The sequence below is a fragment of the Oncorhynchus masou genome, chromosome 19, assembly GCF_036934945.1.
Source record: "Oncorhynchus masou masou isolate Uvic2021 chromosome 19, UVic_Omas_1.1, whole genome shotgun sequence".
Lineage (NCBI taxonomy): Eukaryota > Metazoa > Chordata > Actinopteri > Salmoniformes > Salmonidae > Oncorhynchus > Oncorhynchus masou.
This window is the reverse complement of record NC_088230.1, coordinates 17,052,580-17,117,432: the sequence shown is the minus strand read 5'-3', so window position 1 is coordinate 17,117,432 and position 64,853 is coordinate 17,052,580. Positions and strand designations below refer to the sequence as shown.

The 64,853-nt window shown below is 43.6% G+C and overlaps 1 protein-coding gene and 1 pseudogene across 3 annotated transcripts; both read left to right on the top strand.

The window, feature by feature from the left end:
• The first annotated feature begins 5,720 nt into the window (after positions 1-5,720).
• LOC135505896 (adenylosuccinate synthetase isozyme 1 A-like) lies at positions 5,721-8,564 on the top strand (annotated as a pseudogene).
• Positions 8,565-15,521: 6,957 nt separating this feature from the next.
• LOC135505894 (RAC-alpha serine/threonine-protein kinase) lies at positions 15,522-64,107 on the top strand. 3 transcript variants are annotated; one of them, XM_064925106.1, is made up of 15 exons: positions 15,523-15,684; positions 32,762-32,947; positions 36,937-36,996; positions 52,343-52,471; positions 52,696-52,810; positions 56,063-56,189; positions 56,323-56,454; positions 56,557-56,622; positions 56,740-56,808; positions 57,417-57,542; positions 57,631-57,759; positions 57,924-58,138; positions 58,808-58,895; positions 59,167-59,269; positions 60,154-64,107. In XM_064925106.1, exons 5-15 carry the CDS (start codon positions 52,710-52,712, stop codon positions 60,231-60,233), a joined length of 1,236 nt encoding a protein of 411 aa, XP_064781178.1. In that variant the 5' UTR covers positions 15,523-15,684; positions 32,762-32,947; positions 36,937-36,996; positions 52,343-52,471; positions 52,696-52,709; the 3' UTR covers positions 60,234-64,107. The 3 variants fall into 3 exon arrangements, with proteins under 3 accessions (XP_064781177.1, XP_064781178.1, XP_064781176.1); XM_064925105.1 differs by lacking the exon at positions 36,937-36,996 and having other exon boundaries at positions 15,522-15,684; positions 52,699-52,810; XM_064925104.1 differs by lacking the exon at positions 36,937-36,996.
• Positions 64,108-64,853: the final 746 nt, after the last annotated feature.

Below are 64,853 nucleotides of genomic sequence, written 5' to 3'. Positions count from 1 at the left end.
TTTTATGTGCTTAAGGGCTCTTTATATTTGCTTAAGGGCTAGGGCCCTTTTTTCAGAATTTCTGCCTGACTGACGTGCCCAGGACCAGCCATGATATGCATATAATTGGTACCATTGGATAGAAAACACTTTGACGTTTGTAGAATGTTAAAATAATGTATGAGACTATAACATAATTGATATGGTAGCCGAAAATCCCATGCTCTTTCAATGGAAAGCTATGGGTCCGATGCAATTCCAGCTTCCAGAATGCAATTCCCAAGGCTTCCACTAGATGTCAACTCTTTGTTCAAGGTTTCGGGCTTGTTTCTTCCAAAACGAGGAAGAATTTTGAGTTTTGGTACAAGGAGTCACAGTTGGAAATGAGTCTGTGGGTGCACACTTGCCAATTTTACTTTTCTATTGAACATTCTTCTTTCCGTATGAAATATTATAGTTTAATTTGATTTTAGGGTACCTGAGGATTGATTAGAAACGTAGTTTGGCTTGCTTTCACAAAGCGCTTTAGCGGTAGCTTTTTGGACTCCTTTGTCTGCATGTTGAACGAGTGGATTACTGAAATCGATGGTGCCAACTAAACAAACTTTTTGGGATATAACAAAACGACCATTACTATTTCCTACATTGTAGAATAATAGTGAAGACATCAATAGTATGAAATAACACATATGGAATCACATAGTAACCAAAAAAGTGTTAAACAAATCAAAATATATTTTACTTTTAACATTCTTCAAAGTAGCCACCCTTTGTCTTGATGACAGCTTTGCACACTCTTGGCATTCTCTCAACCAGCTTCACCTGGAAAAATGCTTTTCCAACCGTCTTAATGGACTTCCCACATATGCTGAGCACTTGTTGGATGCTCTTCCTTCACTCTGCCGTCCAACTCATCCCAAACAATCTCATTTGGGTTGATTGTGAAGGCCAGGTCATCTGATGCAGCACTCCATCACTCTCCTTCTTGGTAAAATAGCCCTTACACAGCCTGGAGGTGTGATGGGTCATTGTCCTGTTGAAAAACAAGTGATAGTCCCATGAAGCGCAAACCAGATGTGATGGCGTATCACTGCAGAAGGCTGTGGTAGCCATGATGGTTAAGTATAGAGGTCGACCGATTATTATTTTCCAATACCGATTATTGGAGGACCAAAAAAAGCCGATACCGATTAATCGGACGATTTAAAAAAAATGTATTTGTAATAATGACAATTACAACAATACTGAATGAACACTTATTTTAACTTAATATAATACATCTATGAAAATCAATTTAGCCTCAAACAAATAATGAAACATGTTCAATTTGGTTTAGATAATGCAAAAACAAAGTGTTGGAGAAGTAAAAGTGCAATGTGTGCCCTGTAAGAAAGCTAACGTTTGAGTTCCTTGCTCAGAACATGAGAACATTTGAAAGTTGGTGGTTCCTTTTAACATGAGACTTCAATATTCCAAGGTAAGAGGTGTTAGGTTGTAGTTAATATAGTATTTATAGGACTATTTCTCTCTATACCAATTGTATTTCATATACCTTTGACTATTGGATGTCCTAATAGGCACTATAGTATTGCCAGTGTAACAGTGTAGCTTCCGTCCCTTTCCTCGGCCCTACCTGGGCTTGAACCAGGAACACATCGACAACAGCCACACTCGAAGCAGCGTTACCCATCGTTCCACAAAAGCCAAGGCCGTTGCAGAGCAAGGGGAATAACTACTTCAAGTCTCAGAGCGAGTGACGTTTGAAACTATTACGTTTGAAGCTATTAGCGCACACCCAGCTAACTAGCTAGACATGTCACATGGGTTACACCAGCCATTAGGCTGATAGGCTTGAAGTCATAAACAGCGCTGTGCTTGGGAAGAGCTGCTGGCAAAACACACAAAAGTGCTGTTTGAATGAATGCTTACCAGCCTGCTGCTGCCTACCATCACTCAGTCAGACTGCTCTATCAAGTCATAGACTTAATTATAACATACTAACACACAGATATACAAGCTTTTGTTCATTAATATGGTCGAATCCGGAAACTATCATTTCGAAAACAAAACGTTTATTATTTCAGTGAAATACGGAACCGTTCGGTATTTTATCTAACGGGTGGCATCCCTAAGTCTAAATATTCTTGTAACATTGCACAACCTTCAATGTTATGTCATAATTACGTAAAATTCTGTCAAATTAGTTCGCAATGAGCCAGGCGGCCCAAACTGTTGCATATACCCTGACTCTGCGTGCAATGAACGCAAGAGAAATGACACAATTTCACCCGGTTAATATTGCCTACTAACCTGGATTACTTTTAGCTAAATATGCAGGTTTAAAAATATATACTTCTGTGTATTGATTTTAAGAAAGGCATTGATGTTTATGGTTAGGTACAGTCGTCCAATGATTGTGCTTTTTTCGCAAATTCGCTGTTGTTAAATCACCCCCCAGCGTTGCATCGATTATATGCAACGCAGGACACGCTAGATAAACTAGTAATATCATCAACCATGTGTAGTTATAACTAGTGATTATGATTGATTGATTGTTTTTTATAAGATAAGTTTAATGCTAGCTAGCAACTTACCTTGGCTTCTACTGCATTCGTGTAACAGGCAGGCTCCTCGTGGAGTGCAATGAGAGGCAGGTGGTTAAAGCGTTGGACTAGTTAACTGTAAGTTTGCAAGATTGGTTCTCCGAACTGACAAGGTCGAAAATCTGTCATTCTGCCCCTGAACAAGGCAGTTAACCCACCGTTCCTAGGCTGTCATTGAAAATAAGAATGTGTTCTTAACTGACTTGCCTAGTTAAATAAAGGTATAACAAAATTAAATTAAAAAAATCGGTGCCCAAAAATACAGATTTCCGATTGTTATGAAAACTTGAAATCGGCCCTAATTAATTGGCCATTCCGATTAATCGGTCAACCTCTAGTTAAGTATGCCTTGAATTCTAAATAAATCACAAACCGTGTCACCAGCAAAACATCCACACACCATCACACCTCCTCCTCCATGCTTCACGTTGGGAACTATACATGCGGAGATCATCCTTTCACTTACTCTGTGTCTCACAAAAGCACGGCGGTTGAAACCAAAAATCTCAAATTTGGACTCATCAGACCAAAGGACAGATTTCCACTGGTCTAATGTCTATTGCTCGTGTTTCTTGGCCCAAGCAAGTCTCTTCTTATTATTGGTGTCCTTTGGTAGTGGTTTCTTTGCAACAATTCGACCATGAAGGCCTGATTAATGCAGATTCTCCTCTGAACAGTTGATGTTGAGATGTGTCTGTTACTTGAACTCTGTGAAGCATTTATTTGGTCTGCAATCTGAGGTGCAGTTAACTCTAATGAGCTTATCCTCTGCAGCAGAGGTAACTCTGGGTATTTCTTTTGTGTCATCATATCACTTGATGGTTTTTGCGACTGCACTTGAAGAAACGTTCAAAGTTCTTGAAATTTTCCTCATTGATTGACCTTCATGTCTTAAAGTAATGTTTCTCTTTGCTTATTTGAGCTGTTCTTTCCATAATATGGCCTTGGCCGTTTACCAAATAGGGCTATCTTCTGTATACCACCCTTACCTTGTCAACACAACTGATTGGCTCAAACGCATTAAGAAGGGAAAAAAATCCAATTAATTGAAATGCATTCCAGGTGACTACCTCATGCAGCTGGTTGAGAGAATGCCAAGAGTGTTCAAAGCTGTCATCAAGGCAAAGGGTGGCTACTTTGAAGAATCTCAAAAATAAAATACACTTTTTTGGTTACTACATGATTCCGTGTGTGTTATTTCATAGTTTTGATGTCTTCACTATTATTCTACAATGTAGAAAATAGTCCAAATAAAGATGAAACCCTGCAATGAGTAGGTGTGTCCAAACTTTTGACTGGTACTGTATGTAAAAATCATATCAAATCGCATCTATTTTTACACAAAACATCCCTTCTGTCTCTGCAGGCAATGGTGTGGTCATTCATCTGCCAGGCTTGTTAGAAGAAGCGGAAAAAAAATGAAAAGAAAGGTTGGAAGATTCAGATATCAGTGTTAAGTGGAGTAATTAGCCTATAGTTTGTCTTAGAATGTTCACATTGATAATCTATTTAGAAAGGAACAGCAGTCAGCACATGAGAGGACAGAGTGAGTTTGCCTCACTAATTTATGTTTCCTTCCCACAGGCCTTAAAGACTGGGAGAATAGACTGATCATCTCAGACAGGGCCCACATTGGTAACTAACTGTCTCATGGGAAAACAGCTGCATTTAAAAGAGAGGGCAAAGGACATGTAGTTCAGATAGCACTTAAAACAGACAAACAAGCACAGTAAAGGATGTGATTATTGCTGATTGTTCGCAAATCAATTGCTAATTGATGTATATGTTTGTACTTCATGTCGTTGGTGTTGTGACAACAGTTTGTCAACAGTTGTGGCAAATAATTATAGAACATGGAGATACATTTATCCCATAGACTCTCATGTTGCTCACATGTTCCAATGACACGTTATGCTGTTGTGTTTATGTGTCCATGGCGTGAAATAACCTGTTTACCCTTTGGACAGTGTTTGACTTCCACCAGGCAGTCGACGGGCTCCAGGAGGTACAGAGACAAGCACAGGACGGGATAAAGTAAGAACAGTAAATTACACCTTTTTCTGCAGGGCTCAAACAACACTACTAAAGCCTGCAGGTGTAATGCATTGAGATTCATTAGTTATGCCAGTGGTGGAAAAAGTACACAATTGCATTACTTGAGTAAAGTTAAGATACCTTAACAGAAAATGACTCAAGTAAAAGTGAAAGTCAGCCAATAAAATACTACTTGAGTAAAAGTCTAAAAGTATTTGGTTTTGAATTTACAGTACGTAAGTATGAAATGTAAATGTAATTGCTCAACTACACTTACTGTAGGTATCAAAAGTAAAAGTATACATCATTTCAAATTCCTTATATTAAGCAAACCAGATGGAACAAATTTCTTGTTTTTATAATTTACCTATATCCAGAGGAACACTCCAACACTCAGGCATAATTTACAAACTAAGCATTTGTGTTTAGTGAATCCGCCAGTTCAGAGACAGTAGGGATGAGCAGGGATGTTCTCTTGATAAGTGCCTGAATTGGACCATTTTTTCTGTACTGCTAAGCATGAATAATGTAACGAGTACTTCTGGGTGTCAGGGAAAATGTATGAAGTAAATAGTACATTATTTTCTTTAGGAATGTAGTGCAGTAAAAGTTGTCAAAAATATAAATAGTAAAGTTAAGTGCAGATACCCCAGAAGACAAACATAATTAGTACTTACATGACACCACTGAATAATGCATTGTAAGACTTGTCATGAATCATGATTCATTACAAAGGCACACAACGCTTGTAATGTCCTATTAAGCATTACCTGCAGGCTTTAAGCAAAGTGTTACCAGATTAAGTGTTTTATTAGCATTCCTGTAGTGTTGAAATAGTATTTTCCTCAATTCTAGTGTTATAATTCAACATTTACTTCATGCAGTATTGGAACCACAAAGAAAGGCATCGGACCGACCTACTCTAGCAAAGCGTCACGTACAGGGCTGCGTATCTGTGACCTTCTAGATGATTTCAAAGACTTTTCTACGAGGTAAGGTTATGGGGAGGACCTGTTGGCATTTGGCTATCTGGACAATAGCAACATTTATTATGAAAATAACAGTATATTCATGTTCTTCTGATGGTTACTTGGTTCTAGGTTCAAGAACCTTTCTCAGCAGTACCAGGCCATGTTCCCCACACTGGTGGTAGATGTTGACGGTCAGCTGAACAAATTAAAGGTGAGTTTCATGAAGTGCACTTTTTTACGTGTTTGTTTGTGTACACTATGTGTTGACATGGCGATGGGGTAAACAACCCCCCTCAGCTAGTAGAAAAAGTCTGTCTGAATTGGGCATACTCCTAACTCATCATAATCATCATCACCCCATAATGACCCTGAAATGCACCACATCATGGGGTGATGTCTAAATTTAGCATCGGAGAAGCAGATGACAATTACAGTAGCTCTGCTCTCATGATCCATCTATCCATACAGTATAAACAAATCTCACCTATGCACTCTGTCTAACCTTTTAGGAGTATGCTGAGCGGATAAGACCCATGGTGCGAGACGGTGTCTATTTCATGTACGACGCTATTAATGGACCCCCTAAGAAGATTCTGGTGGAGGGCGCGAACGCTGCCCTGCTTGACATTGACTTTGGTAAGGAAATACTATACTCCCCTATGGCTGACCTTACGAGGTGGGTATAGATGCATGAATATGAGTAAGCACTGTTGGCCCGAGAATCATGGTATGTTCATAGGCATGGTATGTATCCTTAGAGTAGGTTTGTGTTTGGGTCTACACAGTCCTTGTTTACACCTGTTGACACCACATATAGTCATTATAATGGAATAAGGACATTTCAAAAGTAGACATTGCCCGATAGCCTCCTGGATGTGCACCAGACCCAGAACTATCACAAATGCATTCCTTTAAAATGTTGCACTCGTCTCCCAGGTACATACCCATTTGTGACATCATCAAACTGCACCGTGGGTGGTGTGTGTACAGGACTGGGCATCCCCCCTCTGAACATTGGTGATGTGTACGGGGTTGTGAAGGCCTACAGCACTAGGGTGGGCATCGGGGCGTTCCCCACAGAACAACTCAATGTGAGTCGAACCCCAAACATGATACATTAAATACAAATTAGAGGAGATCTATATTGTAGAACATGATGTTAGAATTCAACTCGAAGTAGTCAAGTCTACACAGAATAGAGTAGTTGATTGCTCAGACCAGCTTCTCTGCAGTCATCCGTTCTTACAGGAGGTTGGGGAGCTGCTGCAGACGCGGGGCCATGAGGTGGGCGTGACCACAGGGAGGAAACGACGCTGTGGTTGGCTGGATCTGGTCATCCTGCGTTACGCCAATTTGATAAACGGATTCACGGCGTGAGTTTCACTGCAGGGTTTGCCCTGCCCTACGGTTGTGCAGTCCTGTATTTTTAATAGAAAAGTTGGGCTACTTTGCCACCTAGTGGATCTTATTGGGAACTTTAAGCTTAGATGCCATTTTTTAATTACATTTTCATTTTTTATTTAGAGATATATGTTAGGTTTTTATCCTGTTTTTTTTCAATAACAGGTTTGCATTAACCAAACTTGATATCCTTGATGTGATGGATGAAATCAAAGTGGGAGTGTCTTATAAACTTCCCAGGTAAGACTGACTGTCTACAAGTGTACATATTCACTTCATACATGTATACGTGGTGAATCAAACAAAGAAGATGATGTTGGCGTTATAAGATTCATTTGGAAATTGTTAACACGAAACCTTTCTCTATATCCTGTATGACCCATGTCCCCTCAGCTAACATGGACGTCCTGCAGAAAGTGGAGGTGGAGTACGAGAAACTGCCTGGCTGGAAGAGTGACACCTCAGCCTGTAGGAAGTGGGAAGATCTGCCAGGCAAAGCCCAGAACTACATTCGCTTTGTGGAGAACCACGTTGGTGTACCCAGTAAGTATTCTCTTCCAAATGCAGGACTTACATGTTATTTTAAAATTCAATAAATCAATACGGAATCAACTTTTTCTCTTTCCAGTCAAATGGGTTGGAGTGGGCAAGGCCATGGAGTCTATGATCCAGATGTTCTAGAACACAACAAGACCTTTGTCCTTCTTCTCTCCATGAAGGTGAATTGAGGTGGTATGGCTTTATCTTCTCTGGTCAGATTTCTTCTGTTCTTCTGTGCAGCAGCTGCACAGACCCCAACTCCTGGACTAACAAACAGGTTCAAATGAGAGTTTGTGCAACCACCATGCTCTACTATACATGCAACCACCATGCTCTACTATACATGCAACCACCATGCTCTACTATAAATGGTTCAAAAAAGCACAGCAACGTGAGCAAATAATAGTTATATTGATTGTGTCACAGTAGTTCTTCTCTGTTGAAATTTACAAACCATGAAATTGTCTTAGGTGAGTTCAAATAGACTTGTTTCTGTTCCAATTCCGTTCTTTGCACTGATCCAGCATGTTCGTCTTTTGTTGAATATTGTTTTGATTTGATATTGCCGTCATGTCAGCTAACCTACGTTGTTTAGACTTGAATTAACATTGGCCAATATCTGATGTCTAATATAGTACTTGCATGCTAGAACTACAGTTGATATGTCAAACTATTTTGAACAATGCAATGTGCAATGGCCAGAAGTAGGTAGTTGTATGACATGTTGTTGTCAAGGTGGAAGTCATGTGTCCAGATACAGTACTTGTCCATGAACTGAAGTGCAATACTGTGTTTTGCTGTCCACACTATGTTGAAAAATCACAGGGATCCTGTTCTTTGCTTCTGTGACACATTTGGTTATATAAAACAAATGTATTGTTGTAGCAATTAGAGCTCGGTTTCTATGGATCTTTCTGCCAGTCAAATTGATTTTTCCCCCAGTAATAGTATGTCCCCCATTGACACTGTACTGTAACAGCTAAGAAATGACACTGTGATACCCCAAAAGTTTTCTAGGGCAACACTTTTACAAGTGGAAATCTGATATGCAAATAAATCTGCTACATCACATACATTGATCTGTTGTGTATTATCTATGTTTTGCTTGTCTAGTTTGAGAAACAGATGCCTCACATGTCCTCAACTGGCAGCGTCATTAAATAGTACCCGCAAAACACCAGTCTCAACGTCAACAAGTGAAGAGGCGACTCTGGGACATCTGTTTCTCAAACTAGACACTCTAATGTACTTGTCCTCTTACTCAGTTGTGTACCGGGGCCTCCCATTTCTCTTCTATTCTGGGTAGATCCAGTTTGCGCTGTTCTGTAAGGGGAGTAGTACACAGCGTTGTACGAGATCTTCAGTTTCTTGGCAATTTCTCGCATGGAATAGCCATCATTTCTCAGAGCAAGAATAGACTGATGAGTTTCAGAAAAAAGGTCTTTGTTTCTGGCCATTTTCATCCTGTAATCGAACCCACAAATGCTGATGCTCCAGATACTCAACCAGTCTAAAGAAGGCCAGTTTTATTGCTTCTTTAATCAGAACAACAGTTTTCAGCTGTGCTAACATAATTGCAAAAGGGTTTTCTAATGATAAATTAGCCTTTAAAATTATAAACTTGGATTAGCTAACACAATGTGCTATTGGAACACAGGAGTGATGGTTGCTGATACTGTGCCTCTGTAAGCCTATGTAGATATTCCATTAAAAAATCTGCTGTTTCCAGCTACAATAGTCATTTACAACATTAACAATATCTACACTGTCCTTCTGATCAATTTGATGCTATTTTAATGGGAAAAAAATAAGCTTTTCTATCAAAAACAAGGACATTTCTAAGTGACCCCAAACTTTTGAACGGTAGTGTACATCTCTGGCTCACCCCTCTGTCAAGAAAAGATAACAGTAGGCACAACTCTGGCGAATACTGGGGAATTGACATCATGTACCGCACTGGATTATTTAAATTGGCTGCATATCTCTACAGTCTGAAGAGGTTTCCTCTTTCTATCTCCTTACCTTTATCTACACCATTCTGAGAACACAATAGGTGGACATAATACATAGGAAAATGTCATTCAAGGGACTTTCTTTCCACCTGTCAGAACCTGAAATCCCTCTATTTATTTGGCATCGATGTGGATAGTAACCTGCTGGTGAGTCAGTGGTGATGGGAACATTGTCTCTATTTAGTCTCATCAGACAGGCCGGTACAACTGCACCGCCATTCACTGCTGAAATAGTGGCAATGAGGCTCCTGTTTGGCCATTTCAGGTTATCAGATTAAGACCCTTTGAAATTAAATCACAGCCACTTGTCCCTTTTACCACACCTGGTCCCCATTACCCTCCCACCTGCTCTTGAGTGTCACCCCAGAAGGCCACCGCCACCCGCTGTCACTTCCCTGAAAATAGCCAGAGACCGTGACCCAGGGATGGGCTGTGTCATTCGAAGGTTAGAGCATATTAGATACAGGCCTGCTGGAGTTTCTCATCCGGTTAGCAGGGGGCCATCGTGTCTCTTTTACTGACATTAAATCCATAGTTGCTGTGAGAAAATGTTCCTGGAACTGTGTCCCTGTAGGGGGAACAGGAGGTATTTTCACCTGTTTCGCTACTTAACATCTCTTCCTCTACTTGTACATTTATATTGATGTGTTTGTGCCTTCTTTTCTGGAGGTTTGTTCTTATACCTGTTGTGTTCCTCTGGTCCAGCAGGAGCCAATACTAACGTAATGTTGAAGCGAGGTCATATCTTTGCTTCTGGCTTTATACTGGCTGTTGGATAACTTTTAATTACCGATATTGAGGAGGATGTCCACGTTCTTTATTTCTTGTAATGTAATTTACAACAGGCTAGAGTCTGGGTGGCAGACGCACCTCAGAGAGATATGTACGATCTAAAATGGCTCTGATTTCAAACAAAGTCATTAAATCCCACATAGAACTTGGACCAGTTGAAGCACAATACTTAAATTGAGGTGAATTACATTGCAATTACTTTAGATTGTAGGTGCATTACTATTACATTGTTGTTGTAGATTGATACTGTAGGTGTGGCTCAATTACAATAACCTTCCCAGTAGGACCCTCACTATAAGTGGGCAACACAGCAAAGACAGATTGGGCTTGAAGAGAAAAGGTGCTGTGTGTGGCTTTCTTTCACAGACTGGCACTCAGCATTTTGCACAGTAGGGGTGTCGCTGTCTTCTGTCACACCATCTGCCTCCAATTCTGCTGTTGCTCTATCTTTCTATTCACCTCACATTCTTCCCCTCTCTCTTGCTTTCTCTCTTTCTCACTCTCCCTCTTGCTTTCTCTTTCTTGCTTTCTGCCCCCCCCCCTCTATCTCTTGCTTTCTCTCGTTCTTTCTCTCTTTGCTTCATCTGGGAAAACATCCAGTCATAATAACACTCAAAGACCTGACAGATATTAGTGAAAAATAATTTGTTGCAGCTTGAGTTAAAACATACAGTAACCATACTGTGGTTTTGCCATGGAAATTCCTTTTTGAAGAGGTAGCAGTGTGTAAAAGTGAAAGCTGTGGTCAATTAAAGTGTTAAATGACACCTATAACAGTTCTCGGCAGGTGTCTGTTGCCTTGGGCAATACCGTATTTCTCTTTTAGAAGAAAACAAAACCTTGCATCACGAAATGTGTCATCACAAAGACCCAAGGGAGTAATGGTTATCTTCTCATTAATTAGATTTAAGAGCTCTATTTTTTCTGGCTGTGTGTAATTGTAAGAAAAACACTTCAGGGGAGAAGAAGGTGCCAGATGCTTTGGCAATCTGACCTTTGCTTTGTTGGGCTGATTCTTACCGAAAAGAAAAAAATATATATATACACAATGCATTCAAAAAGTATTGAGACCCCTTCACTTTTTCCATATTTTGTTACGTTACAGCCTTAAATTGTTTCCCCCCACATCAATCTACACACAATACCCCATAATGACAAACAAAACCAGATTTAGGCATTTTTACAAATTTATTAAAAAATGCACTGCTCAAAAAAATAAAGGGAACACTTAAACAACACAATGTAACTCCAAGTCAATCACACTTCTGTGAAATCAAACTGTCCACTTAGGAAGCAACACCGATTGACAATAAATTTCACATGCTGTTGTGCAAATGGAATAGACAACAGGTGGAAATTATAGGCAATTAGCAAGACACACCCAATAAAGGAGTGGTTCTGCAGGTGGTGACCACAGACCACTTCTCAGTTCCTATGCTTCCTGGCTGATGTTTTGGTCACTTTTGAATGCTGGCGGTGCTTTAGTGGTAGCATGAGACGGAGTCTACAACCCACACAAGTGGCTCAGGTAGTGCAGCTCATCCAGGATGGCACATCAATGCGAGCTGTGGCAAGAAGGTTTGCTGTGTGTGTCAGCGTAGTGTCCAGAGCATGGAGGCGCTACCAGGAGACAGGCCAGTACATCAGGAGACGTGGAGGAGGCCGTAGGAGGGCAACAACCCAGCAGCAGGACCGCTACCTTCGCCTTTGGGCAAGGAGGAGCAGGAGGAGCACTGCCAGAGCCCTGCAAAATGACCTCCAGCAGGCCACAAATGTGCATGTGTCTGCTCAAACGGTCAGAAACAGACTCCATGAGGGTGGTATTAGGGCCCGACGTCCACAGGTGGTGGTTGTACTTACAGCCCAACACCGTGCAGGACGTTTGGCATTTGCCAGAGAACACCAAGATTGGCAAATTTGCCACTGGCGCCCTGTGCTCTTCACAGATGAAAGCAGGTTCACACTGAGCACATGTGACAGACGTGACAGAGTCTGGAGACACCGTGAAGAACGTTCTGCTGCCTGCAACATCCTCCAGCATGACCGGTTTGGCGGTGGGTCAGTCATGGTGTGGGGTGGCATTTCTTTGGGGGGCCGCACAGTCCTCCATGTGCTCACCAGAGGTAGCCTGACTGCCATTAGGTACCGAGATGAGATCCTCAGACCCCTTGTGAGACCATATGCTGGTGTGGTTGGCCCTGGGTTCCTCCTAATGCAAGACAATGCTAGACCTCATGTGGCTGGAGTGTGTCAGCAGTTCCTGCAAGAGGAAGGCATTGATGCTATGGACTGGCCCGCCCGTTCCCCAGACCTGAATCCAATTGAGCACATCTGGGACATCATGTCTCGCTCCATCCACCAAAGCCATGTTGCACCACAGACTGTCCAGGAGTTGGCGGATGCTTTAGTCCAGGTCTGGGAGGAGATCCCTCAGGAGACCATCCGGCACCTCATCAGGAGCATGCCCAGGCGTTGTAGGGAGGTCATACAGGCACGTGGAGGCCACACACACTACTGAGCCTCATTTTGACTTGTTTTAAGGACATTACATCAAAGTTGGATCAGCCTGTAGTGTGGTATTCCACTTTAGTTTTGAGTGTGACTCCAAATCCAGACCTACATGGGTTGATAAATTTGATTTCCATTGATGATTTTTGTGGGATTTTGTTGTCAGCACATTCAACTATGTAAAGAAAAAAGTATTTAATAATAATATTTCATTCATTCAGATCTAGGATGTGTTATTTTAGTGTTCCCTTAATTTTTTTGAGCAGTGTATATAAAAATATATAATTTACATAATTATTCAGGCCCTTTACTCAGTACTTTGTTGATGCACCTATGACAGCGATTACAGTCATGAGACTTCTTGAATATGACGCAACAAGCTTGGCACACCTGTATTTGGGGACTTTCTCCCATTCTCCTCTGCAGATCCTCTCAACCTCAGTCAGTTTGAATGGCAGCACAGCTATTTTCCGGTCTCTCTAGAGATATTCAATTGGGTTCAAGTTCAGGCTCTGGCAGGGCCACTCAAAGACCTGTTGGAAGGTGAACCTTCGCCCCAGTCTGAGGTCCTGAGCGCTCTGGAGCAGGTTATCATCAAGGATCTCTCTGTACTTTGCTCTGTACATCTTTCCCTCGATTCTGACTAGTTTCCCAGTTCCTGCCGCTGAAAAACATCCCCACAAGATGATGCTGCCACCACTATGCTTCACTGTAGGAATGGTATTGTCCAGGTGATGAGCGGTGCCTGGTTTCTTCCAGACGTGACGCTTGGCATTCAGACCAAAGAGTTCAAGCAGAGAATCTTGTTTCTCATGATCTGAGAGTCCTTTATGTGCCTCTTGGCAAACTTCTAGCGGGCTGTAATATGTCTTTTGTTGAGGAGTGGCTTCCGTCTGGCCACTCTACCATAAAGGCCTGATTGGTGGAGTGCTGCAGAGATGGTTGTCCTTCTGGAAGGTTCCACAGAGGAACTCGGGAGCTCTGTCAGAGTGACCATCAGGTTCTTCTCCCCTGATTGGCAGATCTAGGAAGAGTCTTGGTGGTTCCAAACTTATTCCATTTAAGAATGATGTAGGCCACTGTGTTCTTGGGGATGTTCAATGCTGCAGAAATGTTTTGGTACCCTTTCCCAGATCTGCGCTTCGACACAATCCTGACTCAGAGGTCTACGGACAATTCCTTCGACCTCATGGCTTTTGCTCTGACATGCACTGTCAACCTGAGCTTAATTTCGAGTCTCATAGTAAAGGGCCTGAATACTTATACAAATAAGGTATTTCAGTTTTTTGCTAACACAAGGTAAATGTTTTCCCTTTGTCATTATGGGGTATTGTGTGTAGATTGAGGATTTGTTTTTATTTAATCCATTTTAGAATAAGGCTGTAATGTAACAAAATGTGGAGAAAGTGAAGGGGTCTGAATACTTTATGAATGCACTGTAAAGAGAGAGAGAGAAGAGAGAGAGAGAGAGAGAGAGAGAGAGAGAGAGAGAGAGAGAGAGAGAGAGAGAGAGAGGGCGAAAGAGAGAGAGCGGGTGAGGGGGGTCAATATACAGTATGATATACAGTAAAGGTTTGCTTGTTAATCCATTTCTGTTGATTACGTTATACAACAGTAATACTATGAAAGCCAAACTCTCTGTGTCACAAAGTAAAGACGTATGGAAATAAACAACCTACATATAAGCTTCCTGATCTCATAACTAAACAAATTATGACTGATAATGAAAGTGTAGACATTTAAGGAAATAGTTTCTTTTTGAGACAAAGTCTGTGAGACAGAACAGTTAGACAGCAGTAGCCTTGTTAAGCATATAACTACTCCAAATGAGGTCAATGAACCAAAGTGGTGTCACAGAACACTGAAAAGTGTCCGAGTAGTTTTCCAATAACAAATAACTCATGAAGCACGGCTGTGTGTGTGTTTCTCGTAGTTGAGCCAGCTGAATGGAGGCCTTTTGTCCTGCTGGCAGACCCACTCTGCTCTGACTTCTTGTTTACCGGCTGAAGCTCTGACAGGGGATTTCCTCTGTGGCAAAAAAGAATCCCTAAATCTCATCATGGAGGCTTTTTACCGAAACTGTGTTGAAGTGTTGTCATTGTGGCATTACCTTTATTACACACTTACACCTTTATTACACACTTTCATGTGTACTATGAGTAGGCACACACACACACACTACTCCCCCACCCCACACACACAAACGCTGCTCCATAATTCTAATGCACTCCCTCCCAATGATTATGGTAAATATGTGCCATTCATGTAACCTATCAAGAAAGAAGAGCCCAACTAATGGTTTGCTATACTGTATACTGTAAGTAATTACCTTACATCACTAACTATTTTTCTGCATCAATTATAGACTCATATTGGGTATTAATTCTCATTTTAGCAATAATGATGATAGAATATTCTCTCAATTAAATAAAATATTATCTCAATTACCCGGTAATACATTAGATAGATACAAAGCAAGTTGTTTCTGCCTACAGTAAAGTGCTCAATTTTATCATCATCATCCCATATAACGTTCTAGTTTAACAACACAGTCTCAGAAAACGTGGCATTTTGCATCTTGAGTGACACACTCAATGCAACGCACACACTGAACTCTTGAAACGGGTGAAAAGGCAAATGAGGTTACGGTACAGGTATAGGGTTGGCTTTAGGACCTAGGAGCGATTCAAATGTCGTTCAGACATAAGGCTCGGTTGGTTTAATGGGAGAAAGGCTAGACTTCTTGTGCACGAGGATACATTAACGAATACGCATGGACATATCTGCTGATAAATTGTCAAAGAGTCCAAGCAATGGCCCGGAATAACATTTGAATTGGTTAAGGTAAAGTACTGTGTTTGATTTCTTATTTTGTTGTTTCAGTCTTCAATCATGCCAGAAAGGGTAGTTCCCATTGTAGTCAGTGGGATGCGGATATCTTCTTCACCCAATCTACTGCTAGGCCTAGAACTGTAAAAAAACGAGCCAAAATATGAGAAATATTTACAATTCCTGATATTGTTCCACTTAGCCGACTGTGTGTAATGTGTAGCTTTGTGACGCATAGCTCATTTCCACAGTAATGCACGTTATTACATTTCTTACATTATATTTACGAAGAGTTGACATAATTACTGTAAAATCTTATTTTTGTTGGTGTCGCGTACAGTGCTCGGGAAACTAAAGTCATTTCTCTGTCATTAATTGTTATGTTAGTAGTACATTTTCTTTATGCCGCTTGGCATCAGTTGGCCACAGCAAGGAGTGTAAATCCGCCGTACAGTGTTATTAGTGACAAGTCCAATAAGTTTTCCAACATCTTTTTGTTCTTTGGTGAAGCTCAGCCTATTCACTCATTATTGTCTTGTAGCCTAATTTAGGTGAAACTTCGTTTAATTATTTTATTGATGAACCTAAAATAACTGACCGGGACTTGAAGGTTGTTCCATTGATATATTTTCTACATTGTAGGCTAACCATTGAGAATAAGGGAACCTGCTTTTTGCAGTAGGCTAACACGTGTGCTGTAACCCTACTGTAACAATGGCCCCCACTTATTGCGTTATAGTGTGGAAACATTGTATCCATATCGTGTGTCAACCCTAAAAGATTGGCTGAAACGTTGTATTCAAACGGTGATTTGATTACAAAATGTATTTCATGAAAAGCAACCACTGTATGAAGTTCTAAATTACCTATTTTAGTGCATAAAAAAAGATTTCACACTATCTTTGCGTGATAGATTTGTGTCATGACATGCCATTTGCAAAAATGATGTGATGTTAAACTGTCAGATTTACAGTGCATCTGCCTATTCTCAATTATGGATTTTGCCACAGGCGAGGAAGTGCAGTAATCACCATGATTTTTTTTGATTTTTTACTTTTACTCCATATTACTTAGAGAACAAAATATAGAAAGTTTAGGAGATAGTGAGATTGTGTATTTGTGTTGAAGCATTTAAAAACAAGATGTGATGGACAGAGGCTAGTATTCATTATCAATCTCCAGGAATAATTGAGCTGAAATTATGCCTACAGCAAAAATACCCCTCAAAATACTACAATTGCATAACAGAAAAATTGACTTAAAATCCTTACACTGACAAAGTGACCGGTGAAAATGTAGCAAGGCTTTTCTCTGGTACTCAACTCAGCATCTTTCGATACCACTGTCCAAGCCAAGGGCAGGGTTATTGTGAGCATAAGGAATAATACGCAAATTAAATCAGACACTACGCACACACGTTGTCTCTCTCACACAACTGCTATCTCCTCTTAGACATGCTCCTAAAATCTAGTGTGTGTGGATTACCTTGAGAAGAGAGAGAGCACACACTAACAAGGAGGTCAGACAGGATTCAAGGCAGATTTGTGGTGATGCCAGGGTACCACTGACAGTTTTTCTGAGGAGGAAGGGGGAGCATATTGAGGCTTAAAACGAACAAGTTGCCATGAAAATAATCCATTCCAGTTGGGAACAGTTCTCCACTAAATGCCAATATATTTGTTTGATCATGGTCAATACTCACAGTTGTTGCTAAACATGGCAGATAAATAATTTTGAAGCCAGAAATGAGATGGTTACGAATGTCTCACATATAACGTGTGTGCCTGGGGTTGTTTTGAGGAACAGGAGACCTAAAACACACCAGAGGATGTAGAGTGTAAGAGACAGGCTGTGACAACTTTTTGAAGTAAGCAGTAGTGTGAACTGTTTGCCCTGTGGATGTAAATACCTCATATTTGGTTGTAGCCTGAATATGAGGAATGTCTCTGGAGTCTGCTGCTGTAGCACAGACAAGGGTATTGTGCCGGTCAGCGAGCCAAGAGGTTCAGATGTACTATCAGACAAATGGCAAGAGGAGTTGTTGTGTCAACCGCGCGCACACACACACATACACACAACCTCCAGATCTCATGACATTTTGACAAGGGGTCCACCCTCACCTCTTACAACCCTCAAAGCATTTCACTGTCTCTGTGTGTTTGGGAAAGACAACCCTTTGAATCCCATCAGAGGTCAAGGATTGGGGCAGCATGAAAGATATCAGTCAAACAACATGTCAGTATTTGAGTCTTTCAACCCAATTTATTGTCTAGACAGATGAGGTCTGGAAGAAACGTCTAATCATGGCTACTTCTCAAGGGTTTACAAATTAACTAGCCACAACCACCTTAAAACAGACACTTCTGTTTGCAATCCCATAGTCAGTCTCTTTTGAACTCTTTCTCACGCACAGACATCCAGTCAAGCTTACAGCGCCAGCCTAGTTGTTACACCCAGTAATAGTCTCTCTTAACTAAGCTGAGTGTATTTCATATGCTTATGTTTTACAGGGAGGTAAAATATGCTGTACACTAATTGCATAAATAAGCACTCTTTTACCCATCTTCACGCTCGTCAAGAAAAATGTGGCGACTCACTCAAGGTGGTCCATTTGAAAACAGGGGGGGGGTTGCTTAGTTACCTAACATAAAAACAAACAACAATCTAAACACTGTAATTCAGAGGCGAACCACCCTGTCCAAAGTCATTAGAATTCAAGGAATGGATCTGGAAATGAGTTTTATATTTGGGTCCTGTAAATGCTCCTCTATGCTATTCACCCAATCATTGTTCCCTTTTGCTCAGCCTGTTCCCGAACATTAGCAATTAATGCAAAGGATGTTGACAGCCTACTGAATGTGAGGATTTTGACAGCCTGCTGAATATGAGGATATTGACAGCCTGCTGAATGTGAGAATATTGACAGCCTGCTGAATGTGAGGATATTGACAGCCTGCTGAATATGAGGATATTGACAGCCTGCTGAATGTGAGAATATTGACAGCCTGCTGAATGTGAGGATATTGACAGCCTGCTGAATGTGAGGATATTGACAGCCTGCTGAATGTGAGGATATTGACAGCCTGCTGAATGTGAGAATATTGACAGCCTGCTGAATATGAGGATATTGACAGCCTGCTGAATATAAGGATATTGACAGCCTGCTGAATGTGAGGATATTGACAGCCTGCTGAATGTGAGGATATTGACAGCCTGCTGAATATGAGGATATTGACAGCCTGCTGAATGTGAGAATATTGACAGCCTACTGAATGTGAGGATGTTGACAGCCTCTTTTAAACAACTCTTAACAGAAGTTACCTCCACACTGATTACATGAGTAACGTTTGTCACGTTTCTGTGTCAATTGATTCTGGCAGATTATTCAAAGTTGCCAGACATGATTGGAAACAACAATCAATCTGAAGAAAGTCGCACCACACAGGATTGGGGGTCTTTCTTTAGAATATTGTGTATTAGAAGGTGAGGGATCATTAGCTAACATGGTCAGTGGTCACCTGGTTATTAACCAAACAGAGCAGCAAATAAATTAGTAGGTCTAGTATGGACAACGTGGCTGACTCTTGTATTTGCATCATTTCACTCATTTAGTGGAATGAACCTGGGGAACTCTACCTGTCAGGAACTGTACCTGGCAGAAACAGCTGCTACATGTATGAGTCGTTAGGACTAAGGGTGATTCCACATAAAAGTCCTCCCTCAGCCTTTACACTGCACACACTGGCTCATGCACATTATCTACTGTCTGCAGTTTCGGGCCTGGCAGACTTTGTGTGTTAACTCAATCCATTGACAAAACTGCAGGTTTATTTGCCTGCTATCATCCTTTTCAAGGGCCAACATCTCCTGTACTTTGAAAGGCACACTTGCACAGAGCCGCTGCTGGGATGCACCCTATTCACCATAAAACCCTGCTACTCCACATGTTAATTAATGTCAAGGCATGTCCACTGACATCCCCCAAATCCCAGCTGTGGATGTGCAGCTGCGTGGCATGAAGAAGAGTCCATCCTCTTTCTTGCTGTATTTTATACACTCCCTCTCTCTTCTCTGCAGCAGCTTCCCTGGCTCCCTGACACTGGGGCGCGTGGTGCACACTCCACCATGACGAGGCCACAAATGTCGAACTAGGCGTGGCGGTGGCAGCCCTAAGGGGCCTCTGTTTTTCCTCTTTCGCTCTTTCTTTCCCTCCCTCATTTCCCATTCCTCCCTCTCGTTCTCCCTCCCTCTGTATCAGTCTTTCTCTTGCTCCTACTCTTTCTCCTTCTTTCTTCCTTCTCTCCTCCCCTCCCTCTCCTCCCCTCCCTCTCTGGCTTGGCCACGTGACCAGCTGTGAGGGCGTTGGGTTCATTCGAGTGCTGCAGTGTGTGTGTGTGTGTGTCTGAGGGAGCGAGTGTTTTGGCCATGGGCCAAGTCTCTTTTCCCCTTAGCAGCCAGCCGGCAGTGGCGGGGTGGGCGGGTGGGGGAACGTGCAGGCGTCTTTGGGAGGGGTGGAGTGCTCTGGGCTGCAGGAGTGTGCCTGAACCAGGAGGAGATGTCAGTGTGAGGTCCTAAGGGACGTGTGTGTGTGTGTGTGTGTGTGTGTGTGTGTGTGTGTGTGTGTGTGTGTGTGTGTGTGTGTGTGTGTGTGTGTGTGTGTGTGTGTGTGTGTGTGTGTGTGTGTGTGTGTGTGTGTGTGTGTGTGTGTGTGTGTGTGTTATGTATGTTGTATGTATGAGACATTTTTGTGTGGTTTTGGTACGGTAGCAGTTATTAGTCTGGTTTTGTGTGTGAATGACATGACCATTTGTATCAGCCTATAGGTGTTTTTGTGAGAATGTGTTTACTGCACATGTTTCTATGTGCTCCCATGTGTTGGGCTGCATGCTGTTGATAAGGTGTGAGAGGAGTGAGTGTTTCTGTTTCTTACATGTTTTGTATGTCTGTTGTTGGATGATTTAGTGTTAGCTGTTTTGTGTGCATCCAGGTGCTTCTGCTGGCATAATACGAGTGTGTGTTTGTGCGTCCGTGTGCTTCTGCTGGCATAATACAAGTGTGTGTTTGTGCATCCGTGTGCTTCTGCTGGCATAGTACGAGTGTGTGTTTGTGCTGCACGTTGGGGCAGGGGAGTTAACCACATGGGCAAGAGGGCTGTTGTTAAAGTTTTCTGTCGTTCACAGGAACACTGTGGTCTCTTTCTGTGCGTACCAAGGAAATCGGAAAGGGACCATCGCGCTCTCCCAGAAGTTTGGTTAATGTGTAAAATCTGTGAATTCACAAAGCAAAAGGGTGTGTGATGGGTCCGCACTAAAGAATGTCACATAAAGCTTACTTCATTTTTCGAGGAGCCAGACATTAGGGATGGACATTTAACCTTTTTCAACTGTTTGAGTACTCACACTACTTTTTTTTCTTCCAGTACTCTTAATAGTAAATAAATACAATTTTTAGAACACATTGCCTACACTGGAATTTGTTTGTGGTGAATTTGTCTACATGCCTAGGTTTCCCATGCTCGGTCTTGGGCACCCAAAGGTGTGCACATTTAGTTTTTGCCCTTGTACTACACAGCTGATTCAACTAATCATCAAGCTTTTATCATTTGAACCTTCAGCAGTGTGGTGCTTGTTTGTAGGAGCCTATGGCTGTGCAATGGCATAGCCTTGTTTTGTTAATTTAGCAGACAAGATGCTCTTATTTCCCGAGCCCTTATCACAGTCAAGACACATTTTCTAGTAAAGAATAGAACAGAAGTGATGCACATCTCCTGTCAGGAACACTTATTCTCAAACAGTGATCATTTGAAACTGGGCTCAAATTGGAGAGTTGAAAAATATTTTTCAGGGGTACAAACCAAAAAATCAGTCTTCTTTTCGATATACAGACATTTTGAATTTGTTTATCCTGACTGTTAACAATTCCATATTGGACACCAGTGTTTGGTGAGTAGGTCTATTCTTAATGATTCTGACGAAAATATGAACTTTGTCTTTATCAAAATAATGTTTTTGCATATTTTCAGTCTGGAACCTGTCTATTTAGGGTGGCTATACCCTAGTCTAACCCATTCTAAATGGCACTAGCAATTTGCAAAGTAGGGGTCATCACTAGCTACCACAGCCACAAAGTCATAAACAATAAATCGTTAATCATAAACCCTGCCTGTTTCTAAATCAAATCAAATCAAATTTATTTGTATAGCCCTTCGTACATCAGCTGATATCTCAAATTGTTGTACAGAAACCCAGCCTAAAACCCCAAACAGCAAGCAATGCAGGTTGTAGAAGCACGCTGGCTAGGAAAAACTCCCTAGGAAGAAACCTAGAGAGGAACCAGTGGGGTTCCTATGTGGGGCGCCCAGTCCTCTTCTGGCTGTGCCGGGTGGAGATTATAACAGAACATGGCCAAGATGTTCAAATGTTCATAAATGACCAGCATGGTCAAATAATAAACACAGGCAGAACAGTTGAAACTGGAGCAGCAGCACGGCCAGGTGGACTGGGGACAGCAAGGAGTCATCATGTCAGGTAGTCCTGAGGCATTTCTACAATTTCTCTTTTTAAAATCAGATTTTAAACTTAACCCTGAACCACACTGCTAACCTTATGCCCAACCTTTCATGAGTTTTTCTAATATAGAGACTTTGATTTTGTGACTGGCAGCTAGTGACAACCGCAAAGTAGCTGAAGCGGGAAATTACGCAATTGTTCCAAACTTGCAGCTCATTATTGTAACACATATTTCGCTACTTCAGTCAACCAGTCCATTTTACATTTGTGATAAAACTGTCGTCATCCCATCAGTTAGATATGTTTTTAAAGGCATTTATTTCTGTAGGCACACTCCAGTGTGTAGAGGGAGTGCTCAGAACACAATTGAGTGAGACACGGAGTGGTCAAGACAACATTTTGACCAAATAGTTTTACGGTATTAGACTTTCTTTAAAAAAAATATATATTTTTTTTTATCTCTGGTTAAATATTGAGTTTTGACGTCTGTTTGAGTACTCGATTATTCATGCCCCCCTCTACCAGACATTGGTGGGTGTGTGTGTAGCAAGGAGAAAGGAAGGAAGGAGGAAGAGAGGTGTATGCTGGGGACAGCAGGATTTTTCTCTGGAATTAGTCTACCTTTTACCGTCTCTGTTCTCATTGGCTAGTCCCAGTCAATAGGGCCCTTGCTGCACCCCCCTTGCTATCACCGGATCCCCAATCTGTCATGCTGATTAAGTTTGAATAACAGACTAGAAGCTTCAAAAGGAGGGTGGAGCTTGGAATCATTGTTCTTCCTCTGTCAATCATGGTTAACTGCAAGGAAACACGTGCCGTCATCATTGCTTTGCACAAAAAGGGCTTCACAGGCAAGGATATTGCTGCCAGTAAGATTGCACCTAAATCAACCATTTATCAGATCATCAAGAACTTCAATTGTTGTGAAGGTGGCTTCAGGGCGCCCAAGAAAGTCCAGCAAGTGCCAGGACCGTCTCCTAAAATTGATTCAGCTACGGGATCGGGGAACCACCAGTACAGAGCTTGCTCAGGAATGGCAGCAGGCAGGTGTGAGTGCATCTGCACGCACAGTGAGGTGAAGACTTTTGGAGGATGCCTGGTGTCAAGAAGGGCAGCAAAGAAGCCATTTCTCTCCAGGTAAAACATCAGACTGATATTCTGCAAAAGGTACAGGGATTGGACTGCTGAGGACTGGGGTAAATTCATTTTCTCTGATGAATCCCCTTTCGGATTGTTCGGGGTATCTGGGAAAAAAGCTTGTCCAGAGAAGACCAGGTGAGCGCTACCATCAGTCCTGTGTCATGCCAACAGTAAAGCATCCTGAGACCATTCATGTGTGGGGTTGCTTCTCAGCCAAGGGAGGGGGCTCACTCACAATTTTGCCTAAGAACACAGCCATGAATAAAGAATCGTACCAACACATCCTCTGAGAGCAACTTCTCCCAACCATCCAGGAACAGTTTGGTGACGAACAATGCCTTTTCCAGCATGATGGAGCACCTTGCCATAAGGCAAAAGTGATAACTTAGTGGCTCGGGAACAAAACATCAATTTTTTGGGGTCCATGGCCAGGTAACTCCCCAGACCTTAATCCCATTGAGAACGTGTGGTCAATCCTCAAGAGGCGGGTGGACAAACAAAAACCCACAAATTCTGAAAAACTCCAAGCATTGATTATGCAAGAATGGGCTGCCATCAGTCAGTATGTGGCCTAGAAGTTAATTGACAGCATTCCTGGGCGGATTGCAGAGGTCATGAAAAAGAAGGGTCAACACTGCATATATTGACTCTTTGCATCAACTTCATGTAATTGTCAATAAAAGCCTTTGACCCTTATGAAATTGTCACGATGTTCGTAATACTGATGGTCGGACCAAGGCGCAGCGTACTTTGAGTTCCACATACTTTAAATGGATAAAGTGAAACTTAAGCAAATACAAAACAAATAAAGAACAAACAAACCGTGACAACAATGCAGTGCGAACAGGCAACTAAACAAACAATATCCCATAACCCACAGGTGGAAAAAAATTATATTTAAGTATGATCCCCAATTAGAGACAATGATAACCAGCTGCCTCTAATTAGAAATCATGCAAACCACCAACATAGAAAATCAAAAATAGAACCCCACATAGAACATATAAACTAGAACAACCCTCAGTCACGGCCTGACCTACTCTACCATAGAAAATAAAAGCTTTCTATTGTCAGAACGTGACAGAAATGCTTGTAATTATACTTCAGTATTCCATAGTAACATCTGACAAAAATATCTAAAGACACTGAAGCAGCAAACTTTGTGGAAATTAATATGTGTCATTCTCAAAACTTTTGGCCACAACTGTACAGTTAGGGGCCTGTCTGATTTGTTGAAGACTACATATGTCTTCAATGTGCCTTAAAACATCACAACGGATGTAGTCTGACCTATAGTGTGGCTCGCTGAGTTTGTACATCCTATGGAAATGTGCGTTTTATGTTGACGGACAGTTCCCCACAAAGTCTAATCACTGAAAAAACACTGTCTCGCAATCTCCCCCTTCCTGGCTTCCTCACCTTAACCTCTGCTTAGTCCTGTCAGCATTTTTTCTGTGCTGTGCAACATGAGTGTGGTTTGACAGTGGGGCTCCATGTACTGCAAGGCAGCAAGCAAAAAAGGTCACTGCAAGGTCTCTAACTTCATGTTTGCCTCAACGCAGACAAAACATGCCTCTCTGGGAGCTGTGTACGACCTCCTGGTGAACCCCTCCGGGTTTGTTCGCTCTCTCCTACAGGCAACTCATTACACGAGACATTGCATACACACAACCTCTTGACCCTTGGCTTGCCCATTTGTACTGCACAGATTGAAGCCCTACCAGGGCTAGAGAATAACGTGTAGATTTCTAATATTTTGCAATTCACCTTTTGTTGTTGTTGTTACTGTGGGGTAGCCTAACTAGTTAGATTTGACTGGCCAATTGCAACCACCTTGCAATAGTACAGGATTTCTTCAAACTCTACCAATGGGAGATGACAGCCTTTAAGCAGCCTTGCTTGCAACCAAAAACCCACGAGTAAACCTGCAGATCCGTCGATTTCATGTTTGCTTTGATTGTTTGGGGTATCTGGGGAAAAAAGCTTGTCCAGAGAAGACAAGGTGAGCGCTACCATCAGTCCTGTGTCATGCCAACAGTAAAGCATCCTGAGACCATTCATGTGTGGGGTCACTCACAATTTTGCCTAAGAACACAGCCATTTTAGATGTGGACAGTTCAGGGATGTTTTATTTCCCGCTCTTGATAAGAAATTACTATTAATACAAATTATTAAAGTAATTGTCCAGTGTTTCCAGATTTCTATGAAGTTTGACTTATATGAGTGAAATAGTTTTCCTTTACCAACATTTTTGGAATTATGTATGTTAAAAGCACCTTTCTGTGTTGGAATAGTGTGGGCGTATCCCAACAACAGAATGATGTGGGCGTATCCCAACAACAGAATGGTGTGGGCGTATCCCAACAACAGAATGGTGTGGGCGTATCCCAACAACAGAATGGTGTGGGCGTATCCCAACAACAGAATGGTGTGGGCGTATCCCAACAACAGAATGATGTGGGCGTATCCCAACAACAGAATGGTGTGGGCGTATCCCAACAACAGAATGGTGTGGGCGTATCCCAACAACAGAATGGTGTGGGCGTATCCCAACAACAGAATGGTGTGGCCGTTTCCCAACAGCAGAATGGTGTGGGCGTATCCCAACAGCAGAATGGTGTGGGCGTATCCCAACAGCAGAATGGTGTGGGCGTATCCCAACAGCAGAATGGTGTGGCCGTATCCCAACAGCAGAATGGTGTGGCCGTATCCCAACAGCAGAATGGTGTGGCCGTATCCCAACAGCAGAATGGTGTGGCCGTATCCCAACAGCAGAATGGTGTGGGCGTATCCCAACAGCAGAATGGTGTGGGCGTATCCCAACAGCAGAATGGTGTGGGCGTATCCCAACAGCAGAATGGTGTGGGCGTATCCCAACAGCAGAATGGTGTGGGCGTATCCCAACAGCAGAATGGTGTGGGCGTATCCCAACAGCAGAATGGTGTGGGCGTATTCCAACAGAGAATGGTGTGGGCGTATCCCAACAACAGAATGGTGTGGGCGTATCCCAACAACAGAATGGTGTGGGCGTATCCCAACAACAGAATGGTGTGGGCGTATCCCAACAACAGAATGGTGTGGCCGTATCCCAACAACAGAATGGTGTGGGCGTATCCCAACAACAGAATGGTGTGGGCGTATCCCAACAACAGAATGGTGTGGGCGTATCCCAACAACAGAATGGTGTGGCCGTTTCCCAACAACAGAATGGTGTGGCCGTTTCCCAACAACAGAATGGTGTGGGCGTATCCCAACAACAGAATGGTGTGGGCGTATCCCAACAACAGAATGGTGTGGGCGTATCCCAACAACAGAATGGTGTGGGCGTATCCCAACAACAGAATGGTGTGGGCGTATCCCAACAACAGAATGGTGTGGGCGTATCCCAACAACAGAATGGTGTGGGCGTATCCCAACAACAGAATGGTGTGGGCGTATCCCAACAACAGAATGGTGTGGGCGTATCCCAACAACAGAATGGTGTGGCCGTTTCCCAACAACAGAATGGTGTGGCCGTTTCCCAACAACAGAATGGTGTGGGCGTATCCCAACAACAGAATGGTGTGGGCGTATCCCAACAACAGAATGGTGTGGGCGTATCCCAACAACAGAATGGTGTGGGCGTATCCCAACAACAGAATGGTGTGGGCGTATCCCAACAACAGAATGGTGTGGGCGTATCCCAACAACAGAATGGTGTGGGCGTTTCCCAACAGCAGAATGGTGTGGGCGTATCCCAACAGCAGAATGGTGTGGGCGTATCCCAACAGCAGAGTGGTGTGGGCGTATCCCAACAGCAGAATGGTGTGGCCGTATCCCAACAGCAGAATGGTGTGGCCGTATCCCAACAGCAGAATGGTGTGGCCGTATCCCAACAGCAGAATGGTGTGGCCGTATCCCAACAGCAGAATGGTGTGGGCGTATCCCAACAGCAGAATGGTGTGGGCGTATCCCAACAGCAGAATGGTGTGGGCGTATCCCAACAGCAGAATGGTGTGGGCGTATCCCAACAGCAGAATGGTGTGGGCGTATCCCAACAGCAGAATGGTGTGGGCGTATCCCAACAGCAGAATGGTGTGGGCGTATTCCAACAACAGAATGGTGTGGGCGTATCCCAACAACAGTATGGTGTGGGCGTATCCCAACAACAGAATGGTGTGGGCGTATCCCAACAACAGAATGGTGTGGGCGTATCCCAACAACAGAATGGTGTGGCCGTTTCCCAACAACAGAATGGTGTGGGCGTATCCCAACAACAGAATGGTGTGGGCGTATCCCAACAACAGAATGGTGTGGGCGTATCCCAACAACAGAATGGTGTGGCCGTTTCCCAACAACAGAATGGTGTGGCCGTTTCCCAACAACAGAATGGTGTGGGCGTATCCCAACAACAGAATGGTGTGGGCGTATCCCAACAACAGAATGGTGTGGGCGTATCCCAACAACAGAATGGTGTGGGCGTATCCCAACAACAGAATGGTGTGGGCGTATCCCAACAACAGAATGGTGTGGGCGTATCCCAACAACAGAATGGTGTGGGCGTATCCCAACAACAGAATGGTGTGGGCGTATCCCAACAACAGAATGGTGTGGGCGTATCCCAACAACAGAATGGTGTGGCCGTTTCCCAACAACAGAATGGTGTGGCCGTTTCCCAACAACAGAATGGTGTGGGCGTATCCCAACAACAGAATGGTGTGGGCGTATCCCAACAACAGAATGGTGTGGGCGTATCCCAACAACAGAATGGTGTGGGCGTATCCCAACAACAGAATGGTGTGGGCGTATCCCAACAACAGAATGGTGTGGGCGTATCCCAACAACAGAATGGTGTGGGCGTATCCCAACAACAGAATGGTGTGGGCGTATCCCAACAGCAGAATGGTGTGGGCGTATCCCAACAGCAGAATGGTGTGGGCGTATCCCAACAACAGAATGGTGTGGGCGTATCCCAACAACAGAATGGTGTGGGCGTATCCCAACAACAGAATGGTGTGGGCGTATCCCAACAGCAGAATGGTGTGGGCGTATCCCAACAACAGAATGGTGTGGGCGTATCCCAACAACAGAATGGTGTGGGCGTATCCCAACAGCAGAATGGTGTGGGCGTATCCCAACAACAGAATGGTGTGGGCGTATCCCAACAACAGAATGGTGTGGGCGTATCCCAACAACAGAATGGTGTGGGCGTATCCCAACAACAGAATGGTGTGGGCGTATCCCAACAACAGAATGGTGTGGGCGTATCCCAACAACAGAATGGTGTGGGCGTATCCCAACAACAGAATGGTGTGGGCGTATCCCAACAACAGAATGGTGTGGGCGTATACTGGTCATAAAATAATATTTTTACTGATAGTAGGCTGATTGGCCAGCTCATCCTCCTCAGGAGTATGACATACTTTATGACATACTTGGTCTGTTTTATATACAGTTTAGGGTGTTTTTTGTGTGTGTTTTTTCTTCAACTTATGCTTTGGCCACATACAGGATCAGTCAACAACATTTATATGGGTATGAGTTAACGGAATAAGAACTTTTAAAAGTACATTTTCACTGGACAGTTACTTAGCACTTGTATTGATGGTTTAACTGGAGCTCCCCTGGATATAATTTGGTAACGACCAATGGTTGCAATAGGCCTGGAGAGAGGTTTTCAAATGAAGAAATCAGAACATGGCTAGCAGCTAGTTAGTTAAACAGAAACAAATAGCCTGGTGGGCTACGATCGACTGAATGGCCATTTTGTAAACATACTTGCTCCTCCTGCCTTTCATGTCTGTTTGTTTTGGGCTTCTGAACAGTTCACTATGGGCATCTGTTATTTTTTATCCTAGGTGAAATGATACTTGATCGGTAGATCAAAAACATGAAGCTGCATAGTAAAGACAGTTTCAGGTTGTTTTATGTAATTAGCTGCTAGATGGAGCATGTAGTGTTGTGCAGTGGGGAGGGGTGTTCTGTCTGGGCTTCGTCTACAGAACTGCTGCCTCCTTCCCCAGCCCTGTGCCTTGAAGTCATTGGATGACATCTATACCATCTCAGCACAACCACATCAACATGCTATAACCATCCTGTAATTTGTATAGACGTGCAGAAAATGTATATCTGGAATGCATCCATTTCCATACAGAGTTTGACAGTAGCAGTAGAAACACTTGGCATATTGCTGTGCTAGACAGCACCTGCTCTCTGTTGAAGCCATATTAAATCATGTTAACCTGCATTAACCCCTCTCTATATCGTACAGATCTTCTGCCAATGCATTCATAAGCTCTTTTCATGGCTAGTCATATCATTCTGATGAACAGGGGTGTCATTTAATATAATATCATTGGGTTGCAGTCAAGGGGCAGGATTTCAACAACCAGAGGATTAGGACAAATAAAGCTCCGCAAGGCTCAGCAACGGTTCTCTTTATTTTTTAGCCTAGCACTAATATTAATCATGGTGATCATAGTGTAGTTATAGTACAATATAATAATTTTTAGGCCTACCAATGGAAATCTGAAATTTCCCTAATTCCTTGAATATACCTGATTTAGTTTGGCCCAACAGCAGAACACCCAACCTGTGAACCACCTTGATTATTATTTAATTTCATACAACGGGTGGTTCTAATGCTGATTGGTTAAAACTGCATTTCAGCCGGTGTCTTGTCTGTTCCATCTGACTGCACAATCCACTGTCTCATCAGCCCAGCCAGGCAATTTGTAAACTTGATCTCCACTATAAAAATACGTTATCTCACATTTTATTTTTAGACTAACACTAAGGTTTCTACAGCGGAGGTTTGTATAAACCTAGCTGTCTGGCTCTCTGACATTCGATCTCAAGCTGTCCCATAGTAATGAACGTGTCGGGATAAGACAGACAGGCAGGCAGCTTTTCTTAGCCATTCGAAATCATGAAACAGCTGGCATCATTTTTATGGATATATATATATATATATATATATATACACAAAAAAATGTCAATTGAGAAAAGAATATGAAACGAAGTGCAGCTAGCTTGTAGTCTTTCCAGCTTCAGTTTGAAGTGATTGTATTAGTTGTGTTGTTGGCTAACTCCTCTGAACAACAGTGTCCTGATGAGAGAGCACATTTTCTATGCCAGGTGAAATCGCGCCTATGGATGCATCCAAATAAATGTCACTAAGAACCTGCTTAAACAAATGCAGCTACTGTTCTGGCTGCACTGTTTGACATGACTGTAAGTTAGCTGTAGTTGGCTAGCTAGCAAGCAAGGGATAAGAATGTTGCCAGCCAGTATGGCAATGGAACATTTAGAATGAAGACCTGTGTCGCGTCCATAGATACAGAACAAAAAGACTGAACGACTGGGTCACGTCCATAGATACAGTACAAAAAGACTGAGTTGCGTCTCTGGCAACCAAACCGATAGAACGAACGACCAGCTGGCTTGGGTAGCAACTCTAGTTCTGTGTCGGGACTATATCTTGTGGAAGGATCAAATAGTATGAATACATTTATCAAAATATATTTTTTAATGAAAATATGTCGATCTTTATTTGAATATGTTGGTAACTCGGTTTGCCTCCCCTCAACATTGTCTGGGGTCTAACAACACCCGTGCCAATATATCCTTCAAACACCGGCTTCAAGGGCATTATCACTTAAACGTATTAAATGATCTTATTTGGCATTGCACAAAGTAGGCTATATATCCAAGGGACAATTTTGGTGCAATATTTCCACTGTTGATAGAGATGGAGGGATACGTGGGGGTGGAAGCCGTAACAAGGTAGAAAGATTTGACAGCTGCTAAACGGTCTGCATAATTCTGTGTCTTGGTTCCATCTGAGTAAAGAACCCGGTCTTCTAATTTAACCAATAAGACACGAGGGGGTGTGGTATATGGCAAATATACCACGGCTAAAGGCTGTTCTTATGTACGATGCAATGCGGAGTGCCTGGACACAGCCCTTAGCTGTGGTATATTGGCAATATATCAGAAACCCCGAGGTGCCTTATTGCTATTATAAACTGGTTACCAACGTAATTGTAAAAATAAATATATACAGTCTTATAGACCACGGCTGTCAGCCAATCAGCATTCAGGGTTTGAACCACCCAGTTTATAATTACAAATACCAGACACTTGTTCATTAGGGTGCAATGCTACAGAAAATACAGATAGAAGTGGCAACACTACATGAATTTGTCCTTATTCATGTGTAGTAAAACTGTAATTACTCTAACATTGTATTTTGTTACATAGTGATTTAATAATTGCTTTGTAATTGTATAGTAAAAGATTTTCTGGAATAATAACTGATTGCCATTTGTAGTCCTTGTTTCTTTGTCTTTTAATATTGCTTTATCACTGCCTGTGGTGTGTTAATACAGTGGGTCAAAAAAGTATTTAGTCAGCCACAAATTGTGCAAGTTCTCCCACTTAAAAAGATGAGAGAGGTGATTTTCATCATAGGTACACTTCAACTATGACAGACAAAATGAGGAAAGAAAATCCAGAAAATCACATAGTAGGATTTTTAATGAATTTATTTGCAAATTATGGTGGAAAATAAGTATTTGGTCAATAACAAAAGTTTATCTCAATACTTTGTTATATACCCTTTTTTGGCAATGACAGAGGTCAATGGTTTTCTGTAAGTCTTCACAAGGTTTTCACACACTGTTGCTGGTATTTTGGCCCATTCCTCCATGCAGATCTCCTCTAGAGCAGTGATGTTTTGGGGCTGTTGTTGGGCAACACGGACTTTCAACTCCCTCCAAAGATTTTCTATGGGATTGAGATCTGGAGACTGGCTTGGCCACTCCAGGACCTTGAAATGCTTCTTACGAAGCCACTCCTTCGTTGTCCAGCCCCAAAGCATGATGTTTCCACCCCCATGCTTCACAGTAGGTATGGTGTTCTTTGGATGCAGGTCATTCACTAGGTCCCCACGTGTGGTTCTGGTATTTTTGCAGGTCTACAATTTTGTTTCTTGTGTCCTTTGACAGCTCTTTGGTCTTGGCCATTGTGGAGTTTGGAGTGTGACTGTTTGAGGTTGTGGACAGGTGTGTTTTATACTGATAACAAGTTCAAACAGGTGCCATTCATACAGGTAACGAGTGGAGGACAGAGGAGCCTCTTAAAGAATTTACAGGTCTGTGAGAGCCAGAAATCTTGCTTGTTTATAGGTGACCAAATACTTATTTTCCACCATAATTTGCAAATAAATTCATAAAAAAATCCTACAAATGTGATTTTCTGGATTTTTTTTTAAATTTTGTCTGTCATAGTTGAAGTGTACCTATGATGAAAATTACAGGCCTCTCATCTTTTTAAGTGGGAGAACTTGCACAATTGGTGGCTGACTAAATACTTTTTTGCCCCACTGTATATGCAGCATTGACAAATGTGTAATAGGGTGTCCTAGTTCAAATCCAGCCTGTCTCTTTGTCTTACTCCAATAGGTAACCAGTGCTGTCTGAAACCTTCCCCAGCACTAGACCGCTTCTGATTTGAGTGAAGGGGACCAGTGTGTCCTCTCCTTCTGTGGGACTCCCTCAGTGGACAGAACCTCCCCCTTACCCCCATTCCTCCGCAGACCACCATGGGCGAAGTAGTCATTGTGAAGGAGGGATGGCTTCACAAACGAGGTAAATACATATTCCCTCAATCTCCCCCACCCTCTTAACTAAGGCTTTGGAAATCACACAATCTTCCATTGATTCTTCCCCTGTTTTGATATGAAATAAGTGTAGATTTCTTTGTAGATTTTTCTGGTAATTTTTGCATCTTTTTCAATTAGCCAACCTGTTGTTTTTTGACCTAAATGGGCAGATAAAGTCGTCTCACAAATTCCTGAGATTGCTTCCTGTTGTTTCAGCTTCATTCATAGATAACCAGGTCACCAATGCAAGTGATACAATGTCTATGGTCCTCAATATTGTTTATGGTCTATAAGAATGTTTACTGTTCTGAAGTATTTAATGGCCTCTACGAATGTTCATGGTCCTTAAAATGTTTGTTACTGACACCTAAGGCCTGTGAATACATCCTCATGACAAATATGTTAGTGCACACACACTGGTAGAGGTTATATCAGGACTTGGGTGGGTGAAACAAAATATTTGCCCTTTTCTGGATTGAAATGCACTATTAACTTCAAAGGGTTGTTTTTCAACCTTTTCTATTGTTTTGGATTAGTCTGTGTGTAGGTTGAACTCTGGGTCTCTGCTGTGACCAAAGCCAAACCTTGTGCTTGTTTTCCACTTGCACCTGCTTCACCTTTGACCCTTTCTGTGTTCTATAAACAAAGAGGATGACACCCCCCACTGTATGACTGAACTGTCGCCAGCGCACGCCGCCTCACCTCGACACAGCTGTAGCCACGGGGAAGAACGGATTGCAAAATGAAGGAGTTCAGAGAATGACTGACAATGACAAATGATGGTTTCAGCCACTTATGTTTGTTTTCACATATGAAATCCTCTAATTGCCTACACGGGATATTTCCGAGTGAATTCTGTTATTGGGTTGTGTACAACACCCTTTTTCAATCACAGAGGCACAACTTAACTTTCTGCAATGGAGCAGGGAGAAGGGTGTGGTGGAGGGCGACAGCAGCAGTAAGACTCCTACACACTCTGTGGAAGTTGGACGGTCGAGGAGTTTGCAAGGCCAATGGGTTATTACGGGAGAATCCTCCCTCCCTCCAGCCTCGGACAGTCGGACAGTGTAGCGCCGTGTCTAGGAGTTTGGGGGTCATCCCAGTTCAGCTATGCAGACAGACACCACCCGGAATGGCTCTGGGCCCTGTTCAAAAGGAAGGCAGCCGACACTGGATTTGTGCCGCTTAGTGTGGCGGCAAGCCTGTTTTGCCCACAAGGGATTTGGGGGGAGATGTTTTTTCTCTCTCGATGTGGCCATGGTGACATCACCCATGGGAAACCATGAAGGCTGCAGGGTGGTGCTGTCAGGCTCTTTCAGCTCGGGGTGCATTTTAAAAATGCTCATGCTTTGCCCACCTGTCAGTCAAACTTTATACAACAACTTTAGTTTAGGAGGGTCATGCTCATTAAAGCACTGTATGCCGTCACGTAATTTAAACATGCCAATGGGCATCATGTCTCCTCTGTATGGTTGACAATATGCTGAACTGGTTTGTATGTAATGGAAGCAAGGTATATAAATGTAGCCTGAATGACCCGATTATGCCAGGTTTCTTGCTTTCATCAGATAGGGCTGTATTTTAGCGTGAAGTGGGTCAACTACTTGGGTTTAAGCGATTACTGAAGGGCATTGGTTCCATCACTGCAGACCGAGTTTGGACTTCCCCACTGTTCCAGGGATAATCAAAGCCACGGATGGATGCTAGGACGACCTCCATGGGACTCTTCACATTGAAACACGGCTGGGGCTCCAACCAAGGTGTTAGTCAACCATTGGAAAAGCTCTGAGGAAAACATCTGGACTCCCTGGAACGCATCTACCTTTCCCTTTTTTTGCCAATATCTCAGCATGGCTCGGAGTCCTCTGATTCCAAGCAAATGAGTCATACACGAGGTAGGAGAAAAATGTGGTTTGGATGTGACTCCTGGACTCAAAATTCACAACTGGAAAGGCTTATTCTTAAATCCCATCCTCAGCCTAAATACTATTTAGTGTCCTGGCAGCTGGTTGGTTCCTGATATGGCAAAGTAGCCACACCCTTTAGCCTGCGGCTATGTGGCTTGCGATGGTGTGCCCCTTTGCCTGATCAAAGCATTCCGTTCGCAAACGTTGCAGAGGAGACGGGTACACCGAGATCAGTCTGTGGAGATTGGCAGTTACAGTTGGTGCAGAGGATTTGTAGGTTGGGGAGAGGGTGGTCATGTGTCAGCCAGGCCAACCAGTACCTTCCTTACCAAAGGCCTCCTCAGACCCAGTGTGGTTGAGCACGCTACGAGTTCAGGTGAGGCATATTGAGGAGTGGCTGCAAGGCAGAGACATACTGGTAGTGGTGGCTCCTCTTAACACTTACAGGGATACACAGGGATACACACAGCACTTACTGTACCACATTGTTGTGTTACCGAGGCCTAGCATAAGGTTCATAGTTGCTTGCAAATGGGACCGCTGACCAGAAGACGACGGGCGCACTCGGTCGTCTGTGCTTGTGCTTGAAAGGAAGAGTTCAGAGACAGGTATGGTATCTGACTGATGTTTTGACCCACTTGTCTATCTCAAAGTATAGACAGGGACTGTCTACCCTTGCATTCATTCTGCTCACAAGCAATTTGCATTGCATACTCTTTTCACAGTGATATATAGATAGATAGATATAGACATTTTATTGCATGACATAAGTATTTGAAGTATTAAGTATTCTTACCAACCAGTAAGAATTACGGCTCTCACAGACTTGTTAGTTTTTCTTTAAGAAGCCCTCCTGTTCTCCACTCATTACCTGTATTAACTGCACTTGTCTGAACTCGTTACCTGTATAAAAGACACCTGTCCACACACTCAATCAAACGGACACCTACCTCTCCACAATGGCCAAGACCGGAGAGCTGTGTAATGACATCAGGGATGAAATTGTAGACCTGCACAAGGCTGGGATGGGCTACAGGACAATAGGCAAGCAGCTTGGTGAGAAGGCATCAACTGTTGGTGCAATTATTAGAAAATGGAAGACGTTCAAGATGACGGTCAATCACCCTCGGTCTGGGACTCCATATAAGATCTCACCTCGTGGGGAATCAATGATCACGAAGAAGGTGAGGGATCCGCCCAGAACTACATGGCAGGACCTGGTCAATGACCTGAAGAGAGCTGGGACCACAGTCTCAAAGAAAACCATTAGTAACATATTACGCCTTCATGGATTAAAATCCTGCACGCAACGTCACCCTGCTCAAGCCAGCGCATGTCCAGGCCCGTCTGAAGTTTGCCAATGACCATCTGGATGATCCAGAGGAGAGATGGGAGAAGGTCATGTGGTCTGATGAGACAGAAATAGAGCTTTTTGGTCTAAACTCCACTCTCTGTGTTTAGAGGAAGATGAAGGATGAGTACAACCCCAAGAACACCATCCCAACCATGAAGCATGGAGGTGGAAACATCATTCTTTGGGGATGCATTTCTGCAAAGGGGACAGGACGACTGCACCGTATTGAGGGGAGGATGGATGGGGCCATGTATCGCGGGATCTTGGCCAACAACCTCCTTCCCTCAGTAAGAGCATTGAAGATGGGTCGTGGCTGGGTCTTCCAGCATGACAACGACCCGAAACACACAGCCAGGGCAACTAAGGAGTGGCTCCGTAAGAAGCATCTCAAGGTCCTGGAGTGGCCTAGCCAGTCTCCAGACCTGAACCCAATTGGTAAATCTTTGGAGGGAGCTGAAAGTCCGTATTGCCCAGCAACAGCCCCAAAACCTGAAGGATCTGGAGAAGGTCTGTATGGAGGAGTGGGCTAAAATCCCTGCTGCAATGTGTGCAAACCTGGTCAAGAACTACAGGAAACGTATGATCTCTGTAATTGCAAACAAAGGTTTCTGTACCAAATATTAAGTTCTGCTTTTCTGATGTATCAAATACTTATATCATGCAAATGAATTACTTAAAAATCATACAATGTGATTTTCTGGATTTTTGTTTTAGATTCCGTCTCTCACAGTTGAAGTGTACCTATGATAAAAGTGACAGACTTCTACATGCTTTGTAAGTAGGAAAACCTGCAAAATCAGCAGTGTATCAAATACTTGTTCTCCCCACTGTATATATACACATACACATGCATGGATGATCGCTCCCCCTATAAAGGTGGTGGTACTTAGTTTGAGTTGCTGCTGTTGTAGCTATTCACATGCATACAACACAATAGTGTACAGTGTTTGGTCTTTTAGAAGAAACTGCCTATTCGAGGGGCCTGGTTACCACACTGTAGGCTGAGCTGAATTAGATTAGGCCTTTGTGTGTGTGTGTGTGTGTGTGTGTGTGTGTGTGTCCGAGTGGGCGTGTATCAGAGCGAGTGTGTGTGGGTGTGTGTTTCCGAGTGTGTATGTGTGGGGGAGGTACAGGAGGAAGTGGATTCTTATTATAAGCCACACAGTTCCTTTGAAACCACATCCTCCTCCTATCCCAGACTGCACTGGTATCTCTTATCTTCCCTGTCACTGCACCACTATGCTCAGCCACTGTTGACTTATGTCAGCAGTCATAGAATTGCTATAGCGCCATCCACCCTATGAGAGAACAACTGGGGCCTACCACAACCCTTACTACCACACCCTCACATCCCCTCATCAGCAGTACCACAGCTTCTCATAGTGGACCTCCCAGAATTCAGACACTCAGCACAAGAGTTCAGTAGCCAGACCCAGTGTAACTCCTCACTACCCACACCAGCACATTCCCTTCGTCAGATAGGTCTGACCAGACCTCCCTTAGATCCTATACATCCCAGTCCCAGAGTGCCAGCGGAGCCATGCTGGGACCCTCAGGAGAGAGGAAGACAAGGAAAGGCCACCTGTGGTCACCACCCCACTCCACTCCAAAGAACATCACTCCAGACACCACAGCCCACAACAGCAGCACACAGTCAGAGCACCCTATGGTTTTTATTTTGTGACTCCAATGACATATTTCTCAGAGAAACTGCTTTTCCCGAGCATGTAGTGGTTAGTGATTAACCAAATGTTGTTGTTTTTTTGGTTATTAAACAGCCAATTGACCGACGTCTGATCAATTACTTGAGTTCCATTTAGTTGTTTTTTGTGAGCCCAATGCGCCGTTTCTCTGGAAGGAAATCAAATCACTCACAAGATAAATTAAGTCAAGAACTATATGGGAAGCTGGGCTGAAGGGAGCTGTTTTACTTGAGCCACCAAGTTCAGCAACCAAGTTCAGCAAATAAACGTGGCAATTAACTACACTAACCATAATCCATTGTGCCTGTTCTTTTCTGGCTCGGACACAGATGGATACACTTTTACGCCTGCTACTTTAGGCTACTTTAGGTTAGATACACACACACCACATACGACGGCACATGAGAGGAATGTAGACAACACAACGATGAGAGGAAGGGATAGAGAGTTCATTAAATGACTGAGCCCTCTCCTGTACTCCCTGTTCACCCACGACTGCGTGGCCATGCACGACTCCAACTCAATCATCACGTTTGCAGACGACACTACAGTGGTAGGCTTGATTACCAACAATGACGAGACAGCCTACAGGGAAGAGGTGAGGGCCCTCGGGAGTGTGGTGTCAGGAAAATAACCTCACACTCAACGTCAACAAAACAAAGGAGATGATTGTGGTCTTCAGGAAACATCAGAGGGAGCACCCCCCTATCCACATCGACGGGACAGTAGTGGAGAGGGTAGTAAGTTTTAAGTTCCTCGGCGTACACATCATGGACAAACTGAATTGGTCCACCCACACAGACAGCGTCGTGAAGAAGGCGCAGAAGCGCCTCTTCAACCTCAGGAGGCTGAAGAAATTTGGCTTGTCACCAAAAGCACTTACAAACTTCTACAGATGCACAATGCCTGTTCACCCCGCTATCATCCAGAAGGCGAGGTTAGTACAGGTGCATCAAAGAAGGGACCGAGAAACTGAAAAACAGCTTCTATCTCAAGGCCATCAGATTGTTAATCAGCCACCACTAACATTGAGTGGCTGCTGCCAACATACTGACTCAACTCCAGTCACTTTAATATTGGAAAAATTGATGTAAAAAATGTATCACTCACCGCTTTAAACAATGCCTCTTAATATAATGTTTACATATCTCATATGTATATACTGTACTCGATACCATCTACTGCATCTTGCCTATGCCGTTCTGTACCATCACCCATTCATATCTTTATGTACATATTCGTCATCCCTTTACACTTGTGTATAAGGTAGTTGTTGTGAAATTGTTAGGTTAGATTTCTCGTTGGTTATTACTGCATTGTTGGAACTAGAAGCACAAGCATTTCGCTACACTCGCATTAGCATCTGCTAACCATGTGTATGTGACAAATAAAATTTGATTTTATTCTGCAGCATACTTAGGCAGGCTAGTCTAGCTAAATAGGATGACTAAAGACTGTATAGTATGGGGAGAACAGAGATGATGTTCGATGGTTGGCTGCTAGTGCCTGAGCAGAGATGAGATGATTACTTTAAGGAATGAAAAATTATAAAGTCATCAAATAAAACTAAGTAATATACACAATTGAAATATATTTTATTTAATAGTAATTTCCTACTTTTCTATGTGGCCCTGACCGAGACAATGGAATATTTTCAAGGTTTTGGCAGTTGAATGTTCACAATTTTTGGCTTTGTTATTTCCATGAAAAAGCACTAATCATTTAAATTGAATTATTTCATAATTAATTTAATGTTAAAAAAAAATTGCATAAACCGTGATTGATCTGAAACCGAACCGACCTTAAAAAGCACTAAAAGTTCAGCACTACTGGCATGTCAGTCTGTCAAGCAACACATTAAATGTGGTCAAACGTATTATAATTCACACAGCTACTAGTGATTTGATGGCAACGAGAAGACATGTAGATCCTGCAATGCAGCAAGTGGCAGCCAGAGTTGGATGGATAAACTAACACAAAATCACTGTGTCCACCCTGTTGTTACTTGGAGATGTGCCCTTTCACATTTATTCAGAGCAACAATGCTGAGCTGGCTATAGGCTGTGCTCTCTTTGACAATGTTTACCGAGCGAACCACTGTGACATTCACCCCAACCTAGTACACTTGATCAACAGGGTGTCAAGGTGTTTGCTAGAAAACTGAAAGAAACTGCTCTGGGACAAACCAAAAACTTAAAAATAGTGCCTGAGGAACTTTGCCATACATCCTCCAAGATCAAGACCACCCAGAGAAACAAGCACCACCCTGCACCACCAGCCCCCACCCAGAGAAACAAGCACCACCATGCACCACCAGCCCCCACCCAGAGAAACAAGCACCACCCTGCACCATTGGGCCCCATCTAGAGAAACCAGCTCCACCCTGCACCATTGGACCCCATCCAGAAAAGCTAGCACCACCCTGCACCATCGGGCCCCATTCAGAGAATCCAGCTCCACCCTGCACCATCGGGCCGCGGGCAGAGAATCCAGCTCCACTCTGCACCATCGGGTCCCATCCAGAGCGGCCAACACCAGCCTGCACCATCAGGCCGCGGGCAGAGAATCCAGCTCCACCCTGCACCATCAGGCCGCGGGCAGAGAATCCAGCTCCATCCTGCACCATCGGGCCGCGGGCAGAGAATCCAGCTCCACCTTGCACCATCGGGCCCCTTCCAGATTGGACAGCACCCCCCCTCCGCATCCCACTACCCCCATGCTTACAGGACAACACCCCAATCAGAAGGGACCAGCAGTCCAGAAGTGGAACGAAGAATAGAGCACCGTGCTGCAGCTGTCATGACTTCTTCCCTCTCCTTGTTACCGGCCTTCTACCCGCCGCCGATCCACTTTTCATTTTCCATTTGTTTTGTCTTTGTTTTACACACCTGATTTCAATCCCACTATTACTTGTTCATTATTTAACCCTCTGTTCCCCCATGGGTTTTTGTGAGTGATTGTTTATTGTATTTTCATTCTGCCATGGTGTGCGTGTATTTGTACCTTTTGTATATTTCTATTTTGAGTAAAAATACATTGATTACTCATATCTGCTGTCCTGAGCCTGACTCTCTACACCAGCTACACATAGGACCCATTACAGAATCACTCACCCGAAGAATGGAGTCAGCAGATGCAGACGCCCTCCCTGTTCCAGTGGAGGAGCGGATTAAGCAGCACGTGACCATGTTGCAACGTCTCGGCACTGCCATGGATCGCGTGCTGCAAACTATGGATCGTTTGGAGAGAGGAGGTTTTTTCCCCCTGGTCCCAGCGGGATTCGACTTGCGCTCCCGAAGGAGTAGGATGGGACGGCTGCCGGATGCCAGTGTTTTCTACTACAACTGGAGCTCTACCTGGCGACCGTCCACCTGGCTCCTTTGGGGTGTGAGTGTGTCCGCCCTCGTCTCCTGTTTGACCACCCGCCTGAGGGTCAAGCGGCGGGTGAACGTCTGTTCCACCTGAGGCAGGGGACGAGGAGCGCGCAGGATTTCACCTTGGACTTCCGGACCCTGGCCACCAGCGCGGGATGGAACGACAGGGCCCTGATCGAGCACTACAGGTGGAGTCTGCGCCAGGACATCCATCGGGAGTTGGCCTGCCAAGACAACACCCTCACATTGAACCAGCTGGTGGACCTGTCCATCCGGCTGGACAACCTGCTGACTGCCCGCGGACGTCCGGATTGGGACCTGTCAGTTCCATCCCCCAGCACCCCTGCTCCGACGCCCATGGAGCTGGGAGGTGCTGCACTTAGCGCGACCGGAGGAGGGGCTATTCCCTGCTGGTCGGAGGGCACACTGCTGGTCGGTGCTGGAGTGGTTCCTCAGGGAGTCGAGGCAGCAGGCAGGGTACTATCGTGTCACCCCAGGTGAGTCGACACCAGGCTCACCCAGAGCCCCCTGTCACTCACACGTATGTGTTTATTTCATTTCCTGAGTTTTCCCCACATTCCCAGCATAAGTCACTAGTAGATTCAGACGCAGCTGGGAATTTTATTGACCTTTCATTTGCTCATAGTTTAGGGACTCCCCTTGTTCCTGTGGATATGCCCTTCCCTGTACACGCCCTAGATAGTCGACCATTAGGGTCAGGGCTGATTAGGGAGGCCACTGCTCCACTTGACATGGTTACGCAGGCTTGTCATGATGAGAGAATCAGTCTCTTCCTTATTGATTCTCCTTTATTTCCCGTGGTGCTGGGCTTACCCTGGTTGGCCTATAACGACCCCAATATTTCGTGGCAACAAAGGGCTCTCAAGGGGTGGTCAAGAGAGTGCTCAGGGAGGTGTGTGGGGGTTTCCATCGGTGCGACTACCTTGGAAATTCCAGACCAGGTCTCCATCGTGCACATCCCCTCAGAATATGCTGATTTGGCTCTCGCCTTCTATAAGAAGAGGGCGACTAAATTACTACCTCATTGACGGGGGGGATTGTGCGATAAATCTCCTAGTAGACGCAGCACTTCCCAGAAGTCACGTGTATCCTCTGTCACAGGAGGAAACGGTGGCTATGGAAACATATGTCTCCGAATCCCTGGGGCAGGGATACATTAGGCCCTCCACTTCACCTGCCTCCTCAAGTTTATTTTTTGTGAAGAAGAAGGATGGGGGTCTGTGCCCTTGTATTGACAAACAAGGGATCAATCAGATCACTGTGAGGTACAGCTACCCGCTGCCTCTCATCGCCAGTGCGATCGAGTCAATGCACGGAGCGCACTTCTTCACAAAATTGGATCTCAGGAGCGCTTACAACCTGGTACATATTCAGGAGGGGGACGAGCGGAAGACGGCATTTAGTACCACCTCTGGGCACTATGAGTACCTCGTCATGCCGTACGGGTTGATGAATGTTCCAGTCTTCCAGGCCTTTGACAAGATTTTCTGGGACCTGCACGGGCATGGTGTAGTGGTGTATATTGATGACATTCTGATATACTCCGCTACACGCGCCGAGCATGTGTCCCTAGTGCGCAGGGTGCTTGGTTGACTGTTGGAGCATGACCTGTACGTCAAGGTTGAGAAATGTCTGTTCTTCCAACAGTCCGTCTCCTTCTTAGGGTACCACATTTACACGTCAGGGGTGGAGATGGAGAGTGACTGCATTTCAGCCGTGCGTAATTGGCCGACTCCCACCATGATAAAGGAAGTGCAGCGGCTTCTGGGGTTTGCCAACTACTACCGGAGGTTTATCCGGGGGTTTGGTCAGGTAGCAGCTCCCATTACCTCACTGCTGAAGAGGGGACCGGTGCGGCTGCAGTGGTCGGCTGAGGCGGACAGGGCTTTTAAGTCACCTGAAGGCTCTGTTTACCTCGGCTCCCGTGCTGGCTCATCCAGATCCCGCTTTGGCGTTCATAGTGGAGGTGGATGCGTCCAGCTGGGCGCCTGTACGTTCCGTCTGCTGTCCGCAACCATTTGATCTATTGGGCCCATACGTCACCCTACTCTGGTCATCCTGGCATCGGGCGGACGGTGCATTGCCTTAGTGGGAAGTACTGGTGGCCCACCTTAGCCAAGGACGTGAGGATTTATGTTTCCTCCTGCTCGGTGTGCGCCCAGTGCAAGGCTCCCGGGCACCTGCCCAGAGGGAAATTACAACCCCTACCCGTTCCACAACGGCCGTGGTCACACCTGTCGGTGGACTTCCTGACGGATCTTCCTGCCTCACAGGGCAACATCACGATCCAGGTCATTGTGGATCAGTTTTCTAAGTCCTGCCGTCTCCTCCCTTTTCCCGGTCTCCCTACGGCCCTAGAGACTGTGGAGGCCCTGTTCACTCATGTCTTCCCGTTCTACGGGGTGCCTGCAGGTGGAGAGAGAAAACCAGGATGTGGGTAGGTTTCTGCGGTCATATTGCCAGGACCAACCGGGGGAGTGGGCGGCGTTTATCCCCTGGGCAGAGATGGCCCAAAACTCACTCCGCCACTCCTCCACTAACCTCTCTCCTTTCCAGTGCGTACTGGGGTATCAGCCGGTTCTGGCACCGTGGCATCAGAGCCAGATCAAAGCTCCTGCAGTGGACGAATGGTTCAAGCGCTCGGAGGAGACCTGGGATGCCACCCTGGCTCTCGACCTGAAACCTGCCCCTCCGCCTGCCCTGCCGGAAGCTGGGTCCGCGGTTTGTGTGGCCGTTGAAAGTCCTAAGGAGACTGAACCAGGTCTGCTACAGGTTACAGCTTCCCCCAGATTATCGTATTAATCCCTCGTTCCATGTGTCTGTCCTCAGGCCGGTGGTGGCTGGTCCACTCCAGGAAGCTGAGGTGAGGGAGGTTCCTCCGCCCCCTCTGGACATCGAAGGGGCCCCGGCGTATGTTGTTCAAGCTATCCTGTACTTGAGGCGTCGGGCGAGGGGCCTTCAGTACCTCGTGGAGTGGGATGGGTACAGTCCGGAGGAGAGATGCTGGGTGCCGGTGGAGGACCTCCTGGACTCTTCGTTGCTGCGGGATTTCCACCGTCTCCATTCTGTTCGCCCTGCGCCTCGTCCTCTGGGTCGTCCCCGAGGTCGGTGTTGGCGCACTGCTGGAGCCACGCGTCAAGGTGGGGGGGGGGGGGGGTACTGTCACGACTTCCCCTGAAGTCTGTCCCTCTCCTTGTTCGGGCGGCGTTTGGTGGTCGACGTCACCGGCTTTCTAGCTACCGCCGATCCACTTTTCATTTTCCATTAGTTTTGTCTTTGTTTTACACACCTGATTTAATTCCCACTATTATCTGTTCATTATTTAACCCTCTGTGCCCCCATGGGTTTTTGTGAGTGATTGTTTATTGTATTTTCGGTCTGTCATGGTGTACGTGTATTTGACATTTTGAGTAAAAGTATGTTGATTAGACATATCTGCTGTCCTGTGTCTGACTCTCTACACCAGCTACACATAGGACCCGTTACAGCAGCCGAGCTAAACCAGGCATCTGCTTAACATAATCTCCTCAAAAATCGCTGAATTCCTTTTGTTAATTATCATAAATAGAATTATTAGAACTCCAACCTATTTATCATTGAGTTCAGTTTTATATAAGCTACCCCAGAAAGGATTAAAGTTAGCTCATATAAATATATCTAGCCTCATGAGATGAATAATTTGCTAATCTAAGATAAAATGTATATATTAGCCTTTTCTGAGGCTGACAGCACCTTTGATACAGCAGTAGAAATACAAGGATATAACATATACTGAATGAAAATATAAAACGTAACATACAATAATTTCAAAGATTTTACATGGTTACAGTTCATATAAGGAAATCAGTCAAATGAAATAAATTCATTAGGCCATAATCTATGGATTTCACATGACTGGGAATACAGATATGCATCTGTTGGTCACAGATACCTTGGAGAAGGAAAAAAGTAGGGGCTTGTATCAGAAAACCAGTCAGTATCTGGTGTGACCACCATTTGCCTCATGCTGTGCGACACATCTCCTTCACATAGAGTTGATCAGGCTGTTGATTGTGGCCTGTGGAATGTTTTTAGATATTGGCGGGAACTGAACACGCTGTCAATCCAGAGCATCGCAAACATCCTCAATGTGTGACATGTCTGGTGAGTATGCGGGCCATGGAAGAACTGGGACATTTTCAGCTTCCATGAATTGTGTACAGATCCTTGCGACATGGGGCCATGCATTATCATGCTGAAACATGAGGTGATGGATGAATGGGCCTCAGGATCTCATCATGATATCTCTGTGCGGATTCAAATGGCCATCGATAAAATGCAATTGTGTTGGTTGTCCTTAGCTTATGCCTGCCCATGCCATAACCCCACCGCCACCATGGGGCACTCTGTTCACAACATTCACATCAGCAAACCGCTCGCCCACACGACGCCATCTGCCCGATGAAGTTGAAACCTGGGATTCATCCGTGAAGTTCATACTTCACCGTGCCAGTGGAGGTGAGCATTTGCCCCACTGAAGTCAGTTAAGACACCGAACTGCAGTCAGGTCAAGACCCTGGTGAGTGCAATGAGCACGCAGGTGAGCTTCCATGAGACCGTTTCTGACAGTTTGTGCAGAAATTCTTCAGTTGTGCCAAATTCTCTAAAACGTTGGAGGCGGCTTATGGTAGAGAAATTAACTTTCAATTATCTGGCAACAGCACTGCTGTCAGCATGCCAATTGCACACTCCTTCAACTTGAGACATCTCTGGCATTGTGTTGTGTGACAAAACTGTACATTTTAAAGTGGCCTTTTATTGTCCCCTGTGTAATGATCATGCTGTTTAATCAGCTTCTTGATATGCCACATCTGGCAGGTGGATGGATTATCTTGGCAAAGGAGAAATGCCCACTAACAGGGATGTAAACAAATTTCTGCACAAAATGAGAGAAATAAGCTTTTTGTTGCTTATGGAACATTTCTGGAAACTTTGATTTCAGTGCATGAAACATGGGACCAATACTTTACATGTTGCGTTTTATATTTTTGTTCAGTGTATATTGAAAAGACAGGAATGTCTAGGGGGGGAGGTGTTGCTGTATTTATTCAGAGCCATATTCCTGTAAAGCTCAGAGAGGATCTCATGACAAATTACATAGAAGTGCTGTGATGCAGATTCACCCGCTACACCTGAAGTCTCTTATTTTAGGGTGCTGCTATAGTCCACCAAGTACAAATTGTCAGTATGTGGAGAATATGTGTGATGTTAGATAAGGTCTCTGATGCAAACAGAAATGTATTTTCTACCTAAAAATGGTAAAGCACCCTTTGCTGGCTGTAACAGCTGCCTGTTCTTAGTAAGCTGTTGGAGAGTGTTGTGTTAGAGCAAATACAATGCTAACTACAGACGCTCAGCATGCATATAGGGAAGGGCACCTAACTTGTACTGCATTGACTCAGATGACTGATGATTGGCCAAAATAAATGGACAATAAGATGATATTTGGAGCTATATTGCTAGATTTCAGTGTTCCGTTTGTTATTGATCCTCATTTGTTATTAAAAAAAAACTATGGCTTTACATCACCTGTCATCGCATGGTTGGAGAGTTACTTATCCAATATAACTCAGTATCCTTCAATGGAAGCTTCTCTAACATCAGATATGTACAGTGTCGGGTCGTTGTCCTGTTGGAAGGTGAACCTTCGCACAAGTCTGAGAGCAGGTTTTCATCAACAATCTCTGTACTTTGCTCTGTTCATCTTTGCCTTGATCCTGATTAGTCTCCCAGTCCCTGCCACTGAAACACATCCCCACAGTCCGATGCTACCTCCACCATGCTTCACTGTATGGACGGTGCCATGTTTCCTCCAGATATGAAGCTTGGCATTCAGGCCAAATAGTTCAATTTTGGTTTCATCAGACAAGAGAATCTTGTTTCTCGTGGTCTGAGAGTCTTTAGGTGCCTTTTGGCACACTCCAATCATGCTGTCATGTGCCTTTTTACTGAGGAGTGGCTTCCGTCTGGCCACTCTTCCATAAAAACCTGATTGGTGGAGTGCTGCAGAGACAGTTGTCCTTCTGGAAGGTTCTCCCATCTCACAGTGGAACTCTATAGATAAAAAAAATGTAATATTTGGAGGATTAGAAATGCAGACAATTACATTGATGATCTAATACATGCATGATAGTCAAATTCTCAACCATGAAAGACTGACTATTTAAGAAGTAATTGTGTGTTGAAAATGCCTAATCACATGCATAATCTATTTGCATACACTTCAAACAGACATACAGTACCTACCCCCACCAGACATGTCACTATGGCTTTCTTTACTGTACCCAAACCAAAAACAGATTTAATGCATCGCTCGGTTATGTATAGAGCCATGTCATCATGGAATGTTCTGCCACCACAGGTTACTCAAGCAAAAAGTAAGTTTAACTTTAAAAACAGATACAATATGTTTCTTAGAGCCTCTCCTCCTTCTAAAGATCCAATTTAACTGTACTGAATATGTATACACAGTGAACAAAACATTACAAACATTATTATTGAGTTGCACCCACCCTTTGCCCTCAGAACAGCCTCAATGACCTCTAACCTGTACCCCCGCACACTGACTCAGTACCGGTACCCCCTGTATATCACCTTGTTATTGTGTTACTTTTTATTATTTTTTACTTTAGTTTATTTGGTAAATATTTTCTTAACTCTTTTTGAACTGCACTGTTGGTTAATGGCTTGTAAGTAAGCATTTCACGGTAAGGTCTGCACTTGTTGTATTCGGCGCATGTGACAATTAGAGTTTGATTTGAATTCGTTGGGGCATGGACTCTACAAGGTGTCGAAAGCATTCCACAGGGATGCGGGCCCATGTTGACTCCAATGCGTGCCACAGTTGTCAAGTTGGCTGCATGTCCTTTGGGTGGTGGACCATTCTTGATACAGATGGGTAACTGTTGATCGTGAGAAACCGAGCAGTGTTTCAGTTCTTGACGCACTCATACTGGTGCTCCTAGCACCTACTACCATACCCTGTTCAAAGGCACTTAAATATGTTGTCTTTCCCATTCACCCTCTGAATGGCACACAAACACAATCCATGTCTCCATTGTTTAAAGGCTTAAAACTCCTTCTTTAACCTGTCTCCTCCCCTTCATCTACACGGATTGAAGTGGATTTAACAGGTGATATTATTGTCATGGAAAGAGCAGGTGTTCCTAATATTTTGTACACTGTCAATAATCTTGTGGTCTTTCATACATACACACATCTTGTGGTCTTTCATATATACACACACATATAACTCATTGTTACGAATCCCTTTTGGCCCGACAGTCTAGGGGGGATGGTAATGAGACCCGTAACAACTCATGCAATTTATAATTGTGACAAAGTAAAAGTGAGAACGAAATAACCACGACTACTGAAATCTACCGTCAAACTCAGGGTTTATTAATAAACACACGGTAATGGGGGGGAGCAGGAAAAGGGGCTGAGCTGGACCCAAGGAAAGAAACAATAGGTATTCAAAAACACCCCTAAGCTAGACTACTTTAACAACAGCTAACTAACTAACCAAAAATACAGTGGGTGGTCCGCCCAGTTCTAACTAGTGTATTTAACAAAGTCTACCTACGGGTAGTGTATGCCCATGGGTGACTTGTCTTGGTTCCCCTTTTCCCACCAGCAAACAAACACCATAACCAAAAACAATACTCACAGGTGAGGACAAAGTGCTATGGAGGTGCTCAAACAAAAGAGAGGTTAATACACAGAGAGAGTGAAACAGAGAGACCTACAGACATGGCATTTACAGAGAGTTTGAGCTCTAGAGCAAACTACTGACAGGGTTTTTAAACCAAGGGAAAGGAACTGTGATAGGGTAGGAAACAGGAGGAGGTGGGTCTTCTGATTGATGATTGGAGACTGATTGGGGAGTGATGATTTTCACCTGTGAGGGGAGAAGGAGAGAAAAGAACACAGGATACACACAGGATACTGGTATCCGTAACACTCCCACCCTTAAAAAGAGCAACCCTAGGGATTGCGACTACAGTATTTCAATGAATAACCCACAAGATCAACAACAAAGTCAACCCCACAAAACATACAAAAATCATTTTTACACACGAGACAAAGCATCTGCCAATACATTGTCAGAACCCTTTTTGTGGCGGATCTCCAAATTATAATTCTGTACAATCAGCGCCCAACGCACAAGGCGCTGGTTCTGGTTGTACATCCGGTGGAGAAAAACTAAGGGGTTATGGTCAGTATATACAATCACTGGTAGGGCACTGGAACCAATATATACTTCAAAGTACTGCAGAGCCAACAAAGCAAGAGCTTCTTGTTCTATTGTCGCATAGTTTGTTTGACATTTATTACATTTACGGGAAAAATAACAGGATATCCACTCCACTCTTGTCCTGCTGCAGTAGAACAGCACCAGCACCTCTGGCACTAGCATCTACCTCAAGCTTGAACGGTTATTCAAAATCCGGAGCAGCAAGTACAGGGGTACTACATAAGAGTGTATTCGCAGATTCAAAAGCTCTCTTACAATCAGGGGACCTCACAAATGATTTAGCCGGACTGAGCGAGCAAAAAAATTAAAAAAAATCAATTCAGTCAATGAAGCAAGTACCGCAGATAAATTTTTACAGAAGCTACGGTAGTAGCCATCATCCCTAAAAAGCGGCGTAGCTCTCGTCTGGTGGTAGGTGCAGGGAATGCAGTTATAGCCAAGACCTTGGCATCAACAAGGCGCACCTGTCCATGGCCAACCTCTTTACCGAGATAGGTAACAGTAGCCTTCCCAAACTCACACTTTGCCAAGTTCAGGGTTAGAGAAGCAGCTGCCAACCGTTCACATACTACCCTTAGAGTCAACATGATCTGACCACTCAGACGAATAAATCACTAGGTCATCAAGGTATGCACGACAATTAGGAACGCCAGCTAATACGGAGTTAACCAGTCGTTGGAAAGTGGCTGGTGCATTTCGCATCCCAAAAGCCATGACTGAGTACTGTAGGAATTTGTCTGGGGTCACAAAGGCAGAAATCTCAGAAGCACATGAAGTTAACGGAACCTGCCAGTAACCTTTTAAGAGGTCCAACTTAGTTACATACTTAGCAGCACCAATAGTGTCGATACAGTCGTCCAGTCTGGGTAACGGGAACGAATCTGGCATTGTGACAGAATTTACCTTTCGATAATCCGTACATAACCTGGACGTACCATCAGGTTTAGGAACCAGGAACCGCCCAGTTCTAACTAGTGTATTTAACAAAGTCTACCTACGGGTAGTGTATGCCCATGGGCGACTTGTCTTGGTTCCCCTTTTCCCACCAGCAAACAAACACAAACACCATAACCAAAAACAATACTCACAGGTGAGGACAAAGTGCTATGGAGGTGCTCAAACAAAAGAGAGGTTAATACACAGAGAGAGTGAAACAGCGAGACCTACAGACATGGCATTTACAGAGAGATTGAGCTCTAGAGCAAACTACTGACAGGGTTTTTAAACCAAGGGAGAAGAACTGTGATAGGGTAGGAAACAGGAGGAGGAGGTGTGTCTTCTGATTGATGATTGGATTGGTGACTGATTGGGGAGTGATGATTTTCACCTGTGAGGGGAGAAGGAGAGAAAAGAACACAGGATACACACACACACACATGATACACACACAGGATACTGGTATCCGTAACACTCATATTTATTTAGAATGGAATGTACTATCTCATGTCGTTCTTGTCTATTACTGTTCTGTACTTTGTCATGTATTTGTACCTTTTGTGGACCCCAGGATGAGTAGTTGCTGCGTAGTAGCTAATGAGGATCCCAATAAACTGACCTTCCTGCCTGCCTGGGTAGTTCTCCATCATTTATGATTTAATAGTGTGCATCTCAATTTTCTACTGCGTCTTCCTCGACTTCCCTCCTTTACCCCAACTGCATCGATCTGGCATTAGGGTGGAGGTGTATGGATGGATTGCTTTCACCTGTCACTAGAAATCACTGTCCATAGAGTATCTATTTAGCAGCACACTGCACAGGTACTTACAGTACATTATCATAGGCTCACCCACTTAGAACATGCACCTTCAAACATGTTTTCAGTCTTATGTGCTGTTTGTAAAGAAATGGGTTGGAGATGAGTGGCATTGGTGTGTGTGAGTCTAGACAGGCACCATGCAACAACACTTACAGAGATGGATTGACTTTATAAGTTAACAGCTTGTTCATTAGCTCACTCTTTGCCCCGGGAGCATCCTGTGCACCTGCAGCTGTTGGCTATGTGAAAACACCATCCGGTCCATGCCACGTGCATGCACACAGGAAAACGTGCACAGGCTCGGTAGCATGCACACACTCCGCTGCTTTATTCATTAGGCATGCCAGTGTGTGTGTGTGAAAATAAAACTATATTCCGAGGATTCTGATCTCATCGCACCTCCTTTGAGCGGTTAACAAATGAGTCAGCAGCAGCAGCACTGACATTAGACCTGATTGGGGTTTGTTCTTTTCTAACTGTGGTGTTTACCCATGCTGTTAGTGTGTCACTTCCTGTTTTCTAGAATCTGGTTGTTGATTACCAGAAGTACCTCTAGCCACAGTTATAAAAAATTAAAAAACTGGGTGAGACCCCGTGTTTACTAGCTGCCTGTCTTAAAGCTACAGTACAGGTTGGCAACACACACCATAATGTGTAAAGAGGAGATAAACAAGCAATACTACAAATACATAAAAAGGAGAAGGAAAAGGCCTAATGAGAGAAGTTCCGTTTTCTCTGAAACCACCAGGAGAAAGGCCTCAGTTTGAGGTCAACCAGACTGTGAGAGAATCTGTCTTTCTCACACACTTGTCCAAGCTGCTATCATTACTAGCTCACCCTAGGGTTAGCGATAGCGCTGTGTTGTTAATGCTCTTCTAGGATTGCACCTTCCAAGGTTGACAGGGTATTGCCCTTTCTGATGTGATATGCACTCGCTCACTCTCTGTGTCTCTCTCTTTCGCTCTCTCAGGAGAGTACATAAAGACTTGGAGACCCAGGTATTTCTTGCTGAAGAGCGACGGTACGTTCATTGGCTACAAGGAGCGGCCGCAAGACATCGACCAACTGGAGACGCCACTCAATAACTTCTCAGTAGCACGTAAGGCAACCCTATGACACTCTCTGCCCTAACCACAAAATTTTACAAAATAGTTGTGCTGTGTTTCTCAACTCTGGTCCTCGAGTTCCTCCGAGGTTCCACATTTTTGTTCTAGCCTTGCACTACACTCTGTGCATCCCTGATGTTTCACTTGACCGCATGACATATCTCTCGCTCGCTCCCTGTCTTTCTCTCCCTCCCTCTTTCTTCTTCCTTATGACCAGCAGAATGTCAGCTGATGAAAACAGAGCGTCCTAAGCCCAACACATTCATCATCCGCTGCCTGCAGTGGACCACTGTCATAGAGCGCACCTTCCACGTGGATAGCCCAGAGGAGAGGTAGGTTACACACGTGCACACACAGGACTCTATTTTAACAAACCTAACATAAAGGTAAATCTTGGGTCAGGGGTGTGGGTCAGGGGTGTGTCCGAAGTACTTTAGCTATTTTCACAATCAGAATTATGGGCGCAGTAGCTGACGGTGTCGTGAAAGGGCTGGGTTTTGATTGATAAGTAACTTGTGGGTGTGTCTAGGCTTGATCCCTGGCTGGCCAACCAGAATGTGCTCCATGGCTAAATATGTGATTGCTTCAAGTTGTGTATGTAAAGGATTTTATGTATTGTGTTTTCACAACTCCAATTTGAGGGTTAGTCTGTTGTAGCCTAGTTTGTTAAATAGCCTACAGAAACAGAAAAACTAAATGTAGTCCTATCCCATATTTTCTAAATATGTTGAGCATAAGAAATTGCACGGATTCAAAATGGATTCACACTGAAATAGGCCTACTGTAAAATGCATTATGTCTGAGCCATGGACATGCCAAACATGGTCAATAATCAATATTAAATTCATTATTGATGAGACCTAAAAAGACAGTGAATAATTCTAATAAAACATTTTTAACAAAAAACAACAACTTGTTTTAAAAAGGATGTCTAAATACAGTTACAGGTATCATAATTCTTCCACGTGGGCATATGATATTAGGCCTAAGATGACGTAGACTATGGAGGGTTTTACACACATCCAAACTTTTCGTAGGAGCTGGAAGAAGATCAACTGTAAGGAGAAAGTGGGAATGTCCACTCATTGTTATACTGCTCCCAAATATACAGTACCAGTCAAAAGTTTCAACACACCTACTCATTCAAGGCTTTTTCTTAATTTTTTAAAACTATTTTCTACATTGTAGAATAATAGTGAAGACATCAAAACTATGAAATAACATGCATGGAATCATGTAGTAACCAAAAAAGTGTCAAAGTATATCAAAATATATTTTATATTTGAGGTTCTTTGAAGTAGCCACCCTTTTCCTTGATGACAGCTTTGCACACTCTTGGCATTCTCTCAACCAGCTTCATGTGGTAGTCACCTGGAATGCATTTCAATTAACAGGTGTGGCTTGTGAAAAGTTAATTTGTGGAATTTATTTCCTTAATACGTTTGAGCCAATCAGTTGTGTTGTGATAATGTAGGGGTGGTATACAGAAGATAGCCCTATTTGGTAAAAGACCAAGTCCATATTAGGCAAGAACAGCTTGAATAAGCAAAGTAAAATGACAGTCCATCATTACTTTAAGACTTGAAGGTCAGTCAATGCTGAACATTTCAAGAACTTTGAAAGTTTTTTCAAGTGCAGTTGCAAAAACCATTGAGCGCTCTGATGAAACTGGCTCTCATGAGGACCGCCACAGGAAACAAAGACCCAGAGTTACCTCTGCTGCAGAGCAAAAGTTCATTAGAGTTACCAGCCTCAGAAATTGCAGTCCAAATAAATGCTTCACAGAGTTCAAGTAACAGACACATCTCAACATTAACTGTTCAGAGGAGTCTGTGAATCAGGCCTTCACGGTCAAATTGTTGCAAAGAAACCACTACTAAAGGACACCAATAAGAAGAAGAGACTTGCTTGGGCCAAGAAACATGAGCAATAGACACTAGACGGGTGGAAATCTGTCCTTTGGTCTGATGAGCCCAAATTTGAGATTTTTTGTTCCAACTGCCGTGTCTTTGTGAGACGCAGAGTAGATGAACAGATGATCTCTGCATGTGTGGTTCCCATTTGTGATGACATGGATCAGTTGGTTGTGATGGTGTTGGTGTGCTTCGCGGGTGACACTGTCTGTGATTTATTTAGAATTCAAGGCAAACTTAACCAGCATGGCTACCACAGCATTCTGCAGCGAAATGTCATCCCATCTAGTTTGACCTTCGTGGGACTATCATTTATTTTTCAAAATGACAATGACCCAACACACCTTCAGGATATGTGAAGGCTATTTGACCAAGAAGGAGAGTGATGGAGTGCTGCATCAGATAACCTGGCCTCCACAATCACCTGACCTCAACCAAATTGAGATTGTTTGGAATGAGTTGGACAATAGAGTGAATGAAAAGCAGCGAACAAGTGCTCAGCATATGTGGAAACTCCTTCAAGACTGTTGGAAAAGCATTCTTCATGAAGCTGGTTGAGAGAATGCCAAGAGTGTGCAAAGCTTTCATCAAAGCGAAGGGTGGCTACTTTGAAGAATCTCAAATATATTTTGTCCTGTGTGGCTCAGTCGGTAGAGCATGGCGCTTGCAACGCCAAGCGTCGTGGGTTCGATTCCCGCTGGGGCCACCCATATGTAAAAGTAGTGGCCCCAGCCGACTTGTAAGTCGCTTTGGACAAAAGCGTCTGCTAAATGGGATATATTATTGTTTAACACTTTTTTGGTTACTACATGATTCCATATGTGTTATTTCATAGGTTTGAGGTCTTCACTATTGTTCTACAATGTAGAAAATAGTAAAAAAAAAAAAAAAGCCTTGAATGAGTAGGCTTGTCCAAACTTTTGACATGTAATGTGTATATATAGCTATAGCCTACCATTGCCGTTGATATGCTTTGCCACGTGAAAGGTAAACAAATGGGCAAATATAGCCTACAAGCGGATTAATCTCCACGGACAGCGATCAGATCTCCCACAATTTGACAGTTTGGTCCAGCAGAGGAAAGTGGAAGATTTCTTGATCAACAAAAACAATAAGCAGTCTTTTTCAATAACTTGATGTTCCTAAACAGGCTTCCTACAGTTACAGACACCTTTCATGCGCATCACACATAATGAGTCCAAACTTTCACAGAAGCTGAAAAAAAAGAATGTCCAGAATAAATATAAAAGGGGAAGTTCTGTGACTGTTTTGCTGCTCTGATATTTGAATAAAACATTAGTGATGTACACTAATGTAAGGCTACTGTTTGTGCCTCCGCTGGCAAAATCAATGCCGTAACCAATTGAGTTAGCGCTAAGACCAGATTTTGGTTGGCCTTAAATATCTCTAGTTTCACTGACTGAATTTTTTATTTTTTATTTTTTTTGCTTACCAAAATTGGCTTATTATTTCCATCCCTCCCACCTCAGCGCAAGCAAGTTGATGTGAGACAGGTAAATTACCAAACCTGGCCTAAGGGGGGAATGAAAGTGCGTCCGTTTTTACTTGACGAAATTGCAAACTAATGTTCATTTGACACTTGCGCTTCCTTAGTACCAGCTGAAAATAGAGCCCGTAGAGTCATCCCCCTCTGGTTCCTTCCACCCTTAGGGAGCAGTGGACGAAGGCCATCCAGGAGGTGGCTGATGGGCTGCAGAAACAGGAGGAGGAGAGGATGGACTCCTCGCCAGACCCCATGGACATGGAGATGTACCTCACCAAGCCCAAACTTAAAGTGGTGCGTACACCCAACCCTAGCCCTAACCCTTTCTACTTAGCATTTTTTAAAACTTTAATATAAGACAAATACCAGCGGCAGGGTTTTAGATATGGTCAAATAAAGTTAATCCAACTCTGTTCTCAACTCCTAGACTATGCCCGACTTTGAATACCTCAAGCTCTTGGGAAAAGGCACTTTTGGGAAGGTTATCCTGGTAAAGGAAAAAGCCACAGGAAAATACTACGCTATGAAAATCCTCAAGAAAGAAGTGATTGTGGCGAAAGTGAGTAGACGAGCGTGTGCGTGTGTCTTTGTCTCAGTTTGTGTCTGCACATACTGGTATTTCCTTTACTTGGATCATGCTCATCTCCTTACTCTTCTCTAGGATGAAGTAGCTCACACGCTCACTGAAAACAGAGTACTGCAGAACTCCAAACACCCTTTCTTAACGGTGAGAGACCATTCCATTGGTGTGCATCAGCAAACGTGTTCCCTCTGTTTACTGTTATCCTAATATAAATGGGTAGCATTGTGTTTCTTAAACGTTTTCCTCCTCCTTACCATTAAGGGTCTGAAGTACTCCTTCCAGACGCCTGACCGCTTGTGTTTCGTCATGGAGTATGCCAATGGAGGAGAGGTGAGTACTGTGTTGCATTTTACCTGGGGTGTAGGTCTTATCAGTGAGGTGAAATACTCTGAACCTTGCAGATTAACTGTAATAAATAGAACAGACATGGTTCCTTAATCTACATGTAAGACAATTGATGGGAGTGAACGTAATACTGTTAAGGGTGAGGGGAAATGGGTTGGATTTATGTGACCCTAAATGTATGTAATTGGGTGCGTGCTGGTGGCAGGGAAGTCAGGCGCAGGAGAACGAAATTGGTATAAACGGAGTTATTTAATAAATGCTTACAAACTCCGAAAATAAAACATACAAAATAAAAAAAGTGGGTAAAAACCCGCCGCACACCATAACATACTTGGCACCAATACATACAACAAACAATTTCCAGACAAGGACATGGGGGAAACAGAGGGAAACTATACAACATGTAATTAAGGAATTGAAACCAGGTGAGTGTGAAAACAAGACAAAACAAATGAAACATGAAAAATGGATCGGTGATGACTTGAAGGCCGGTGATGTCGACCGCCGAACATCGCCCAAACCAGGAGAGGAACCGACTTCGGGCAGAAGTTGTGACAATGTAATTGACACAATCGCCATCTCCTTCCACCTAGCTGTTCTTCCACCTATCACGAGACCGTGTGTTCTCCGAGGAGAGGGCCCGGTTCTACGGAGCGGAGATCGTGTCGGCGCTGGACTACCTCCACTCGGAGAAGAACGTGGTTTACAGGGACCTGAAGGTAAGTTAAGGAGTCGGAAAACGTTTCGCAATGGACAATAAAAATGTGTTCTTATTGGAACCTCCCTAACTCTCTCTCTCTACTGTAGCTGGAAAACCTGATGCTGGACAAAGACGGCCACATCAAGATCACAGACTTTGGCCTGTGTAAGGAGGGCATCAAGGACGGGGCCACCATGAAGACCTTCTGTGGGACGCCAGAGTACCTGGCCCCCGAGGTAAACACCTACCCTTCAACCCTGTTCTTTCACTGATAGAAAGCTATCATCAGTGAATCAGAACCACTAACATAGAAGTTAAGGGTTTGAAAGCCCTTCCAGAGGATCTACTAGCCACCTGTACATGACACTCATGTTCTACCTCCCCCTTTCTTAACACACAGGTGCTGGAGGACAATGACTACGGTCGTGCTGTGGACTGGTGGGGTCTGGGTGTGGTCATGTATGAGATGATGTGCGGTCGGCTGCCCTTCTACAACCAGGACCATGAGAAGCTGTTTGAGCTGATCCTGATGGAGGAGATCCGCTTCCCTAGAACCCTGGGGCCCGAGGGAAAGTCCCTGCTCTCTGGCCTGCTCAAGAAGGACCCCAAGCAGAGGTAAGACAGGGGTGTGTGTGAAGTATGTTTCTGCATGTGTATGTATACATACCCAAGCAAGAAAACCAAAAATGGTGCTAAACAGAAGGGGAACTAACAAAGAGTCACTGACCAACAACCAAAATGAAACGGGGAGTTTAGGAGCAATAACAACTGGAACCTAAAAGACGTCCACTAAATTTGCCCAAAAAGAGGCAAAAAGAAAATCAGGGAAATCAGACAAATTAATGTTTTTCTAGAAATCAAATAAGGAGAGCCAAATAAAGGTGTTGACCCTCCACATCTCTCAAGACAACTGGAGCGCTGGGCCAGACACTCTTAAATAGCACCTGAGCCAGCACAGATGAAATGCCTTCCCACTAACGAGATGGCAACCAGCACAGGTGTAACACTGACTAAGGTAACACCAATCGGAGCGCCCTACGTGCTAACGACCAATACGTGCTGAAGCTGTCATCCACTCTGTATAACACTTTGTGGCATCGGCTGATGTGAAAAGGGCTTTATAAATACATTTGATTGATTGAAAGTACAACCTCAAAACACCTTGCTTGTAACAATGGTCATTCAATAAATGAAGTGCTATGGCAGCCTGAAAACGAATGGCTCTTAACTATAGGTAAAGTAGTGCAAGACACTGAGTCAGTGTGTGTGCGTGTGTGTCATTAGGTTAGGTGGAGGGCCTGATGACGCCAAGGAGATAATGCAGCACAAGTTCTTCGCTGGGATCGAGTGGCAAGACGTGTATGAGAAGAAGGTATCCTTAGCTTTCTATGTGTTCTCATCGCAGGAGGTCGGTGCCACCTTAACTGGGGAGGACGAGCTCGTGGTGATGGCTGGAGTGGAAGAAATGAAATGGTATCAAATACATCAAACACAGGGTTTCCTTGTGTTTGATGCCATTCGCTCCGTTCCAGCCTTTATTATGATCTGTCCTCCCCTCAGCAGCCTCCACTAGTTCTCATTGTTCTCATGGTTATGACAAGTGTTATGACATGTAGGTACCCACTCCTTCCTTTTCTTCTCAGCTGGTCCCGCCCTTCAAGCCCCAGGTCACCTCGGAAACAGACACCCGCTATTTTGATGTGGAGTTCACCGGGCAGACCATCACCATCACGCCTCCAGGACAAAGTACCCTCCCTCCCCTTATATATGTTGTATGTTAAGCATATGAGGCAGCAGGTAGCCTAGTGATTAGAGTGTTGGGCCATTAACCGAAAGGTTGCTGGATCGAATCCCTGAGCTGACAAGGTCGTTCTACCCCTGAACAAGGTTGTTAACCCACTGTTCCCCGGTAGGTGGTCATTGTAAATAAGAATTTGTTCTTAACGGACTCACCTAGTTAAATAAAGGTCAAATAAAAATCCACTCATGGAAACACAACATCGCTATCAGCGAAGATGATTGGAGAGATGGACTATCCTGCTAGAATACAGTCACTGCTTTGCCTGTCCTGTTCTTCTCATCCGCCTCTCTGCTTGTTTCGCCTGCCCGCTTCTCGCTTTAGAGGCACTAATTCATCCCATTTCAGCAAACTCTGTACACCATTCCACAAGCAAGGTGCAAAATAGCTAAAGGCAGATTTACCTAACTCTGTTGAGCTCAAAGGGATCTCCAGAGTTAGCCTGAGATGGTGTCTGATATCTGGTATTTCTGTAGGTTAACAGAGAAGTGGGGTACGGTGGTAGTTTATGCAAAAAGGCTGTATAAACAAAAAACGTGCAATGCATCGATCTACAAGACTTCAAAGAGGATCAGCCTATTTTCTGATACTGAGTGCAGTAATTTGTGCCCACGCGGGCCATATGTTTGACACCCCTGCTTTAAAGAGTTTATGGATTTATAGCACAATGACTACCCCTAGTGGGCTTAGTAGCTTTCATACTACTAGTTAAACCACAATTTGCCTTAATTGCTTTGTTGTTGAGTTTTATTATTTTGGAACATGAATGTCAGTTTTTAATTAATTTTGCTTTAACTCTCTTTCTCAAACTTGCCCTCCTTTTCCTTCCCAGATGACAGCATGGAGTCTTTCGACAGCGACAGGAGACCCCACTTCCCCCAGTTCTCCTACTCTGCCAGTGGTACAGCCTGAACCTAAACCGAAGCCTAGACCCCCTACCCTTTCCTCACCCTCTTATAGACCATACTGCTCTCACCTTAATGCCCCAATCTCTGAACAGACCTCATCCTCATAGGCCATCTATGACCTCACTCATGTTTATCTTCTTTTTTGTCTGTTTGTTCTGTAATTGTTGGGGCACATCTCAAATGTCTAGTGTGGCTTCTTAGCCTGTTCTCCTCTTCAGATGAGTCCAGGGGAGGAGAGGAGATGAGGAGTGGAAGGCCACTTTCGACTATTGAGTCTCCCTTGTTGTCACCAGTGTTTCAAATACTGTACTTGTGTTGCTTAGAGGGGAGGAGTCGGTTGCCTGCCAATAGGAACACACTTGGACTAGAGGTCAAAAGTCACTAAGATACAGTGGTGACCGGCCAACCTAATTCTTCATGGCAACATGATTTCCTGTCAATGATACATATGCAGCTAGCCTCAAAAGAAAAAGAGAAGCACAGTTATAAACAATCTTTGAAAATGAGCTTTTTAAACGGTACACTATCTATTTCTACAAATTATTAGCTTTATATTTTGATGGAGCAAAGGAAATATCATAGCGTGATCTTTAGAAATAGTCCTCCTTCTTCCCATCTTCTACTAGCCACCACTGCCATTGTGCTCTCAAAGACTCACAGATATTCAAGAGGTTTGTGAGAGGTAACACTAAAGCTCCACACCTGGGTTGTGTTCAGTAGGGCACCACAAAGCAAAATGTTTTGAAATAAAAAATGAAAATATGTGTTCTTATTAAACAAGTTCTCGTAGCACAGGGATGGGCAACTTTGGTGAGGGTTGGGGCCACAAAAAAACGGAACTCATCACGAGGGGCCGCAGTGGCTCGCGGGACAATACCCACACATGCAGTCAGTCCAGCCCTAGCCTTTTGAGGGGCCCTAAGTTAGAATTGCAATTCTACACATTTTGCCTATGGGAGGAGAGAGAATTTTTCGGTTTTACAGCTAATTTGCTGCTATTCTACACATTTTGCCATAGGGTGGAGAGAAATGTTTTTAATATGCAGTTTTGCAGTTTTTAATATATCTGAGTGAGAGTGACTAATAAAATCAATGGGGGCCCCCGGCCGTTAAATTGACCATAATTACTACAAGTTTAGATAGCTGGTTAGACTAACTACCAATCTATGATATCTTAGCTGACATGGGCTAATTGAGGGACTGTCAGTGACTGATATAACAAGTGAAACTGCTCATGCACAACCTAATTTCAGAATTGCACCTTGTGTATTCTACTATTATTACTCTAAACAATCAGATACTTTGTTTTTGGAAAGCTGCCCATCCCTGCCGTAGCACCTCCTGTTTGCTTTCTCCTATTTTGTGACTTCTGAACATGACCCTGCTGTCTCTCACCTCTCAAATGTTGATCCTCCCAAACACACACACCTTCTAGTAGCAGTGAGGACTAGAGTACTGAAATGGAGTCTATAGAATGATCTGTTATTCTACTTTTCTTCAGTGTTTACTGGCCTCCCTCGCCTTCTGGCCTAAGCTTTCCTTAGTTAGAGTGACTACAGTACAGTGAAAGTTTGGTGAACGGGATCACACCATCTGTGAATTGGCGTGGCGCAGAGTGACATTCACAAAACGGTGTGTGGATTATAAAGGACATTTTTGTGGGGTGTTGGTGTATCTGGCTACTTTTATGATTTGGGAAATAGATTGTTTTCATGCGAATAGCAATCTTGGTATTCCGGTACAACTCAGCGGGCAAAAGTTGCTGCTGCAACCACAGTAGGGAAGATACATATTTTCCCTGATACATATTAGGTTGTATGGTGAAATGACTGGATGTACGTACTTATTTTGTTAGAAAGGCCACTATATCCATTTACCCATTAAACAAATGGGCTCTGTTGAAATCATGTGTAAGGAACCCTTTTGTTGGTTTATAATTCTCTATCAAAGCTATAGACATATACAACTTCAAAGTACATTGAGATGAGATAGCTAATAAAAGTCACTTTTTATATCTAGCAGAGAACCATGCTCGTAGACCTGTTAGCTGCTAGCTACATGTTGATAATAGAAATCAACTTAAAAAAACAAATGTGTTTTTCTACCAGCATGCCATTGAATGCTGACACATGCATGGCTTTAACAACGGAAGAGTCTGAAGCTCGCCTGTAAAGATTTTAAAACGATTTACCAACCAAGCAGTTGCTCCACAACTATCTGGTATTGAGAGCACAGGTCACAGTCCAAACAATGTATAACAAAACTCTTACCAGCCATGTTCCAGTACATATTCTGAAGACCCTTAGCTTGGTGGACAGTTTCTGTATACTGTGGGAAGACTACCTGGTCTAAGTAAATGTAATTGTGCAATAACATAGGGCTGTGATATGAGAGGAAAGAAGGAGCAAACATATTTGTGACTGGAATCCTCGTGAGGGTAGATGGGATAGGGGGCTGGGCAAAGCTGATTCAAAATGGATGGTTTGAAATGAATGTCTTTCTTTTAGCTAGAACTGTGACCAAAGTCTTGTTTAGTTTGTGTGAGATTTACAACCTCGCCCTGACCCTTAACCTTACCGGAGTCGCACTGACTGACAACTGGGGGATATGATCATCTGAAAGGCATGCTCATGTACTGATACGAACCTTTGGAATTGAGTGTCCAAAATGAATGGTGTGAATGTTCTGTTCTACCAACAAATTGACCTTCTCTTTGCTGTTAGATTGTCAACAGGTAGCCTATTATTTGTTTGTACGTTTAATTGTTCTATTATTTTGCGATCCTTTCCAGTTATTGGGTGTTTTCTCCCCAATGCTTTTAGCAACACCTCACTGAGGTCACTGTTACAGTACTCAACCCTTTTAGACAGACAGCTACTGTACATAGACAGTTACTGGTGCAGCGAAACACACCAAGGCTGTGACTTACTATCCACCATCAAGGAAGGATGACTATGTATTTGTGAGTGTGTACACAAGCGATTGTGCGGACAGGTCTGTGAGGCCAACAATTCAATGCATTTGTATCAGTGATTTGTCACAAACTCACTGGCTATGTATGGTATGTTAGTCAAGGAAAACAAATGAGAATCTTAACTTTTTACATATTAAATCACAAATATTTGAGACGTAAATACCTCAATGGTCTTAATTAAATCCAAGTGAGGGTATTCACATTTTGCTAATGGTAATTTACGTTGTGTCCAGATGCCCTAGATTCTAGTTTTGTTAAGTGTTAAGGCCTTATTTAATTTGAAGTTAGTTGAAACCCATCTGAATACAAATTATTTATTTAGGAAATGGTTCAAAATGTTCACTGAACAATACAATTAATAATTAATGTTAAAGAAATGATAAATGAATGTAAAACATATATTTAATTTTGTTGACCCATTCCAGTTTTGTATATTTACTTATTTTTTTACTTCCTTATTTTGAAATCATTGACCTAATTGTTGCTTATCGACCGGTCCTTCCCTGGTGATTCACCATGTAAGTTGGGGGGGGGGGTCAGAAAATGTTAAAGAATTTATATTTAAGTTATTTCATTCCCTTTGATGCCCCCTTTGTAGATGAGAAACTGAACAATTGAATGCACCAGCTTTTGTGAACAAAGAACCAGTGTAGGCTGCTGAAGGGAGGACGGCTCATAATGGCTGGAACGGCGCTAGTGGAATGGCATCAAACGCATGGAAACCATGTGTTTGCTGTATTTGATACCATTCCACTGATTCTGCTCCAGCCATTACCACAAACCATCCTCCCCAATTAAGGTGCCACCAACTTCCTGTGCAAAGAATGTTTTCATTTGCTGTGTGGGCATAAATGTGGCATTATTTTTCATTGGGATTCAGAAATAAAGACTTTTTGGACAAATATTATGATTTTGATTTGTTCAATTCACTCAAGCTCCCCACTTGTATAAAGAGTATATCAAGTAGCCTACAAATATTGTCCAGCACATATTTTGTTGGCTCATCCTCTGGATCTCTGTATTGGGCTGACAATGGCGGCCCAGAGCCAAGTGCAGATTCCCCAGGTCAGCCCAGGATAGGAAGAGGTCTAGGGAGACAAACACAGGGTTTTCGGGGTCCAGCTGTGAGTCTAGCTCGGTTCTGGAGCTCCATGTGGAGGGAGCAACACAGCCAATTGCTGAATTCTCAGCCCTTATCCTAAAAAAAAAACAATCCTAGATTTGAAGGACATTTTGCATTACATTTGGGATGTTATTTCTTCAGCTAGTTCCTCAAGGAAATTCTATTTCAGCAAAGCCATATTTGGCATGCATAGTGCGCCATCTTCTGGCTCAAAAGGCTATGCAGTTTATTATTGAATGTAGTAAATAGTGATGGTTGCATTATTTGCCGTTAATCCAAATCAAGATAGGCCCATCTTGGATAAAGTGTAATCATAACAAGATCACAAAATAAGAACACACATGAAAGGTTAAGCATTCGATTTTTTGGGGCACATAATGGACAAATTAAGCATCTAAATCATCCATGACATGATAGTTTTACAGGAAGCTGATTTGAATTCATTATTTATAATTGACCATTAACAGAAATTACACCAATTTCAGTAGGCTGCTGTGTAATCAAGGGCGTGGATTTACAGGCTATCC

What these genes read in the sequence shown, in the direction of transcription:
- LOC135505894 (XM_064925104.1), top strand. Translation starts at nt 32,902, where the DNA reads ATGGGCGAAGTAGTCATTGTGAAGGAGGGATGGCTTCACAAACGAG. An exon ending in GTGGATAGCCCAGAGGAGAG is followed by an intron (nt 52,811 to 56,062) that starts GTAGGTTACACA and finishes TTCCACCCTTAG; the next exon opens with GGAGCAGTGGACGAAGGCCA. An exon ending in AGTATGCCAATGGAGGAGAG is followed by an intron (nt 56,809 to 57,416) that starts GTGAGTACTGTG and finishes CCTTCCACCTAG; the next exon opens with CTGTTCTTCCACCTATCACG.